This window comes from Chiloscyllium plagiosum, chromosome 6 (genome assembly GCF_004010195.1).
Source record: "Chiloscyllium plagiosum isolate BGI_BamShark_2017 chromosome 6, ASM401019v2, whole genome shotgun sequence".
Classification (NCBI taxonomy): Eukaryota; Metazoa; Chordata; class Chondrichthyes; order Orectolobiformes; family Hemiscylliidae; genus Chiloscyllium; species Chiloscyllium plagiosum.
The window spans coordinates 8,370,851-8,442,939 of NC_057715.1; the positions used below are offsets into that span (position 1 = coordinate 8,370,851).

A 72,089-nucleotide genomic window follows, 5' to 3' on the forward strand; every position below is an offset into this window, starting at 1 on the left:
TCAGAAATAAATCATGCTGGAGTTTTGCAGTAGCAAATTTAGTACCCGAGAGAAGGGCCTAGACTTTTGCTACCGAGGCGGTTCAGTCGAATCAGAGAGTTTCCGGGAAGTAGATCATCGGTAGTCGTGGGGGTCAGATGAGTGCTGAGGTGGGCTGGTTGTAAGCAATGCTTTAATTCTCTGGGACTTCATCTCAGTTCTAATGAATTCAGTTAATCCCCTCACACTTTTTCACCCACGCCTGCCAAAATGGCTCCTCTTATCTTCTATGGTAACTCAATGCCAACTCATCCTATCCCCTCTGCCACTCAATGCCAGTCTCTGCTTCCTGGCCATGCCTCATGTCTGAAAGATATGAGTTTCCATTTGTCCTCATTGTGCACACGCGGCTGACAGCCAAATCAACGGAAACCTGAGCCCAGCTGGGATCCTGTTTAAACTTAGATCCCTACAGTGTGGAAGCAGGCTATTCAGTCCATACCAACCCTCCAAAGAGCATCTCAACCTATAACTCTGCATTTCCCATGGTTAATCTACCTAGCCTGCACAACTCTGGATGTTCAATTTAGCATGGCTAATCCATCTAATCTAGACACCTTTGGTCTGTGGGAGGGAACCCACAGACACACAAGGAGAATGCACAGCTAGTTGTCTGAGCCTGGAATTGAACCCATGACCCTGGTGCTGTGAGGCAACAATGCTAACCACTGAGTCACCATCCCATTCAAGTGCCAACCATTTTGCTTGATTAACATCGCTAAGCACTTATAGTTCTTTCTGTGATCTCCTTCGTCAATTTCTCATTGCTTATTTGGGAACAATTTGAAATATTTGAAGCCTCTAAAATTGATGCTTGAATGATCTACCTGATTGGCCATCTTACAGCTTTGCAACTTTCTTTCCAACTTAATTTCAGAATGGGTATTTTCTTCTCAACCATTGTTATTAACTAGTTTATTACTTATATGCATAATGCATGCTGTTAGAATAGAAATAGAAAGACATGATTTAGCATTGAGTATATTGAGCACATGGGCCATTGGGACTAGTGGGGAAAATGTTAGCATTGAGTTGGCACAGATGGTAAGAGGGTATATGGAAAATGTCAGAGGGGTATGGACAAGACATTTTGCATTTACCTTTTCAAGGTTTCCTGAATCCAGGCTGTGAGCATCCATGGAACATGGTTCACAAAAATAATGACCTGATTCCATTACAAATGTAGCAATTGGGAAAAACCTATTCTCACAATTGGCTAGGTCAGGAGTCCAGCAGATGTGTTTGCTACCCACAGCCTTATTCCATGATGAAAATAATGCTGCTGTTGTGAATCGTGTAGGAATTGCAAAATAAAGCACCTTTTCAAACTATTTTTATGTAGTTTATTAAATCATGAGGGACATGGATAGGATAAATAAATAAGGTTTTTATTTCCCTGCGATGGGGAAGTTCAAAACTAAAGGCCATAGGTTTAAGATGAGAGGGGAAAGACATAAAAGGGACCCAAGAGGCAATCTATTCACAGAAAGGGTGATGCGTGTATGGAATGAGCTGCCGGAGGAAGTGATGGCAGCTGGTATAATTACAATATTTAAAAGAAATCTGGATGGGTATACAAATAGAAAAGGTTTAGAGGGATAAGGGTCAAATGCTGGCAGATAGGAATAGATTTATTTGGGATATCTGATCGGCATGGATAAGTTGAACCAAACGGTTTGTTTCCCATAAACTCAATGACTCTAAGATCGTCACAACCCTGTGAAAATGGAGCCAAAGGCCTTGATTTAGCATTCCATCTAAAAGATATCAGTGGTGTGGTCCCATTGTGTTCCACTAATTTGTCCATAATTGAGAGCATCCTTGCAGAGATTTACCCTGGAATTGCCAACACTGCCTCAGTGCCATATCATTCACATTGATAATACAGTTACATTCTAAGCATGGCTGTTGAGCACAGCACCAAGCTGACACAATGTAAAAAAAAAGCCAATTTATCAGTGGGTCTGACAGTAAAAGCTTCCTCAAATGAACTGGATAAAATGTTCCAAAAACAGAAAATGCTGGAAAAGCTCAGCAGGTCTGTCAGCATCTGTGAAGAGAAATCAGAGCTAACATTGACCAGACCCGAAATGTTAACTGTAATTTCTCTTCACAGATGCTGCCAGACCTGCTGAGCCTTTGAAGAAATGTCTGTTTTTGTTTCTGATTTACAGCATCCGCAGTTCTTTCAGTTTTTATTCAACAAAATGTTAGCCGGATACCTTGTAGAATTTTCCATAACTTAAATGTTTTATTCCCTTAATTTCTGTTTCATGTAGAGCTGGAGCTTGAATGTTAATTAACATAAAAATCCTAAATTGCCTTTTTATAAGACATCTGTGCTAATAAATTAAAGATGACATTGATGTCTGCTCTGATGCCCAAGATTTAATGTTAAATGTTGCGTGCTAAAAGCTAACCATAATACTAAGAACTAGCACCAAGAGGCTACTTACTTCAATTGAGACAGTGGTGCTTATCTGTCGTACTCAATGCATTATGATGTAACGTGACTAACTGATTGGTAAATTCGTAAATATAGAATACAATTATTAATAGTGTCATTGTCTTTTGTGCTTAAGTATTTTCAGGAGCAGAACATCACTTAACAACAGCTCCACTATATACGTTCTGTGTTTTTTTGTGAAGAACGATGATTTTAAAGTGCATGTACTGTTCATCTTTTCATTAATGCAGGTGCTGGGGAGCTAATGCGCGGGTTTGTGTGAATAGGCCAGCTCTCAAACAGAAACCGGAATCAATTGAATGGCTGCAAGGTTTAATTGGGAAGTTAAACCTGCCTCAAGTGAATCTTATCTATTCACAGCATTCACTAAAATGATTACAACCAGAATTAATGAAAATCTAGAGGCAAACAGCAGTACCTAGTATGGTAATGTTCTATGGCCATGAATAGGTATTCTTATGCTATGAAGTGGAGGTTGACCACCTTCTGATATCTAAAGCTGAAACACCCAGAGAGGCTCACCTCATCTCATAACCTGATAAAAGAAATGTGAATGTGATATAACCTACTCTCACCTCCCAATCTGTTATAAAGGAGTGGTTAAACAAAATGAAAACTTTACACTCACTCTATAACCAATAAGCAACAATTTATTTATCTAGCTCCAACAGTGAGTAAATTAACAGAACCACTAACAAACCAAAAAGTTCCTGTTCAACTACTAACTATTCCCGAATAAAACAAAATTCTTATCATATGCTGATCCAATAAATACAAAAAAAATTAGGATGTGGTCTCTCAAAATTACAGCCTAGATACATCTCCTGGAATCCTCCGCACTGTCTCCACTGATCTTATTTCAGGAACACCTCCTCCATCGAATTCTTGCGTCAGGAACACCTCTCTCTATTGGATTATTGTGTCAGGAGTATCAACTAATCTGATGGTGGTTACTTGGAGAGCTAAGAGAGCTAATCTTTTCAGATGGCATTTTGGTTGCTGCCAATTCTCCCCAAATGCCCTCTTTTTGTATACCCTTGATGACCTATTAATTTCTTTACAATCGGATTGGTTCTCGGTTGTCAAAATCTTCAGATTTAAATTTAATTGGTTTTTAGTTTCTTAGTGCCTGGTTTAAATTAATTGGCTGATTTTCAAACTGAGTGCCTTGCTAACGAAACAAACTACTGCCTGGGGTTTGAACCACAAAAGTCTTTTGATACAATGTTTCAATTTCAAGAGCACTCCGTGCACCTGTACATTTCTTTTTAATTATAAAAAACACATCATCTTTTAAAGGGAACACACACTCATCCTCCCTATCATTCTACAAACATCAAATTCTCACATCCTGCCTTGCAATCCACAAATACTGGACCCAACCTCACAATAGTTCACAAACTTGAATGGGAAGTATGCAATCCCTCATTGTGAAAGACAACTACATGTTACTCAAATGGACAACACAAAGTAACTGGAATGCAGACACTATGCATTAAATTTGGTGGTGGAATGAAGGATGATGTGGAGAAGGAGGAACGTTATTTCATATCAGTATTTAATTTTGCTGTCCCGGAAGAAAATCAGTTTGAACTGTTTGTGTCTTGTCACCTACTGTTCAGAGTGTGTATGCAATGTTTCTAATAATCTAAGTATTTAATCCTGAAATAACTCCACAGATGCCGGCATCCTGTCACCAAGTCACCCTTTATTTACACATGTATATTGTTTGACACTGGTCCTGCTTCCTCAGATCCAACTCACACAGTGAATAGAACCTCTGACAGTCCTAGTTATATCTGTCAGTCAGGGCTCCCTGATTGGACCAGGTTAAAAGCCTCAATCAGGGAATTCCTATTTTATGAGGCTACCTGGCTGACCTTGTTACAATCATTAAATCTCTCCCCCTCTACTTTCGGGGAAGTAGGCCTATTTTGTAATTGTAGCCTATCCTGGGACTTTTGCACCAGATACGATTGCTCCGACCCAGCCTCAGATATGGGCATTGTGTCCCAAATGTATCTTGCACTCAGAACATCTCGGAAGAAATTCATCCTCTTCTTCAGGTGGTAAAGACATCGAGGCTGAGACATCTGCCTTGTTCATCTCAGACTCCGAGCTTTCTTTGACATGAGTTGGGGGATAAGAGTCCAAGGTTTCTAACAGTCTTTCCAGGTGCTCTGACAGGCCATGTATCTTTTGCTCCTGCCCCATTTGCGAATTTACAGCTTTCATGCGGTCCACGTGCATGTTCAGGGCCTCCTCACCTCCCCAAACTTTGTACGTCACGGGATCCTGACCTCACAATGACAATGCCTCTTACCCATTCAGGGCCATTTCTGTGGTTTTGGCACCAAACTTGGTCTTCTGAAGTAAACTGTCTCTCTCGCTTGGAAGAGTCTAATGTCTGGCATTGGCATTCCTAACGCTGTTTCCCCTCAACCCCAACCCCTCCACCACCACCAGGCCTGGGCAGATCAGATTTAACCTCATGTGGAGCCTGCTGCTCATTAGTAATTCTGCTAGAATTATTCCTGTGGTTGCATGAGTTCAAATAGGAAACGCGATATATTCTATGAGGTCCACCTGGCTGACCTTGCTGTAAAGATGCAGTCATATTTACAATGACTTTCTCATTCACAGTGGAGTTCTGATGTGTGCAAAATCAAGAATCTTTCCTCCCTTAAGTCTGGTGGATATGAATTTGGGATTATTCTAAATATACCAAGAAAATACAGCAGCTAGGTGGCCTAGTGGGACTGAATAGTCTGGTGTACGTTGTGGATGTGATCAGTTAAGGAGCTGAATACAATTTAACATTTGAAAGTAACAGTAACCAATTTTTTTCTTTAAGGAGCTAAAAATCTGTATTCTAAACAACCAGGACATTGTTATTTAGTGTTCAAAGTAAAAGAAACAATGCTACACATTGAAATGGCTCATACCAATCCATGAAATATGATCTTTTATTCAGGTCAAATTGCCTTGAATTTGAATTCAAGAAGAAACCGTACATTTCACAAAGCTTTTCACTGTGCCTTGGTACACATGACAATAAATTCAATTCAATTCAGTTCATTCTTTTCATTTACAGTATAGCCATAACAATATAGCAATTGTTACAGCAATACACCAGAGATGACGTTACAAATTTCTAAAGAAGTCATGGGGCTGGAATTACATCCCAGGGGTGGATGGTAGGAGCTGAGAAATTTCTCTCTCAGCATGTCTGCTTCAGGAGAAAGTACCAGAGAATTGGTGATTGTCATTTTGGGAGCAGGTAGCAAGAGGAATAAGACACAGCATCTACTATCAAAATTCAGATACAGCCACTGGTGATATATCAGGTGTAAAAACAGATTGTTCAGAAGGTCTACCTCCATGATTTGAGCCTTTCTCTCAGTTAAAGTCAAATCAATAAAGAAGATGATTCATTAACCTGGCACAAAGATTTAAGATAAGAGGCAGGAGGTTCATAGGGGATTTAAGGAAGAACCTTTTCACTCAGCTCATTGCCTGAAATGATAGTAAAGGTGGCAACCATCACAATATTTAGATAAGCACTAGAAATTATATAGCATACATGGGTACAGGGCAAGGTTTTGTTTGGGACTTGAGTTGATAACTGTTTGACGACCATCACAAACACAACGCCTGAAGGACTTCTTTCTTATTCTATGTTCTATGACAATGAATCTGATTTAATAAAAAAGACACTTTGCCCTTACACCTTAAACTCCAGTGTATCCCATAAATTCACATCCCTAATCCATATCAAATCATGCCATCTCCTGCCCCCAACAACTTATCATAGCTCCTCATATCATCCATGACAAGGTATGCCTCTCCATCCATCCCATCAGCCCCTGTACCTTCCATGCCAATCTACGACACTTTCATTGCCATTCACACACAACACACACTGTGCAGAGCCAATAAACCTTGTCCTAACTGTACAATATTTGAAAATTTCTCGATTATAGTAATTCATTCATAATTTCCTCTTTTCTCTCATAACAGTTTCACTCCCAGGACGTAGTTAGCTATTTGGCCAGACCATGAGCAGTCCCAGTGGATGATTGACCAAAGACAAGCCCAGGGACGATGTGTGGACTGTTCTTATGACTGAGGTACCAGACACTTTTGACAGACAGCTGTAGCCCCCTGGCTGGACTGAGGACTAGCCCACCCTCCCTCCAACATGGTCAGACGTTTGAATAAACATGCAGTGTTTGCTGCACAGGCAACTGGCACATGTTGTTGCCGTACTGATAGATTTTAGGTCTCTCTAAAGTAATATGCTGACAGAAATGGCATGAGGTGTTGGCAAATGTCAGTGCCCATGTATGTGGAGAAGGGATATGTGCAGCCAGTGCCAGGGAACATGTCCTGAGATACCATTTGGTACTGAACACCAAGGGGGCTTCTTGCATCCAATAGCGATTTGAAGTCACCACTCTCTGTTGAGAATTTGCGAAGTGTAGCTTCTTTCACGCAGTTGATGCAACAGGAAACTGAATGTTAGTGATGGAAGTTGCAACATTAATCAGGTATTTAACAAACTATAAATACCCTTTAATTGGCAAGTTAGAATTTGCCTCACTGCCTAGAAAATTTATCGAATTGCCCCAAACTAATTAGAAGCAATACAACTTAAGGTGAATTAAGAGTCAAGGATACTTTGAATTCAAAGATAAGTTTCACTTATTCAGACAACAAAGGTACATCTTACACAACTAAAAATGTTGTGTTTCAGCATATATGGTATTGTTTAGTTACACAGTTCCACAAGATACTGCTCTTTATGCATGTATGGCAGTTCAGAAATCCCACCCAACAATGATTTTCCCAAGCTTCATGGATAGGATTATCATTTATCAGGCACATTTTTACAAACTCCCTCTCTCAAGTCATGCCAATCCTGATAATGCAGCTTTGCAGAGTTCCTTTCAACCAATCAACCAATAACTGCTGGGTTCACAGAATGCTGACCTCTTTTAGAAACACAAAACAAATTATTTTGTGTCTTAAAGTTATTCAAAGAGTCTTCCAGACTTTTGAACATCAGATCTCAATCACTTGCCCTAGAAATCACCTTCTGGCTCCAGACATTCTTTGTCTTGCAACATTCCTTTGTTTCTTCCACATATCTTCTTAATATCTTTCCTGTTGGTAGTGCTTCCAGGTCAAGGATCATCAGGTGAAATGAACCAGCATTTCTTCTTACAAAGAAAATTACAATTAATCCTTTTACAACTCACACAATCTCTTAAAACAAGTCATTTTCAAACACTCTTTTAAAAAGTTACAGCTGTCAAAGTTATTTTAAAAATATATAAACTTCCCTCACTGTACTGTTTCCATGTCAAGTATCATTACAGTGTTGCAGTTTGGATTCTGTAGCAGGATATTATAAGTTTAGCAACATGCTCTGGAGAGAGCTGCAAGGATACTTTGGGCAGTCTAATGAATGGAGATATTTGTCTAAGTATCTGATCAGTCAAATGTCATTTGGCAGCATGTGTTTCATTATTTGCCTGCAACCCAAGTGCATGTTGGTGTCATATGCCCAATGCTCAATGGATAGTCCTTGTTACCCTTTAGCCACACTCTGCTTTGTTGTGCTGACTAAAATCAGATCACAATGCGCACTGCTACAGAATAAAAGCATCATCACGTCAACCAACATATCAGACATTGATCAATGAGATATTGTACATGTGGTTATCAATCAGGACCATTGGAAACTATACCATAAGGGACACTGATGAAAGATGCTTTTTTGAGTTATTTGCATTAAAGTTCAATTTAAACTGATTCTATAACATTTTTCAATAATATTAATAACTAACTTTCCAATTGCTTCCAAGACCAAATACAGAAAGATTGAGGTGTTAAAATTAGTTTAAGTTCTGATGAAGTGTAATCAATCTGAAACTTCAACTCAATTTCTGCCTTCACCAAGGTTGCCAGTACAACAAAATGTTTTCAGCATTTTCTCTCTTTGTTTCAGATTTTTAGCACCTGCATTTTTTTCTTTTGTAGGTTAATCGTTAATTTGAGACGTACTGTTCTCAGTGACCAATGCAAATTGGATTTAAAGTCTATTCCAGTTCACCCAATGTTATTCAGCAGTTTATTAGTCTTTGTTTAATTATGAGTGCTGGGTGACGGATGTATACTTGATGTGCTTGGTTGGTGAAGCCGTGGTGATGACCTGGAGTTAAAATTAACAGACGCATAAAAAGGCATAGGAGCTGGAGCTGAGGAGCATGGAGACATGTTATGATTGTAGAGATATTTTAAAGCACGGTAAATAAATGTACAGTACCCTTTAGAAATTAGTATCATGTCTGCATTCTCTGAGGAAAGAAATGAATATTAATATATACAACAAGCTGGTAAATAGACAACAAAATTGGCAACAAAGATAGTTGAAAGAAGTTCTGAGTGGAAATGTTAAAGCGATGGGCCCCTTTTGCCAGTTTTCTTTGAAATAATAGACATCTGAATCACGAATTGGAGAGTGTCACTCATCCCTATGAGCTTGCTTCACCATTCAGTAAGATCGTAGTTGGTCTGATTTTAACCGCAAATCTATATCCCTGCCTACATTTCATAGCCTTCCATCTTGCCCTCGAAACAGCATCAAGTTAAAAACAGCTTAGCTTAAATCTGTGTTCTCTGATAAAAATCACTACTGGTCTGTCTAAGGCATTTGACTTTTACCCTATGAATTAATTTTAATAGAAAAAAACAAAACAATACAGTTACATTTACTTTGTATGTGTATATTTACACAATAATGATCTATTGTTGCTCACAAACCAATGAGTTATAACACTTACATGGAACAAATAAATCTGCTTTCAACCAACAAACACACATGAAGATTAAAGGGCACATAGCTCTGCGAATGAGTATTAAGGTCACAAATGCAATAAAGGCATTTAGAATTCTTGTTCTATTTGGTAATCAGAAATGTAGTTAGGCCAATGGTTAACTTAATGAACAACTCTTGCCTGATGTAAAGTAACTGTCACTCCACTATATTTCAATGAAGCATCAAACTCTTTTTTTGAGAAAAAGAACTGTGTTGCATCTGTGTAATATTTTTCCATTTTCTGCACTAGTCATCTGCTTGAAGAATCAAACACTTGTTTTAGAAGTAAGATTCCTGCCTCTGCATTAGAAAGCAGAGTTCAAATCCATGACATCCTGTGTTAACATCCAGTGGATGCTTAGCCTTCTCATCACACTGTGGAACTCTAGAATCTTTCTTTGCTTCACACTAACTACCTCATCAATATAAAGATTATTTATAACCATGCAGCTTGCACCTCACCACCTGACAGATTGTTAATCAGCCTGAGAATCCAATCACCTCTTCATCTTTTCCTGCAGGGAAGAGTGTGGTGATACATTGTCGTGAGAACATCTTTGTTTTTAAGTCTTTTGTGTAATACGTTTTAAATTTCACCCGAGATGTTTATTTTCACTTTGGGCTGTTAGAAAATGACATCAATAAAGAGATTGCTTGTCTTGAGATGAACAATCTATTTTTTTCAAAACATTTGATCCAAATAATATTTTCATTCAATATCATATGCTGTATTTAAAATATTGCTGGCTCAAAAATACTCAACGTATAGGTAAATAAATTGGTGGCAGCATTATCGTTTCACAACCTATCTTTTCTAAGGGAGCTGGGTTAGACCAGTAAAATAGATTACCTACAGTGTGGAAACAGGCCCTTCAGCCCAACCAGTCCACGCCAACCCTCCAAAGAGCAACCCACCCAGACCCATTTCCCTCTGACTAATGCACCTAACACTATGGGCAATTTAGCATGGCCAATTCACCTGACCTGCACATCTTTGGACTGTGGGAGGAAACCCGTGCAGACACAGGCAGAATGTGCAAACTCAACAAAAACAGTCGCCTGAGGCTGGAATCAAACCTTAGACCCTGGTGCTATGAGGCAGCAGTGCTAACTACTGATCCACCGTGCCAGTATATACTGCTCATCCCTAATAACCACGAAGCAAGTGTTGGTGAACTGAATTCTTGTAACGCTACAGTCCATGTGATGTACTTACATCTTCAGTGTTGTTAGAAAAGCAATTCCAGGATTTCAAACCAGTGATCATGAAGGAATGGCAATAAGAGCTTTAACTCAGGAAGCAGAGGGGAACCTGCACAGTGGTAGTGCTACCATGCATCTGTTTTTCTTGTCTTTATAAACAGTGGAGGTCATGGTTTAGAAGGTGTTGTTAAAAATGCCTTGATAGGTTGCTGCAGCACATCCTGGAAGCAGTGGCTGTCACTGTGTAATTGGTGGAAGTTAATGTTCAAAGTGAAGGATGTCTATGAGCCAGATTGCTTTCTCCGAAATGCATTTGAGTTTCTGGAGTGTTGTTGAAGGCATCCAGGAACTTGGGGAGTATTCTATCACACTCCCAACACTTACACTGAGAAGATATTCTGCACAGGCTTTGTGGAGCCAAGAGTTGAGTTACCCACTACAAAATTCCCAGCTTTTCACCTTGTGTTGTGACTATAATATTTATGTCAAGTCCAGTGCAGTTTTTGGTCCATAGTAATCACCAGGATGTATGTGGCAAATATGACATTCTACTTACCTGCCCAGTCCTGAATGCTTTCCATGTCTTGCTGTGAACATGGAATAAACTTTTAACAGAGGAGTCATGAATGGTCCTGAACAGTTATCAGCGATCATTCTCACTTCTGACTTTATGATGGTGGGAAGATCATTGATGAAGCAGCTGAAGATAGTTGGGGCTAGGACATTATCCTTAAGCATTCCTGCAGTGAAATCCTGGGACTGAGATGGTGGACCTACATCAACCACAACCTTCTTCCTTGTGCTAGGTATGACTCCAAACAATGGATTATCTTCCCCATGACTCCCAGTAAGCCTAGTTTTGTAAGAGCTTATTGATTCCAAACTCAGCTAAATATTGCGCTGAGATCAAGAACAACCACTCTTGCGTCACCTGTTGTGTTTCACTCCTTTGTCCATGTTTGGATCAGCGCAGCAATGAAGTCAGGAACTAAGTGGCCCTGGAATAACACAAATTGAGCATTACTGAGCAGGTTATTATGAACTAAGTGCCACTTGTTTGCACTGTTAGCAACTCCTTGATCTTTTTGCCACTGATTAAAAGTAGACCAAGGTCGTTGTTGAGTGTTTTTGTGTAAAGGTTATGCATGGGTAATTTTTCATATTGCTGTGCTCCTGAAACAGTCCTGGAAAAGTTTACCCAGGACAATTGTAGAGCAGGTTGATTTGATTGATTTGATTTATTATTTTCACATGTACCTAGATACAGTGAAAAGTACTGTTTTGCATACTAACTAGACAAGACAAACCTTACAAAAGTACATCAGGATCGAGAGTGTGGTGCTGGATAGGGGCAGCTGGTCAGGCAGCATCCGAGGAGCAGGAGAATCAATGTTTTGGGCATAAGCCCTTCATCAGGAATGAGGCTTGTGGGCCGGGGGGCTGAGAGATAAATGGGAGGGGGTGAGGTTGGGGGAAGGAGCTGAGAATGCGATAGGTAGATGAAGGTGAGGGAGAAGGTGATAGGTTGGAGAGGAGGGTGGAGCAGAATGATGGGAAAGATGATGGACAGGTCAGAAGCGCGGTGCCGAGTTGGAGGCTTGGGACTGGGATAACGTGGGAGGAGGGGAAATGAGGAAACTGTTGAAATCCACATTGATCCCATGTGGTTGCGTTCTTCCTCCAGGCGTCATGTGGTAAGGGTTTGGCAATGGAGTAGGCCCAGGACCTGCATGTCCTTGGCGGAGTGGGAGGGGGAGTTGAAGTGTTCAGCCATGGAGCGGTGGGGTTGGCTGATGCAAGTGTCCCAGAGATGTTCTCTGAAACAATCCATAAATAGGCATCCTTTCTCCCTGATGTAAAGAAGACTACATTGGGTGCAACGGATACTGTTGGAGGTACAGGTAAATTTCTGATGTATGTCGAAGGATCCTTTGGGGCCTTGGGTGGAGGTGAGGAGAGTGGTGTGGGTGCAGGTTTTGTACGTCCTGTGGTGAGAGATATATGGAAGAGGAGTGGGGTTGGGAGGGGAAGGTAGCTGAGAAAGCGATAGGGAGATGAAGGTGATGGAGATGTTGATAGGTTGGAGAGTAGGGTGGAGCGGATAGGTGGGAAAGAAGATGGACAGGCCAGGAGAGCGGTGCCGAGTTGGAGGCTTGGAACTGGGATAATGTTGGGGAGGGGAAATGAGGAAACTGTTGAAATCCACATTGATCCCGTGAGGTTGCAGGGTCCCAAGACGGAATATGAGGCGTTCTTCCTCCAGGTGTCTCTGGCTTATGCCCGAAACATTGATTCCCCTGCTCCTCGGATGCTGCCTGACCTGCTGTGCTTTTCCAGCACCACACTCTCTACTCTGATCTCCAGCATCTGCAGTCCCTCACTTTCTCCCATAAGTACATGAGAGTAATAGAACAGAATGCAGAATATAGTTTTACAGTTACAAAGAAAGATCAACTCTAATATATGAAAGGTCCATTCATAAGTCTGATATCAGTGGGGAAGAAGCTGCTCTTAAATCTGTTGGTACATGTTTTCAAACATTTGTACACAAGTTGCCTTGTTTTTGAAATGAGCAAGGTGGAATATTTGAAGAAAGGCAAGAAATGAAGTTGCTCCACAAGTCTGAATTATTAGAATTACCAAAGGACCTCAAGCCTGATTTCATAGATACTGAGTTCATTTCTGGATTACCAGGTATCCCTTTGAGTATTGTTGACAAGATATCTCGTTTCACTGGAACTGTTTAGTTGACCCTCTCAATGTAAAAACCAATTGTGTTGTTTTTTTCTCAACTTTGCTTTTATAGAAACAGTCTCTGAGGAAGTTCAGAAAACGATCTCTGTTTTCACAACCCTACATGCTGCTCCCAACCTTAGTGACAAATTGACATATTCAGCTTAAAAGCAAAGTTATAAGTTGAAAGGCTTCTGTCAATATTACATTAAATAAACTTACCTTGGTGCGAAGGTTGATTGGATCTGAAGAATTTACAGTTCAACTGTAAAGTATGTTATTTTTTGCTTTATTGAGTGGAGAAAAGAATTCAGAACAGTTGCAACTCTTCAGGAATTGTCAACATGGTGTGCACAGCAATGAACTGCATTCCACTGAATACTATTGTATCAAGAAACAGCCCAAGGAGCTACAAGGCAGCATATTCTGAAATAAATGGTTCCTAACCAAAGTACAAATTATTAAGGACTATAATCAAAAAAGGAGTTGTTAGAGATTCTAATCAGAAACTAGTTCAATGTCGTAGATTTAAAGAAGAGAAAGATTTTTAAAAGACATGAGGGGCAATTGTTTTACACGGAGAATGGTTTGTGTATAGAATGAATCTCCAGAGAAAGTGGTGGATGTGGGTACAGTTATAATAGTTAAAAGGCATCCAGATTACTACATGATTAGGAAAGGTTTGGAGGGATATAAGCCAAGCGCAGGCAGGTTAGTTTGAGATATTAGTGGGCATGGGCAGGTTGGACCGAAGGGTCTATTTCTGTGCTGATCACCCTATGATTATTTTGTGGGGTGGCACAGTGGTTAGCACTGTTCCTCACAGTGCCAGGGACCTGGGTTCGATTCCAGCCGCAGGTGACCATCTGTGTGGAGTTTGCACATTCTACTCGTGGCTGTGTGGGTTTCCTCTGGCTGGTCCAGTTTCCTCCCACAATCCAAAGATGTGGCCAGGTGAATTGGCCATGCTAAATTGCCCATAGCGTTAGGTGCATTAGTTAGGGGTAAGTGTGGGGAATGAGTCTGATTGGATTACTCTTCAGAGGGTCGGTGTGGACTTATTGAGCCGCAGGGCTTGTTTCCATACTGTAGGGAATCTAATCTAATCTAAGAGAACAAAATGGAGAGGCGATAAGTTATAAGAAGAAAATTTCAGAGTGTGTGGCATAAGTGGCTAGAATTGTAGCTGCCAGCAGTTCAAAGCGTGAGAGATATTTGTACAGACGTGCAGTGGCAGTGAAGGGAAGAGTTCATGGAAAGGATCTCCAACAGAAAGGCCAGAATCATTTCTATCGATGCTGCTTTCAAGGGCAGGAGTATAGATTAGGAAGAAAGAGCCAAGATTCTAAAGGAAGGGCAGGAAGAAAACTCCAAGTGAAAACTCTATGAAAATTAGGGGATTGATAAGAAAGGAAATGTGAATAATTGAGATGACAGCAAATTGGTTTGGAGGAGGATGCAACTGACAGTGCAAAATGCTGCTGAGAGATTGAAAGGGATAAGAGGCTTCATGCACAGAGATCACAGTTACAGCCGCAGAATTGTAGGAAATAGAGATGAACATGGATTTGTGAAACACAGCTACATTAAAAGATATAACATCAAGACAGAGATTGGTGTTATGACCACTGCTTGTAAGAACCAGGTCATTGAAGGCAGATGTTTTAAAGGCAGCTGTTTTAAAATGAAGAAGAAAACACTGAAGACAAGGAACCATTTTTGATTTCTGCTTTCTTGGGAGCCAGGAATAAAAGTTGGGTGGTCACTGAAAAGGGAGAAATTGACCAAGTTATGCTTAGGATTAGCTACTTATAATGGGATAGAAATTGATTAATGTTGATGTGTTTTGGGCAGGGATTTGCAATGAGAGATAGAAAGGTAAGGCTCTATGGGAAGGGAATGTGGGCTGAGTGAAGATTGTACCAGTTAGTTGGAACATCATTATTTTTATTGACTCACCTCATCTGTCTTGGCCTGAGTGGGTCCAGCATTGCTTCTGTCTCATACAACCTGTCTGTGGTCTCTTTGGCTGACAGAAAATTATCTTTCAAAATTGGAAGATCAATCTGCTGGAAGGGAGAAGGTTCTTTACTTGACTGACACTACACTTCATGCTCGACTGGGTAAAGTTGAGTCAGGAAAGAAGGTAACGTTTCCCTGGAGGAGGCAAGAGGGGAGGAGTCAAATTAGGAGATGGAACAGGAGGAAAGCAAAACGACTGAGAGTAGAGTACAGGTTGAGAGAGATTAAATGATAACTGCATAATCAAAGAATAAAGCAATGGGCATGGTAATGGCTGTTGTAAAGAAACAGACATTTGTCCAAAGTAAGTGTGATTGGCAGAATGAACAGTTCCATTTGAACGTAACAACATGTAAAACATTCTCAAAAATAGCTCATGTAAAACATTGTTTAGACTGGTATATAGGGCAAAGAAAGCAAAATCAAAATGAAAAAGAGTGTTCATGGCCTGAAACTGTTGAACTTACCATTGGGTTCACATGGTTGTAAAAGTGTCTGACTGGTAGGTGAAATTCTGTCACCACTGAAAACAACAAATGCTGGAGATCACAGCAGGTCAGGCAGTTTTCATGGAGAGAAAGTAAGCTAATATTTTGCGTCTCCATGAATCTTTATCAGAGCTGGTGAAGGGTGGAGGGGACAGCATTTATGCAATAGTGACAGTGGGTGGGTTGAGAGAGAAAGGTTGATAGAGCAGATTAAGTGATTGGAATGGGAGAATGGCAGAACAATGGTATGTCTGACTGCCAGACAGGAAAGAACAGACAGTCGCATTGGGTTGTGGGAGAGAAGTGAAGGTGACAGAGAATGGAGCAAGTCAAACTAAAAGAAAGGGAAGGAATGGGTTCAAAATTTCTGTTCACCAGGCCTTGTATTGAGCAGCACTGAAACACGACAGCAAGCAAAGGACAGAAATCTGACAGAGAGAGGCAACTGGTGAATTAAAATAACAAGCAAATGGAAGCTTGGCAACATTTTCATAGAGTCATAGAGTCTTAGAGATGTACAGCATGGAAACAGACCCTTTGGTTCAACCCGTCCATGCCGTCCAGATATCCCAACCCAATCTAGTCCCACCTATCAACACCCGGCCCATATCACTCCAAACCTTCCTATTCATATACCTAAATGCCTCTTAAATGTTGCAATTGTACCAGTCTCCACCACTTCCTCTGGCAGCTCATTCCATACACGTACCACCCTCTGTGAAAAAGTTGCTCTTTAGGTCTCTTTTATATATTTCCCCTAGTTCTGGACTCCCCGACCCCAGGGAAGACTTTGTCTATTTACCCTATCCATGCCCCTCATAATTTTGTAAAACTCTATAAGGTCACCCCTCAACCTCCGACGCTCCAGGGAAAAAAGCCCCAGCCTGTTCAGCCTCTCCCTGTAGCTCAGATCCTCCAACCTTGGCAACATCCTTGTAAATCTTTTCTGAATCCTTTCAAGTTTCACAACATCTTTCCGATAGGAAGGAGACCAGAATTGCACGCAATATTCCAACAGTGGCCTAACCAATTACCTGTACAGCTGCAACATGACCTCCCAACTCCTGTATTCAATACTCTGACCAATAAAGGAAAGCATACCAAACGCCTTATTCACTATCCTATCTACCTGCGACTCCAGTTTCAAGGAGCTATGAACCTGCACTCCACATAGACTGACTCCACAAAATGATCATCTCATCTCTGTTTTTTTTTCCATTATGGAAGTGAGTAACATTGAGAGCAGCAAATACAGGACAATAAAATAAAAGAAGTACGAGGACGTTGCTGCTGCGTATTCTAGGAGTCCATTAAACCATACGATGTCGGAGCAGTGGTAGGCCATTTGGCCCATTGCGTCTGCTCTGCCAGTCCATTAGATCTATGGTTAGTCTAATAATGCTCAACTCCATTTTCCCACAATTCCCCATAACTTTTGATTCCCTTACTGATTAAAAAAGTGTCTACCTCCACTTAGAATGTAATTAATGCCTCAACATCTACAGCCATCTGTGGTAAAGAATTCTGCAAATTTGTTACCTTCTTAGCAAAGAAATCTTTCCTCATCTCTGTCTTTAAAGGGCTATCCCTCCTTCTGATATTATGTCCTTTGTTTCTGGACTCTGCCACAAGGGGTAACAACCTTTCCACATATACCCTCTCAAGTCCCTGAAGAATCTTGTATGTTCCATAGAGTCATAGACTCATAAAGCACAGAAACAGACCCTTTAATCAACTCATCCACGCCAACTAAGTTTCCCAAAATAAACTAATCTCATTTACTTTTTGGCCTATATCTCTCTAAACCTTTCTTATTCGTGTAAAGTTGCCTCAATCTTCCAAACTCCAATGAGTATCAACCCAAACACATGTTACACGACATGTCTATACCCAGGATAAACTTGTTGAAGCTTCTCTGGACTGCCTTCAATATCTTTTCTTCTGTGGGGTTCGACCTGTTCACAGTATTCCAGTTATGGCCTGGCTAGTGTCTTGTATAGCCCTTAACAAGGCTTCCTTATTTTTCTACTCCGTTCCCTTTGAAATAAAGACCATCATTCCATTTGCCTTCTCTATTGCCCGCAGAACTTGAATGCTCACTTCTTATGCTTCATAGATGAGGACTTTCAAATTTCTCTGTGCTGGAGCTTTCTACAGTTTTTCTCCATTTAAATAGTATTTCACTGCTACATAATGCATAATTTCACATTTTCCCACTTGCTGAAGTTTTGACCACTTGCTAAACTTGTCTATTCCATGCTATCCTCATCACTTGTCTTCCCATCTATTTTTGTGTCTTTGGGAACCTTGGATATAAAATAACAGATAGTGCATCTCCTGAGATGGCAAGCTAAGATTCTGTGGAAAGGGAATGAGGGCTGATTGAGGATTGTACCAGTGTACTGTAGAGAGTATGGAAGGTTTGATGATGTGTTTGATGGTGACATTATACTGGTGGAAATGACAGACGATCATCCTTTGAATATGAAGACTGGGTGGGATGGAAAATGAAGATGAGGGGAATTAAATCATCATTTTGAGGGGCAGATGAAAAGAAGTGATAGTAAAAGTCTGGGAAATGGGTCGTGCATAGTTGAGTTCAATGCAAACCAAATCAGGAGTCTCATTAGTTGAGGAACAAAAAGGCAAGCTAAAAGCCTTTAAGAGACGATTTACTGCACAATGTGCACACAGCCCTTTACTGAAAACTCATGAGGGGAGCCAGCTAGCATTGCCGCCCCAGTCAGACTAATGTTACAATGTGATCAATGACAAAGCAGCACCGTATCCACCGACTAGCCAGCTTTACTTCAACAGGCAGAGCCAGGACTTCGAATAATGCTGATCTTGTCAATATTGATTTTGCCGAACACACGGCCTGTATGGTGTAACCTGTATGCCTGACTTGATCCAAGCTTTATTTTCAGCCAATGATCTGAAAGTCCTTGCTTACTATGGTCTGCCTGTACTGCTTGCAAATAATGCTTTTCACTGTACTTAGGTGCACTTAACAATAAATAAATGAAATGAAATCAAATCAAAGCAGGTCATAAATTTTGATCTTGAAATCAATGTCACAAATCAATTTTAAGCCCTTTATCTTGCAAGATTTCATGTAGAAAATCTCTTTTTCAGCTACTGGTCTTACCAAGCTGATCTTCCATGTGCTATCTGTCATGGATGCATGAGAAATGGCAGTAAAATTGTTTGTAATTGGACAGCGATACTCTGGGTGAAATGTCATCGCCAATGACCAATAACTGACTGCCAATCACTAATGGCAAAATAAGGTATGCAACTCGAAATTTCAAGATTGTCAGCAAGAGATCTAGGAGTGAAATGGAGACAGACTCTTTAACTCAGAGAATTTGGTATGTGCTGCCTGGGAGAGTGGTGAGGTTGATTCCAAAGAGAGCTAGATATATCTTTGAAAGTGATAAATTCAGGAGGCTTTGAAGATAGGGCTGAAGAAAGGAAGAAGCTGGGTAGCCTTTTCAGGAACCGCTAGAAATACAATGGGCTGAATAGCCTCCTTCTGCAGTGTAAAGTTCAATGATCATAAGTCTAACTTAAGAGCATATGAACCTTGGTAAGACCTAAAAAAGACATTGATGAAAGGCCAGTCGAATCTCTTTGGGTGACTCAATCTAAACAGATTTATTTAAAACAATTCAATACTGAACAATCTGTAGCGAATGAAAAAAAAACATGCAACACAATAAAGAACATCCAAATAAACGAAACTACATTCAATAAATAATATCAATTTAGCTTTTGTATGTTGGATGGAGTATAAAATGATCAACTAGCTGTTTCCTGAATGATACATTAACCTACTTTTATTTTTAAATTATTTTGTATAATTATAATTGACTATGAGGGCATCTAAGACCTTTCACCCTAACCCTAACCCTATTGCAGCCCTTGAAACATTACATTTTTCCTGGAATTAGATACAGAGAGGATATAATGAATGTGAATACGTCCAACAGCAGAGAGAGGGGAATTTGTTTTCATAGGTACACACTGATATTATATTCTAACAGGAAACTTGGAACAGAACATTACAGCAGTTCATTTGGTGGGTAGATGACTGCAAACTCTTGCTGTTATTTAAAGTCATTTATCACCTGCTGTTTCCTCTCACTGAGAACATCCTGCATGTTCTGTACAGTTTTCAGTACAAGAGCCTTCTGTGACTTTAATTTACTAAGTACAAAGACCCTAAGCGTTGTATCTGGAGAATTTTGGCATCCTGCCTTAGGTATTCAACACATTTTGCTGCCTGCCATTCACTTCCCTACAAATTGAACTCCAAGGAGAGGAATTGTGGGCCTACAAGGCATCACTTTTTCTCTCTCTCGATGATGAATATGTTAATGAAGCTACCAGCAGCAGGAAACAGGATCTGTTTGAAAGAGTTTTATCAACTCACAATTAATTTTATGTGTTGAGAACCATGAGGAGTGGGATCCATCTTTACTCACTCGGCAGTAATTAATCCTCCCTGTTGATGAAGAGGTAAGTGTTAGAAGTGCAATACTGTTATGCCACACTTTCAATGGACAGCCTCTGCACAGTAGGAAATTAAGTGTTCATGATAAATGTAACCTCTTACCTTTATGTCAATAAGTAATTTCAGTGCCATCTACAGAATAGTGATTCGCCTTTTCAGGCAAATTAAGGAATCCTTAATTTCTTCGCGAGTATATCCCAATATGTCATTTCTGAGTCCTGGCAAGCGAAGCAATTCAAAATGAATATTCTTTTGGCAACATCTGTCCAGTTTGTCAGGGTGCTGTGAGGAAATCAACAACAACAGCTGCTCTGTATGTCATTGGCAAAAGTGGAAAGTTAATCTGAAAGGGAGTGTTGGAGGGGGGTGGGGGAACAAATATAAAGTGGATGCATGTTTGAAAATGCTTACATGTAGAACTCATTTTATATCTTAAAGTTACAATTGGAAGCATTGCTGGGATATGTTTCATAAGTTATTTATATTTGTAAAGTTGTTGAAAATAAATTGTACTGTTTTTACAGTGATTTCCATCCCCTAATCAAATTAAAGATTCAAATGGAAGTAATGTTGTCACCAGGGTTTCAGTAAAGTGTAATAGCTGTGTATTTTGACTATATTATACCCGATGGAACTGTGAAGAACAAGCAGTAGTGCCAAATTAAATCAGCTTTTCAGTTCAGCTTCTAAGAATTTGTTTGTTTATACGGTTTCCCTGTTGGATCCTCCTGCCAAAGTTACAGACCAGTGTTTCAAACTCCCCATTTATAAACATGCCAATATTTGTTCAGAAAAGACTGGAACTTGGAAAATGTTGGGAGAGAAGGAAATTTCTTCACACATCAGTTCTTTTTGTTTTGAATCCAAATATTAAGGGAGAATATGACAGTGCTTGCGTTACACACCATGAGCTGGAGAATCAACTCTTGAGTCAACCCAATCTCTGGTCCATGGTCCTTTCATGGATGCATGGGATTGCTGTATTTCCAGCTTACTTCTGATTTAAAGTACATGAGAAACGAGATTGATATTGTGAAACCACTTCACATTCAGATCCTCCAGACAGTAGTTAATAAGTTTTCACACTATCAGCTTGAACTGAATGTAAAGTCTGTCTCCAAATAGGAATTGACAAGGTTGTCACTGAGAGCATCAAGCAGTTCAAAAATGGATCTTCAAGGTCAGGTTACTTAATCCAGACTGAATTCAACTTATCACATGCTTATTTGTCTTTTTATTTAATTTTGAGAGCTTGCAGGATTGTTAACAGTTATCTGAATGTGTTTACATCCAAAGTAAGTTTATCTTAAACCAGAATACAAATAAGTAATTGAAAACTTTATCTACAACTTTCAAGGGTCTGTTAAACCCATGAAGATTAAAAAGCCCTGAAATGAATGGGAGTTCTGTCTAGTTTTATGGATGTTCCAGTTTGCGACTTTGAGAGAAAGGCTGATCCCGAGAATCCTGCATATCTAATATATTCCCTGATGAGATATTCTCCAAGAAAAAGAAAAGACCTGCATTTGTAAGGGGTCTGTCAGGACTTCAACATATTCCAAAGTCTATTCCAACTGATTATAACGTATTTGCAGGCAGGTCACTATGGTATTGTAGGAAATGTGGCAGCCAATTTGTGCATAGCAAGGCCTCAGAACAACCTGAGATAATGACCAGAGAGTCTGTTCTATTATGTTGGTTGAAGTACAAAAATTGGCCAGTCCTTCAGGGACAGCTCATAGCTTTTTTTTAAATACAATGTCTTTTTTGGTCTACCTGAGAGTGCAGACCAATCACCATGGCCTTTTGGAACATGTGCACTGTTTCCTTTATTCCATTATTTCCACTGTACTGGCTTTACTCTACTGCTGTTTCACTGTCAGTACTTAAAAACATACAGAACTTGAACAAAATATATGATTAAAGACTCTCCAGAGTGGCTTAAATGAGAAGCCACTTTCTAATATAACATTGGTCTGTTGAGCTCAGCTAAAATTATAAAAGATAAAAGGGAAAGTTATTTTACTGAGGAACAGTGAAAATGGCTGCAGCTGTCATAAAGAATGTGTGAACATCCAAATTAGAATTAGGCTACTCAGCCCCTCAATCCTGCTGCACAATTCAGTGACATCATAACTGACCTAATTACTTCACATCCTGCCTAACCCAAATAACCTTTCACTCCCAACTTATCAAAAATCTATTCATCTGTGCCTCAAAAATATTCAAAGCCTTTGCATCCAATAACCTTTTTCTCGATGAGAATTCTAAATACATCCACACACTGAAGAACAAAACCTTCCTATCTCTGTCCTTATTGATTAACATTTTAAAACTATGATCCCTCGTTGATAAAAGCAATGACTGCCGATGCTGGAAACCAGATTCTGGATTAGCAGTGCTGGAAGAGCACAGCAGTTCAGACAGCATCCGAGGATCAGTAAAATCGACATTATGGACAAAAGCCCTTCCTGATGAAGGGCTTTTGCCTGAAACGTCGATTTTACTGCTCCTCAGGTGCTGCCTGAACTGCTGTGCTCTTCCAGCACCACTAATCCAGAATATGATCCCTCGTTTTTGATTCTCCCATAAGAATCTGAATGTTAAGGTCAACCATTGACAGATCCTCTCTTTACATTGTCTCATTCCAGCAGGTGATGACTGTTTAAGATTTTGTGTTTCAATCGAGGCGCCTTTTATTCTTCTCAACTGCAGCTGATACAAACTTCGCCTGGCAACCAATTCCTCACAAGACAATCCCCCATGCTTCTAGCTATTAGTTTTGTAAACCTTTTCTAAAATACTTCAAATGCATTTGCATTCTTCCTTAAATAAGGAGACCAATACTGTCCAAAATGCCCCAGATAAGGTCTCACCAGTTCCCTGTATAACTAAAGCATAACCTCCATACTTCTAGTATTCGGTTCCTGCACAATAGATGATATTCTATTAACGTTCTTAATTAATTGCGGTACCTCCATACTCAACCAACTAACCTGCTGTAATTCATGCACAAGGAAACCCAGACCAAGATCTCTGCAATTCTCGCCATCTAAGTAACATGCTTTTTATTCAATCTCCCTTCCAAAATGGGCAGTTGCAAATTTTTCCACATTAAATTCTAATTGCCAGATCTTGCGTCACTCTCTTCAATTATTTATATTCTTTTATGGTCTCTCTTTCACCTCGTCATGACTTACTTTTCTGGTTATCTTTGTGTCATCAGAAAATGTATCAACCATATCTTCACGCTGACACACCATTTATTACATCCTGCCAGCCAGAAAATAACCCATTACTTCCATTAGCTAGTCATGTGTCACGTGACAGAAAGGGAAGTGGAATAAATCCTACTTACTACCATGGGTATTAGTGATGAACAAATGAGGAATAAAAACAACTTGCTGTATTTTCCTGAGTATTAACTCTGGTGTAACTACATGTTAATTCTTAATGCCCAAATTGGCTCATATTTGTGTTGTTTCAAAAGTTCAATACTTGCAGTGTTTCATATTTATAAAGAAAATGTATTCCTGAGGTAAAACCACAAAGATAATTCAACTCAGTATGAACAATCAGTGCAAAGGAATTCATGACAAAGATTTAAGTTTTGACTTCACATACAATGAATTTTAGGTAGAAATTCTCCCAATTACCCATTCTGTTAAAGAACTTACACAATTGCTCTTGGGGTTTCATTGAGTTTGAGTGGAAGAAGGGAGTAATTAATGTTAGAATTTCTGTGGAGAAACCATAAACCAAAATAATTAATAATAACAACAAGATTCACTTCTTGTTTTTACTTCAACCAATCTCAACCAATATATATTTAGCATGAATTAACTGGCCCATGATACTTGGTGCATTTTTCTGTGCACAGTTAGAAAAAAATTATTCCAGAGACTTCTTTCCCTTACTCCTGTTACTTACATCTTCAGGCTAACTGATTGCAGGGCACTGTATTTGAAATTCCCCATGTTTATTATTCTATTTCTCCAGACACACAGCAGTGCAACTAACAATTGAGTGGAATCTCAAGTGGCCCAGAAAGCATCTCCATTGCACCAAACTGTAACAATAATATATAATAGAAATAAAATTAGATGAACAGCTCAGCATAATCAAGAGATCAGATCAAAGCTCTGCAGTACTGCCACATCCGGTCATTTATGGTCAAGTACAATCAATGATATTTGTCTTAATTTTGTTTCATTTTTTATATATAATTTGTGAAATTAAATGGTGCTGTTTTGTGATGACTTATACACATTTTACTGTATTTTCACAATTCAAGTAACTATCAATTTCTATCTATCTTTCTAAATTCATTATGCTTTTATGACATCAACTTCAAAATCTGTAATTTCTATTGCTCAGCAAAAAAATCTGAGAGTTCACTTTCTTGATTCATAATACTCTTAAATGAAACTATATCATTGTTCCTTCCTGATTGTGTCAAAATCCTTGATCTCCCAATCTTAATGTACCTAACCACTTGGACCACAATGGTTCAAGAAGATAATTAGGAATGGGTAACAAATGCTGAACTTTCAAGTGATGCCAGCATCAGTAAATGAATAAACAAAATCCTGACATTGTTTGAATATCATATCCTCCCGCTCCTTTCCACTCTCAGGTGACATTCCATTGGCAAAATGTTTACTTCTTGTCATAAGTGCCAACAATTAGATCACAGGTAGAGACAGATGAGGATTGTTTTCTGAGAAAATGCATCATTCCAATTTTTGATCATTCCTGTTACTCAGCATAACCAGAGTAACAAATGTTGACAACTCAAAAGATGGAATGATTATAGCCATTATGTGCTTCAATGTTCAACAGTATGGGGGTGATGAGTTCCAAGGACATGATATGGGATGTGGTCAGCATGAAGCCAGCTTATGTTATTCCTGTTTAATGCATGATACTGTTACTCTAGTTACATACAGCTGAAGATGGCCAAAGAAGAGGCCTGGAGGCTTATGAATGACAAGCATTCATTTTGGTTTAAATATATCTGGATTAATGTTGCATTGTTGCTTTGATGACATGCTTGCTAATGAATGATTTCAAAAGTGAAGCAAAGCTGCAACTACAAATATGCAGAGCAAGTCATTATAATGGAGAAATTTAAGTTTAAATGATTCTAATATTGACTTCCATTTCCAAATTTTTGATTTGTGTTTCAACTGGTCAGAGTATTGAGTACAAGAGTTGGGAGATCATATTGCTGCTGTACAGGACATTGGTTAGGCCACTTTTGAAATATTACATGCAATTCTATTCTCCCTCCTATCGGAAAGATGTTGTGCAACCTGAAAGCATTCAGAAAAGATTTACAAGGATGTTGCCGGGATTGGATGATTTGAGCTATAGGGAGAGGTCGAGTAGGCTAGGGCTGTTTTCCCTAGAGCATCGAAGGCTGAGGGGTGACTTCATAGAGGTTTATAAAATCAGGAGGGGCATGGATAGGATAAACAGACAAAATCTTTTCCCTGGGGTCAAGGAGTCCAGAACTAGAGGGCATAGGTTTAGGGTGAGAGGGGAAAGATATAAAAGAGACCTAAGGGGCAAGTTTTTCACTCCGAGGGTGGTACCTGTATGGAATGAGCTGCCAGAGGAAGTGGTGGAGGCTGGTACAATTGCAACATTTAGAAGGCATCTGGATGGCTATATGAATAAATAGGGTTTGGAGGGATATATGCCGGGTGCTGGCAAGTGGGACTAAATTGGGTTGAGATATCTGGTCGGGATGGACGAGTTGGACCAAAGGTTCTGTTTCCATGCTGTACATCTCTATGACTCTAATTCCATGAAACGATATACCAGAAATGTATTAATTTCCATGGAACAGCATAGTCGTATGTTTTAGACTGCCACTGCAACTCTTGGATATGTTAATGTTCTTGTTTCTTTGCACATATCTAGGGAGAGTAACCAGCTTTGGCAATACTGGCAATTCTCACAAAGTATCTCTTAAAATCAATGCATTCCCAAGTTTCTCAGGATTTACTTTCAAAGGTTAAATAATGATTGAAAAGGATTAGTAAAATTCATTTTGTTAAATATTTTCAGACACTACTTCAGAAAATTTCCTATTTTAAAGTAAATGACTCGACATTCTCTCGCCCACAGTCAGGGTCAAAAGGAGACAAAACAGATGGAAGACAATATAACAAACAGACATCTGCCACTGAGGAGCAGAAATCTCAGAAGTCAGATTCAGGATTAAACAGTTATTGCCTTATTAGAACCACAGTCTGATGCATCGAAAGATTTGCAACTATATAGACAGAGCGAAAGTATCTGCTTAATCACAAGAGTGAGTTTTTACTTTGTTATGGTATTTTCAATGGAATCTGCTCTGGATTTATTGAAATTTGTGGCCTATTCTGAAGATGTATTTGTTCTATCAAGGGAAGAAAAGAGGAGGACTTGCATTTATATAGCACCTTTCACACCTTTAGAATGTCCCATAGTAGGTGCAGCAATTGAAATAATTTTGAATCATTGTCACTGGTCTATTGTGACCAGGTGAGAAAGGTTGAACTGTTCGATCACTTTTAATTTCCTACTTTTCACAACAAAAGTTTAAATTCTTTTAAGTTAAAAATGTAATTGGTTGCGTATCTCCGTGAGCAATAAGGAGACGACAATTGGTTTATCTTGAGTCAAAGTAAGGAAGTTTGTTACCTGTTAAATCCAAGGTGTCAAATAAGAAAAGATAGTAAAATAACATACTGCCTACAATCCTTTCATTGTTTCTGAGGCGTAAGGCTTTTTTAAAAATCTGAGTTTAAAATTATTTAGTTGGCTTCTGCATTGTAATTATTCAAAACGAATGCTTCAGTTATTTGATAAATCCTGGTTCCTTAATAGTTATTTCCTGCAGTTTCTGCTGTGGAAAAGAAGTGAAAATTTCTTGAGGAAAAAGAATGTGGAGACCCTAGTTTTTCTTCAATTATCTCTGAAAAGCTCTCAAAATTTCCCTTGAAATATTGGTTCCATTGTATATTTCCAAGAGATTCTTTATTTTGCATTGTTGAGATGGTGAAAGGTTTTAATGGATATCTGAATTTTGGGAAGGTCTTTATACATACCCACCCTCTGAGCAATTTATTTGTTTTCTTACCTCCATCTTAGAACGTGACCTTGCTATTTATTTCAGTTTAACTGCAACAGTTACAACCAACTTTTAAAAAAATGATGAAACCCCCACATCCACAAAAAGTAAAGCGTTATAACCTCACAACAGCTGTAATGTAGAATATTGCAACACACTGTAAGGAATATGCTATTCAAGCCCTCAAGCTTATTCCAACATTTGGTTAGATTATGGTAAATTCTGTAACCCAACCTCATTTTTTGTCTCTGATCAAAATCCCATGATACACTGATTGAACTCAGTCTTGAAAACATAACTAACCAGCATCCACATTCTCTTAGAGAACAGAGTTCCAGATTTCCTACACTTCCTGAGTTCGTAATTGATTGGCTTAATTTTATGATTATGAGTATGAATTAATGTCCAGACTTTTTGTAAAGTGAAGAGTAGTCCCAGTCACTCACAATGTTGCTATTTTGACATGTCATTGTGAAAGATGCATTGGCATAGGATGCCCATGTTGTGAAAGCAACTGATATGATGGTACTCTGACATCATAAAATCTCTATAGTGTAAAAGCAGGCCATTCAGTCCATTAAATCTACAATGACCCAATCCATGTAACCTGCACATCTTTGGACTGTGGAAGGGAACAAGAGCACATAAAGGAAACCTGCACAGACACAGGAAGAATGTACAAACTCCACAAGGTTGGAATCAAGCCCATGTCCCTAGCACTGTGAGGCAGCAGTGCTAACCACTGAGCCACTGTGCCTCCCTGATAATATGAGGCCTATGTGCTAATTATGAATCATGTAGTTGATTGGATAAGTATGCACTCCACTCCACCAAGATTCAGTGTTCAGCTACAAGATGAGCCCTGTACCAGTGCTAATTAGAGGGTCACTCACCAAGATCCTATTATCTCATCTTTGTTTTAACGTATGAATGTACTGTACTGAGATTTTGACATTTGTTTTATTACAGACAAATAAGAAAGAGTAATATTTAAGTGGGAAGTAGTTGTTGCAGTGTCTCTTGGTCTGACATATGATCCAGAAGTGGAGCAGAGGATGCAGAGAAGAGAAGCTCAGCGAAGGGGAATTATGAACAGGCCACTCCACTGAGGATCCCACCTACTGAAGGTTTTCAGAATGCACTTCTCCCAACTTCAATTGACCCAGGCCACAATCCCAAAAGCCCTTTCTTTATTTGATCAACAAGGTGTTCAAACATCTTATTCTTAATGGTGGCTCAGTGGTTAGCATTGCTGTCTCATCAGCCCTAGGGACCCAGGTTCAATTCCAGCCTCGGGCAACTGTCTGAGTGGAGTTTGCTTATTCTCCCCGTGTCTGCGTGGGTTTTGTCCGGGTATTTGGGTTTCCTCCCACAATCCAAAGCCATGCTGGTTAGGTGAATTGGCCATGCTAAATTGCCCATAGTGTTCAGGGATGCATAGGTTAGGTGCATTAGTCAGGAGTAAATGTAGGGGAATGGGTCTGGGTGGGATATTCTTCGGAGGGTTATTGTGACTTGTTGGGCCAATTGGCCTTTTTCCACACGGTTGGCGTTCTAATTTGTAACTTGATGAAAACCAGTTTCAGAAGATGCCTTTCTGATTATGCAGACAAGAAGGAAGCAGCTGCTCTGTTCAGGTATTTCCACTCACCATTAATACTGATGCAAGTTTCTAGAAGCATCTGGTGCTGCTTTCATAGGCTTCTCATTTGGTATACAACAAGGCCTATCATTACAACGTTCAACAGTCAAAAACCTTTGTCTTATCAACGCCTTAATGAGTGATGATAAGACCCCATAGTTAGCTCAATGATAAGAACAGCTGACCATGCATGCTCAGCAACGGTCTGAAGCACCTATGCAGTAGCCATGCCTTGCACCAAACCCCAGGAGTTCATCCATGTCAATGACAAAACTCAGGTGACAAGGTCATTACTGCAGAAGTAGCAAGTGGGAAGCCCACCTAGTGACTTGGAATAATACCTCCAGATCTGGATCCTCTGCTTCACTTCAGCTATATTTGCGTTCCATCTGAACATAACTCATTGTTATGACTTTGTGAAGAGTGGTAAATTGGCCCCCCTCTTTCTAAATCTGTTTTTTTTTAACCACAACACAGATTTTAAAATATTTTTAGTGTGCAGCCACATCATGCAATTTTAAGATAGTACCTTCCCATCATCCCTGGTACCATATGTTAAATTCCTCTTTTGTCCTTGGTATTTTGATAATGGGTATTCAGCAGTAATACTGCCATTAAACTTTAAGGGGAAGTGCTAAGATTCTCTCTTGTTGAAACTGGTCAGTGTCCGTATAATACAAATGCTATTTAACACTGAGTAACACAAGTCTAAATAGCAAATAGATTTTGGCAATTCAGCATAGATTGTAGAATGGACCAATGTGCAGATATCAATGACTATCTCCACATTTGTTCTCAATGTGGAGCGAGCATCATTGAGGACAAAGTTAAAGAAAGTTGGACTCGGATCTAATTCAGCAATTGGAATTGAGATGTTTGGCATCCTACTTCAAGTTTCACCTTATTTCCATTAACTTCAGTTTAACCAGGGCACCATGATGTCAACCCAGTTAAATACTGTGTCGGTGTTACCGGCAATCGCATTCATCTCAACTCTGGAACTCAATTCATTTGTCCATGTTTAATCCATGCCTATTGTGAGATTGGGAGTTGAATGGTCCTGAGGGAAGCCAACCGAACTTTGATAAAAAGGTCATTGCAAGTGTCACCTGATGGTACCGTTAGCAACACTTTCCATCCCTTAGCTAATTATTCAATGTAGACTAATGTGGAGGGAAATGGCCAAATTGAACTTCTCTTGCTTTTTATGGACAGGAGATGGCTGAGCAATTTTCCACTTTGAAGAGTAGATTCTGCAGTTGAAGCTGTACTAAATCATCGAGGTATGGCAAGTCTTCAGCACAACAGTTCCAATGTTAATGTGGCTGATATCCTTTGCCTTATCCAGTGAACACACCTGTTTCTTGATATCATGGGATCTGAATCAAATTTGCTGAAGACCAGGAATTTTACATGTCTAAAAGTCAGGGTGGCACGATGGCACAGTGGTTAGCACTGCTGCCTCACAGCGCCAGAGACCCGGGCTCAGTTCCTGCCTCAGGCAACTGCTGTGTGGAGTTTGCACATTCCCCCAGTGTCTGCGTGGGTTTCCTCCAGGTGCCCCGATTTCCTCCCACAGTCCAAAAATGTGCAGGTTAGGTGAATTGGCCATGCTAAATTGCCAGTAGTGACAGGTGAAGGGGTAAATGTAGGGGAATTGGTCTGGGTGAGTTGCTCTTTGGAGGGTCGGTGTGGACTTGTTGGGCCGAAGGGCATGTTTCCACACTAAGTAATCTAATCTAAAAAAAAGTGTTAGGATCTCTGATGAGATCAAGAACAAATCCATAAAGTGAAGTTGAACTTCATAGTGAGAGCTGAAAAGGTGATATAATGTCATGTCTGAAGACTTCTAATATAATAAATAGACCAAAAGCATTATTGAACAAACACTATCTTTTTAGGCAATTTAGGCTTTAAATAATGGAACAAGATGTTGTCTTCTTACTTTGAACACCATACATCTTTCTAGAAAACAGTCTGAATGTCCTTTTAATTTTTAATACCTACATCATCTAGGCATGGGAAATTTGGGAAATTTCCTGACTCCACACTCTTGATGAGTGAGAAACTCCCCTGAATGGTCTTATTTTTAATCTGAGGCTTGGCAAGGGCTATTTGAAGTTGGACTTGGTATTCCATGGTAACATTGCGAAGGCAGCCATACAGGTTGCTGAGTGTTGAGACAGAGCATTTGCTACTTCATCTGAGGTAATAAGGCTCTCTAGACCTGATGTGTCATGTTAGTCACCCTCCATACACCCCTCATGCCACTCTCACACCCATGGCCCTGCATACCCTCCATTCCAACATATACCTTTCTGTGCAATCCCTCCAAAGCTTCTTAACGCATAACACCACTCATCCCATGGCAATTTACAGCCCTTATGCCAACTCTGTTCAAATTCATGCCTTAAGCTCCATGTCCCCTACCCCTGCAACTACTCTTTACCCTTAGACTCTCCAAGCCAACTCGTCCAATATCCACCATGGACAGATCTTGGGAATCATGCTGCGATTTAATAAATCTAAGATGTAAGCATCTATTATAGCTTCACTATATTGATAAAAGCATTTTGTCATTAATAAAATACATTTAAATCACTTTAAATATTTAATCTGAAATGGTTTTCATTCATCATTCCATATCAGAGTCAGCTAATCCTTTTACAATCATGTACAGCTATCAATCAAACTGTGAACTTGCAAGCCCCCACTGTGATAATCATAACTTGTTGAAGATGTTAAGCTATCTAATACTGTGAATATAAAACTCAGGTTTAAATAAACAAAAGCCATAGCACTATTTTTTCCAACTGTCTGTTTTCATTTTATAAAGAGCAGAAGATTGAAATTGTTTGACAGCTTGACTGTTCCTCAGACCTTATCCACATATTTCTCTTTTCATAACAATCCCAAAGGAGTATCGGGGCTCTTCAAAAAGGATACCTGACCTCATCAACAGCTTTTGCGAATTTAGATATTTTCATCAAACTCATAAGTCTCATGAATCCCACTTCAGAAACCAAGGTGATGAAAATTGCTTTTGAGTGAAGGCAACTGCACAATTAATTGTGCCAATGCCTCCATGATCCATGGATGTGTTAAATAGGTTCCTACTTCCATTTAAGCCTCCACCCATCAGCACCTACAATTAGTGAGTGCTTCTCATGGGGGTGATACTCCAAGTTCAGAGCTGTAACATTGGTGAGGTGCAGAGTCCTTCCATCTCTGAAAGTTTGGGCCCCGGGATGTTTTCAAATTATCCAACTTATCATTTGCACTGCTACTCTGAACTCCATCAAATCTAGTTTGAGAATTTTCATGGAGCTATTTCCTTCCCAATCATGATGAATGAATAGTGAATCCCTGCAATGTCGAACCAGGCCATTCAACCTATTGAGTCCATACCAACCCTCTGAAGATCATTCCCCCCCACCCCTACGCCCACTCCAACATTTTCCATGGTCAATCCACCTAACCTGCACATCTTTGCACTGTGGGAGGAAACCCATGCAGACATGGGGAGAATGTGCAAACTCCATATAGACATTCGTCTGAGGGATCGAGCACAGGTCCCTGGCGCTGTGAGGCAGCAGTGCTAACCACTGAGCCACAATGCTTCTCCATACCAATTGCTATTTAATCGTCTACCAGTATCCAAAATTGGCAGGACTGCAGCATTTTCGTATGATCCATTCGTTGTGGGATTGCATTTCTCTATTTGTAGGATGCTGCTTCGGGCTCTCCACTGTGCAATCAGTTTTGGGTTTCACCAAGTCAGCATCTCATTATCCGACACATCTAGTGCTGCTCCTGGCATCATACACTACACCTCATTGAGATAGGATCGGTCACCTAGTTTGATGCTAATGGTGCAGTGAGAGTTAAGCTGAGCTGTAACTTTACAGATTAATCTATAATTTGGAATACAAATAACAGGGAGCAAGGGAGGGAGATGGCACAAAAGTTGATTCTGGTTAATCATGTGTATCTCCCAACACAAACAGAATGGCTCATGGTATTTGGTACAACAACAAACAACAGATGTTACATGTTTCCTCTTTTATGTCATGAGCTGGCTGCTTCACTGAAGAGCAGTTAGCAGGAGAAAAGAACTCAAACTTAACAGCAGCAATAATTCCCACAAAGGCCAAGGCCCTCATAAGCTGAGTGAAGTTTGCTTGCTGCAGAACTTTATTCCTCATTCAGCTGCTGTGCAAGCAGTGATCTAAAACGGCCTATGGTGTTGGTCCAACTTTTGTTCTGTGATCTGCATCATTAATCATCTCCGAATAACCCAGAGTGGCATCGCAGATGTCCCAGGATCTGTGCATTCATTCTTGAAAGGTGAATGGAGGCTAATTTGCTACGCACCAGCTAGGATAACTGGAATTCTCTCACCAAAGCAGAGACTCAATGCTAACCATCTCACCCTTTTCTACCTTTCCCATCTGAAAACTGAGCAGCATATGCTACATTTTAAATGTCACTTCACTTAAAACAAGTGAGCAACTGAAGAACAATCTACTGCCCTATGTAGCAGTTTTCTGAACAGCTATTAATGAGGAACAGCTATGCACTAATCCAACACTTAGTACAGAGAGCAGTTTTGGGAAATCCGATCCTACATTTTGCTGTGATTAGCCGTAATGCATCATCATCTCATTTGCCATATAATCCACACGAAAGCCTTCATTCTCTTTTGTTTTATTACAAATGCCAGTTTTATTTTTTAACAATCAGGCTTGTTCTGTTAAATATTTAACACAGCGTTAAACAGCATGTACAAATATTTATTGGCAGTATTATGCTTTCTGTACGCACAGCTGAAGCTACAGTAGATAAAGAGACTCCACTTTACAAGCTATTCACTTCAACACACTAATTCCTGCTTCCTCCACGCACCTGTAAAAATATTTGCTTGAATTTTATACATCACCAGTTTATGATAGCAGAAGCCCCTGGCCTATTCTTTTACCAATTTCTTATTAGTAACTTCCTTTGTACTGAGGAGTGTTTCACATTACATATTGTGAGTGTCGGCCTATCATTATTTTCCCAACATTTTCTCCGTCTATGTGTGGATGCAATTAATACTTTAAGACACCAGTTTAATGCTGTAAAATACAGCTGTCTCTATACCAATGAAGTCTGACCTTTTGTTTCATGCAGCAATGTATTCGGAGGATATCCCATATTTATTCAGTTGCATAAAACTACTGTGCTGTCTGCAGAAGGGGAGAAAAACATGACAGGATAAGTTGACAGGCCCGTAGCTGCTGGCATAATGCCCTTTTACATAATCCAGCTACACCCAGGAAATGAAAGCACAGATTTTCCTGTGATCAAGAATCCAGCACAAAGCAGTTACAGAGTTACTCAGAACGTGCAAAGAGTGAACGTGTCAACATAGAATAAAAGAGAAATGTTTTGAGAAACCTCACATATTTTTACTCCCATCGAGAGAAATCCTGATCTGAATCTACATGACAGGGCAGGTTTGATTCAGACGTGTGTTTCCCACCCCTCTGGTTTTATTCTCTGTTCAGGTCAATAGACTGTGAAAACATGAAGGGTATAAAAAAGGGCTTTTGACCTGACGACAGCTCATTCTTGTCAAATACATGAGGCTAAAATTGAGGCTTATGTTTACGCTGCTCCTGGACAGACTATGAATTCAGGGGCTGTCATGATGTCTAAGGGCTGATTCAACCTGCGTAAAATATGAGGTCATGAAATGATGATGCTTCATCTTATCAATTTCTTCTTATGTTGTAACAATAACATTATAGAATGCCATGGTGGGTATACAATATAACACTCAAAACACAGTCATTCCTTCATTTTCATGGATCTGCTAGTTGTGTGCCAAGCTGCCATTCTAATGCCATTATTGGTTTATGTGGTGGGAAATCAACTGTCTAGACAAGAGACAAATGTCGGTCTGAACTTAGAGTGAAAGCACAAAATCATCCCAGGCAGGCTATGCATTGGCTAAATGGACTTATGTCTGTTCCTCCTTTGACAAAAAATCCCCACTGACCATATTTTGAGAAGCATCCAGAGGTTCCTTTGAGGATCACGGTTGCTGAATTCTGGTAAAATCAGCCAGTATGTGTGTGTTTCCCTCTCTGAACACTCATTCCTCGGAATTTCAACTGGGGTATTTTGTACAGTGTAGGATAACTTTTAATCTCAGTGACAATCACTATCTCAACATGGCCTCCACTATAATTGTATTTCTCCCATCAGGAACAGACATTCCACTCATTATCCTGGCATGTAAGAAGGCACCGATTTATTTTATTGCATTTGTTTCATTTACTTGAGCGCTAAATGCCAAATTTATATGTATCTCATGTGTACATTTTTTAAAAGGTAAGAATCATCCTTAGTTAGATAAGTTGATGGGCTTCATGGTGGTGGTTGTTGGAGGGGGATAGGTGGTGCATGGGGACAGAGGCATGTAATGGCATTGTAGACCTGAGAACAGACCTATTAGAATATATAGTATGTATGAAAACAGCATATTCTACTAATTTAAAACTAAATAGACTAAATAAATATGTTGAGCTTCCAAGCTAGATTCCTGGAGAAGTTATATCAGAAACTGTTTACCTTGAATGAAAGACCAAGAATTTGAAGGTATAGATTTAACACAATTAACAAAGGAACCAGAAGTGACATAAAGAAAATAAAATATTAAAGCTATGTTTGATTAGGATTTGGAATCCTCTTCTACTTAGAGGGAACACTGAGCCTTTCAAAGATAGTTGAATAAATGTATGCAGGAAAATTGAGAAAGGACAGGGGATTTGGACTGGATTGTTCTTTGAAAGGGTCTCCATTAACTCAATGAACCAAATGGACTCCTTCTGGGCTGTACTGTTCTCTGATGCTTTGAACTCTCAATGGGAAATGCTCCATGCTGTCACTATGAATGAATGAGAAATTATTCATTAGATGCATTGAATATTTTAATGTCAGGATCTTTATACCAATGTGATAATTGGACCTTCACAGAAAACTATGATTTCTTCCCATCATTTAATAATAACATTTGGCTTTTTTTTTTTACAGCATGCTATCAATCATGGAGGTCTGCTACATTTGAATATCCTCTGCTACATCTTGAGCCTTCCTTAAGTGTCACACAATAATTCATTGGAAGAAACAAGTGCCTTAAAGGTAGGATGGGCTTTGTGACTAATACTGACAAATGCAACTTATTGAAAGCCTCCCGTTTGATTCTTATGCTTGGTAGACAGATTCACATGAATGTCACAATCTTCAAATATCGCTTGAAGTGACTCATCCTTCTGACTTGATTGATATGTTGTTCCTCCATCATTTTTTGGTGAAAATCTAGCAACCCCCTAGTTAACATATTATAGGAGTTCCTTCACCACATGAACTCTACAAGTTCAAGAAGAAAGCTTGGCATCCACTGGTCTTGCAAATGATGCTCACATCTTAAGAATGAATTATAAAATGTACAGCAAACCTGACCTAGTCAGGAAATAAAACATTTTATGTGCAGTCCATGTGACAGTGCTAGGCTGCTTTGTCCTGAGCAGTGTCAAGATTCTTGAGTTTTGTTGGAGCTGCATTCCTCTCAGTAATTGGTCAATATTTCATCAATTTCCTGATGTGTGCCCTGTAGGTTGTAAGCAATGACTGGGGAGACAGGAGGTGAGTTATTCACTGCAGACTTCCCAGCCTCTGGCCTGCTGTTACATCCACAGTATTTAGGTAACAGGCCAAATTTAGTTTGTGGTCAATGGTAAGCTCCACACATTGCTGTGATGGTTATGCCATTGACCATCTTGAGATGATAGATTCTTTAATGTAAGAAATGGTTAGTGCCTGAGACTTATAGGGTGTGAATGCTGCTTGCCACTGGTCAGTCTAAACATGGACATTGTCCAGGGCTTGCTGCATACATATAAAGTTAATGCAAGGAAAAGAATAATAATGAAGAGTCAAATTTGTTTTTGAGTAACTGTGAGTACAGCTTGTGTTGTTAAGCAAAAATTATTTTTAGTCTTCCACGTAGAGTTCATATTTTCTTTTGCCACCTAGCTTCCCTGATTCTAAGGCCCTTTTACTGTCACATACCAAAGCATTTGGATTTGCAAATCATGCTGACTGTTGCATAATCATTAACAGATATCCCCACTTAGTCATAGAGTCATAGAGACGTACAGCACAGAAACAGAATCTTCAGTCCAACTCGTCCTGGCCAACCAGATATCCTAAATTAATTTAGTCCCATTTGCCAGTATTTGACCCATATCCTTCTAAACCCTTCCTATTCATATTCCTATCCAGAATCTTTTAAATGTTGTAATTGTACCAGACTCCAACACTTCCTCTGGCAGCTCATTCCATACACTCACCACCCTCTGTGTGGAACAGTTGCCCCTTAAGTCTGGTCTTACAATGGCAAGAAGGTCATTGAAGCAATTGAAGATGGTTGGGGCTAGGACACTACCCTAAGGAGTTCCTTCTGTCACATCTTGGACTGAGATGATTGACCATCAAAAGTAGCATCCATCTTCCTTTCTGCTGAGTACAATGTTTTTCCTCAATTCCCATTGATGCCAGTTTTGATTGGGTTCCTTGAAGTCACACATGGTCAACTGGTACCTTGGTGTGAGAGGCTGTCACATTTACCTCACGCCTGGAATTCAACTGTTATATCCACATTTGGACCAAGACTACAAAGAACTCAGGAGCTGTGAGGCCTTGGCAGAACCCAACCCTTCATTTATTTACTCAATGTTGTTCCATCAGACAAAATTTAGTGAAAATCCAAGGAGGGTCATGGGGACAGTTAACCTTGTCAAAGAGTTTTGTGCCTGCTGTTTTTATGTGCTTTCCTAGTTCTTTTTTCTATTTATTTATCAATATTTTGACATTCTAGCATTTTGATTTTTTATCATTTACTCCTCAGTGCATTCTCTTAAACCATGTCAATAGTTTATTGTACAATCAGGTTCACTGGAAACCTAAAGTTAAAGCAAAGAAAAGAACAATAACAAAGACTCAAACTTGTGTTTAAGTAACTGTGCATTCAGGTTGCGTTTTCAAGCCAAAAGTTATTTTTAGTCTTCCACCGAGACTTCATATTTTCTTTTGCCACCTAGTTTCCCTGATTCCAAAACCCTCTTATTGTCACATACCAAAGAATTGTAAGATCACTATTAAAGAAATACGATGGCTGATACTTGGTCTCTGATCAAGAACGTGGAGTACCATTCCAGATTAAATACAGAAATTACACCCCCCACTCCCTGAGCCTTCCAATGAAGTTCTTTTGTCTCTCAATTCAGTTCAATATTTGACTTGAAGCATATGTATATCTGAACTGGTCCAGTGACATTCTTGTGAAGGTTATAGACTTTCTGATATCTTTAAAATGACTAAAGACATATTGTCTAATGTCCCATCCTCACCAATTTCAAAGAGAATTTTTTTTTAACAAATAACTGGAAAAGGACACAAACTTTATCTGTGCTTCCTGCCCCCAGCTGCTACATTAATTAACATCCTTTCACAACTGATGAAATTGATGGTATATCCATCAGGAAACAATAGCTTGGTGAATTTGAGAGGTGTATATTAGAGGATAGAGACTTCAAATTTTCTCTTTTTCATGAACATTTGCAGTGCAATTAGTTAGCGCGTTCGGCTGTTAACCGAAAGGTTGGTGGTTCGAGCACACCCAGGGACGCTCGTGTGTATTAAAGGGCGGCATGGAGGCTCAGTGGTTAGCACTGTTCCTCACAACACCAGTGTCCCAGGTTCGATTCCAGCCTTGGGTGACTGTCCATGTGGAGTTTGCACATTCTTCCCGTATCTGCGTGGGTTACCTCTGGGTGCTCCAGTTTCCTCCCACAATCCAAAGACGTGCAGGGCTGGTGAATTGGCCACTCTAAATTGCCCATAGTGTTAGGTGCATTAGTCAGAGGGGAAACAGATCTGGGTGGGTTGCTTTTCAGAGGGTCGGTGTGGACTGGTTGGGCCAAAGGGCCTGTTTCCACACTGTAGGGAATCTAATCTGATCTAAAACATTTCTAAGGAGTTTGTTTCCTTTTGAAGTTACTAGGTATTAGGCAACCTATAACAAAATAATTGTTCACTCAAAGGCTTCAGATTAAGATAAAAAAATGAGGGCTGACAGCACTGACCTATTCCCCAAACTTCCACTATATTTATTTTCAAAAAAGCATTTGGATTATTTGCATGAGCAAAGAAACATGATTATATTTAATTATTTATCTCTCTCTCTCTCTTTCTTACTCTCACGTCATCACTGTTTCTTGTTTGATAATTAGCTACTTGTTTCCATTCACATCCTAACATTTTGGTTTGCTAAATTTGTTTTCAGATTGGATTGTTATTAAAATAGATGGAATAAAATAAATATTAAATTGTGAATTGAAGTTTTTTTTAAAAGATGTATTTTTAAAGATGTTCCTAACTCCCTCTTCTTTGACTCAATAGATGGCACAATGTCAATTTAGGATTATCACTTGAATAATATATTTTATCTTTTCAACAAAATGTCTCTTTCAGACATCTGGAAATACCTCAGTTTCAAGGATAAAAGGCAATGCATTAGAATACACAGCAAAACAGATGTCAATCCAATGCCAAATTCAGGATATACACACATATAGTTGACATAATGCAAGGTTGCTTTCCCACTGGAAAATAGGAGGTGCAGATGTTAAAAATCCATTGGATTTCCATAGATTTCTGAGCAATATGTGAAAAATGTGATAATCTGATCATTATAGATCAACAATTAAGTGGTTTGACTCAAGGTGAGATCAAGAAATCATATTCCCAAATCTATCATAAGTAAATATAATCACAATGGCCATAATATACACTCAGGTTGATGGAGCAAAACTGAATTATGTTATTAAAATAATTGATCGAAGCTAGATTTAATTGATTTTGCACAAATTTCATTGAATAAGGTTCTTAAGGTTCTTCACAGAGCTAAGCTACATTAATTCAACAATGATAATTCTTCAGTTACTGATCTACAAATGAATAAAGAGCATTTTGTGGGGAAATCGGTGAGCAAGCAGCATTTCAACAACTTATCTTGTTTAACTCTGTTTTTCTTCAACAATGCAGAGATTTAGGCTTTTTAAAAAAATATTGTTATATTACTCCAAATGCCCTGGAAAGTAATTATTAAGAGGATGTATATACAGGATGTTACAATTTATTGTTGCATAGCAGTCAGGTATTAAGGAAAAGTATATCAATCCAGCAGCCACACAGAGATCTATGAGAAACACAGCCAACGAAGCTCCAACATTCAGAGTCTAAAACAAAAACAGTAATTGCTAGAAAAGTTCAGCAGGTCTGGCAGTGTCTGTGAAGAGAAATCAGAGTTAACTTTCAGGTCTGATGACGCTTCCTCAGAACTGATGGTAGCTAGGAAAATGTTGGTTTATATGCAGAAGTTAGGGTTGAGGGAGGGGATAAGGAGTAAATGATAGGTGGGGATAGTTGAAGAATAGTTGCGCAGAGGATAATGATTTGGCTTGGAGGGTGAATTAATGGAAACTGTTAGAGGCAAACAATATGTGGTGTGTAATGGTAGACTATGTGATAACAAGGTCTGGTGTGTAGGTTGGGAACTAGGACGTGGGAGAGTTCAGGCCCTAAAATGATTGAACCCAAATTGAGTCAGGAGAGCTGCAGGGTTCCCAAATTGAATACAAAGCATTGTTCTTCGAACTTACGCTGATCTTCGCTGGAGCACATCAGCAAGCCTGAGAAAGAGATGTTGACCAGGGAACAGGATGGTGTCTTAAAGTGGCAGACAACTGGAAGATCAGGGTCTTTTTCGTAGGTAGAATATAGGTGTTCTGCAAAGCAGCCACCCAGTCTACACTTTGGTTCCCCAATGTGAAGAAGACCACATTGTGAGCAGCGAATGCAGTAGACTAGATTGTGTGAAGTGCTGGTAAAGTGCTGCTTCACCTGGAAAGAATGTTTGGGCCCTTGGACGCTGAGGAAGGAGGAGGGAAATGGGCAGGTGTTCCACCTTCCGCAGTTGCGGGGGAAATTGCCATGGGGCTGTGGGTTGGTGGAGTGGGTGGTGTAGGGAATGAAGGAAGAGTAGATCAGGATATATATATATATACTGTTCAGGCAAAATCATGGAGTCAGTATCAGCAGGATTGAAACAGTACCTGCAGAATACAATATATTCCCACAAACTGACACCTGGAAGGGAAAGGGCTGCAGGTCTTTGACCCAAGGAAGCCCTCATGCCAACTTTACTGAAACCGCTTGTAATTTGGCAAGGAGTCACACATATTTCACTGAAACATTCTCTGAATGGGTGCAATCCATTGGATAGAATCCTTTCTTATAGTGCATGTGTTGACTGGGCTGCAGGCACGTGCCTGAGAGGCACAGAGCAGTGATAATCTGCCGGGTTTCCAGGTGGATTCTGAACCCCTGACCTTTCAAATACTGCCCCAAGATTCAATTCTGTAAAGGTCATGACAGTCAGAGATGCCACAACTGACCATGTGACTCAATAAATGATCCATCCACATACATGTAAGATTTGAAACAGATTGGAAATAAAAGACAACACCTTTAAATGCATGCAACTGTGGCATCAATATATAACCAAGTGAAATATATTTACATTTCTATTTTATCTATTCAATTAAATGATACTTGTGCCAGCTTTGTCCCTTTATAAATGCTTAATCTTTCCTATGTAGGATATAGAAACATTGGAGGCAATTTAGATAATGTTTACGGGACTAATACAAGGATTTGCCAGGGTTGGAGGACTTGAGCTACAGGGAGAGGCTGAATAGGCTGGGGTTCTCTTCCCTGGAACATCAGAGGCTAAGGGGGGACCTTATAGAGGTCTATAAAATCATGAGGGGCATGGTTCGGGTAAATAGATAAGTTCTTTTCCCTGGGGTGGGGGAGCCCAGAACTAGAGGGCATAGGTTTAGGGTGAGAGGGGAAAACGTTAGAGACCTGAGGGGCAACATTTTCACACAGAGGGTGTTGCGTGTATGGAATGAGCTGCCAGCAGAAGTGGTGGAAGCTGTTAAAATTACAACATTTAAAAAACATCTGGATTGGTACATGAGTAGGAAGGGTTTAGAGGGATATGGGCCAAGTGCTGGCAAATGGGACTGGATTAATTTAGGATAACTGGTCGGCTTGGACGAGTTGGACTGATTGGTCTGTTTCCATGCTGTAAATCTCTATGACTTTATGACTATATCTGATCCTTTGACTCCATTTGGTAATTGGGAAGAGTGTAGATTTCCACCCATGCTGCATAACCTGTTGCACTCCTCAAATATGCATCATCAACTGGTTGGCTGCGACATGATCACACATGACCAGTCATCACGTATTCCCAAATGGAAGCGTTACTAATGCTTGTCCCGCTGCCAATAACTTTGCACGAGTGAAAGACTGTGCCCGACAATTCACTAATGTATCAATAGAAGGAGGTCAATGTTTCAACAATGATGCTAAATCCCTGCCTGCAATTCAGCAACAGTTCTTGGTAAGGCTGAGGCTCCAAGGTCATACATCAATGAGATGGAAACTGCTCAGCAAACACCGAACAGAGACATACACCTGAGCTGGAAAAGCAGAAGAGATTATCTGTAACATCTGCTATGTCATCAGTGAGACTACATTAACAACATCACAGGCAAACATTGTATTCTCAAAAATATCACCAGCCAGTAACACAACATTAACAATATCAAGCATAATTCCCACAATAGCATGAACAATACAAATTGTCTGCACAGTATGCCAGTTCCTTGCTGAGGGCACTGCTGCCAAATCAAAAAGATGGAGGCACAACATCCTGTAACCCAAGTGATACCTTGAATGATATTTTGAGAAAAGAAACGCAACTATAATTTATAGGTGTTTAGTTAATTTAGAAACATTGATTAATAACCTCCTTTTGTTTAGCTAATCCAAAGAAAAGAATTAATTATTTCAATGGTTATATTGATATCGGAGGTTATGAAGAAAGAATTGGTACTAATTTTCGTGAGAATGTGCAGTTGAAATCAGTTACTGAGTGACAATCACCCAGATCTTCTGATCAGATTACCTCCATGAAACAAAAAAAATCACACACTTCCCTTCCTCTCTGATTCTTAACAATCTTCAGGTGGAGGATCTTTCCGAATTGACAAGAGGAAACTTCAAAGGGAGCACTGCAAACCATCCATGCAGAAGTTATGTCTCCTTTACATATTAATAGCTGTATTCTGGGTATGTAAAGTGTTTGAATCTTCCAAATCTTCGTTGAAAAGTTACAGAAAAAAGATGAGTCTGTAAGTTGAATGTCTCAGGGGTTAGGCTAGGTAAAAAGGGGGAGGATGGTGGGTCGGCAGAAGCAGTGGATGAGGTGATACATTGGTATTTGGATGAAGTGGGTAGGTGATACAGGAGTCATCAGGTGGGAATGGGAGTCGGGTCAGGGAGGGGAACCAGATACATCAGATTAAAGCTAGTTGGAAGGGTCAAACTGTAATCTGTAGTTTTGGGGTAGTCAGGATGAGGGGATTTGGTCAAGGTATCTGTGGTGAACTGAATTGAATTGTCAAATGTACTCAAATTAGTACAATGAAAAGTTAAAAGTTGCCACTTACAGCGCCATCTAGGTACAAGTCTTAGTTACAGAATAGAGAAAAGAAGGAAAGGCTACATTATAGTGATACATGGTATAACTATTGGTCAGAAAAGCAAGAGGTTAAAAAGACAAGCCTCACAGTAGTCACTATTTCAGTTGTACAGTTACCAAGGTGTTAAGGGTAGTTTTTTTTTCTTGATTACATTTCCATGATAACTATTTGGATAAGTAAATCAGAAATGTATAAAATCTCTGACACTATCTCAGAGAGTTATAATAGACTCATAGAGCTATAATTCTTCACCATGAGAAGGCTGTAGAGATGAAATCATGGAATATTTTAAAGAAAGAACTAAATAGTCATTAAGGGCATCAAGGAGTTTGGGAGAAACCAGGAATATAATGTGGAGATAGAGGTTCAGCTATAGTCATATTGAATGGTGCTGCAGGTTCAGTGGCCTTGTTTGGCCTTTTATTGTTCCTTTCTCCTATGTTTATATGTGTGCATATAAACAAGATAATTCCTAGCTCCATGACTCAATCGTTAAAAATTATTGCTGAACATTCCATTTTTGGTGTAGGGTGAGGTGGAAGGCTGGATTGGTATGCAGATGGGTTACTAAAAAGAAGCTGAACAGAGTGCGCAGTCCAGATATGGAATGGGAGGAAATCTTGCCTCAGTACTTGAATAATGTGTTCGATGTTTAATAAATAAGGTTTAACAGAAAAAGTATCCATCCCACTCTCACTCTGTTCAAACACCCACCCCTCCACCCATTCCAAAGCATACAAGCTGATGCCCTGTCTTCAACTGCATGGCCACCCAGTCTCTCAATGCCAGTCTCTGCTTTTGAACCAACTCGCTGACCTGCTATAGCCCCTAGTACAATTTAGACTCATAGAGTCATAGAACTGTACAACAAGGAAACAGACCCTTTGGTCTAATAGTTCCTTGAAAGTGGAGAGGCAGATTATAGGATAGCGAAGAAGGCGTTTGGTATGCCTTTCTTTGTTGGACAGAGCATTGAGTATTGGAGTTGGAAAGTCATGTTATGGCTGTACAGGACATTGGTTAGGCCATTTTGAAATATTGTGTGCAATTCCAGTCTCCTTCCTATTGGAAGGATGTTGTGGAACTTGAAAGAGTTCAGAAAAGACTTAGGACGATGTTGCCAGGGTTGGAGGGTTTGAGCTACAGGGAGAGGCGAAGAGGCTGGGGCTGTTTTCCCTGGAGTGTCAGGAGGCTGAGGGGTGACCTCATAAAGGTTTATAAAATCATGAGGGGCATGGATAGGATCAATAGACAAAGTCTTTTCCCTGGGCGGTATATGAATAGGAAGGGTTTAGGGGGTATTGCGTGTATGGAATGAGCTGCCAGCAGAAGTGGTGGAAGCTGGTAAAATTACAACATTTTAAAAAAATCTGGATTGGTACATGAGTAGGAAGGCTTTAGAGGGATTTGGGCCAAGTGCTGGAAAATGGTATTAGATTAAGTTAGGATATCTGGTTGGCATCGATGAGTTGGACCAAAGGATCTGTTTTTGTGCTGTACATCTCTATGACTGCATGCCAGCCAGATATCCTAACCTGATGTAGTCCCATTTGTCGGCGCTTGGCCCGTATCCTTCTAACCACTTCCTATTCATATACCCATCCAGATGCCTTATATATGTTGTAATTGTACCAGCCTCTAGCAGTTCCTCTGGTAGACATTCCATACACCCACCGCTCTCTGCTTGAAAAAGTTGCCACTTTTATATCTTTACCCTCTCACCTTAAACCTGTGCCCTCTAGTTTTGGACACCCCCATCCCCCCGGGAAAAGACTTTGACTAATCACCCTTTCCATGCCCGTCATGATTTTATAAACTTCTATAAGGTCACCCCTTCACCTCCAGGGTTCTAGGGAAAATAGCCCCAGCCTATTCAGCCTTTAGATCAAACATTGGCAACAGCCTTGAAACTTTTTTCGGAACTCTTTCACAGCATCCTTCCTGTAGCAGGGCTTTGTGCTAACTGAAACTAAACCATGTCCCAGCTTTTATCCTTTCATCTGGCATATCAACTTCCCTGAAATCCAACATCTTAGGACCCATGCAAAAATGACAAAAAGAAAATAAGTACATTTCAGAATCCACTATATTGATAAATGTACTCTCACCCATAAAAGTACATTTATTATATTTGAATTGCATCACCTCCATTAAACCTTATAGCGATAAACTTATTATTCAAGTGCCACAAACATTAATAAACATAGTTAGGCATAAAAGAATCCAAAACCACTGATAGCTGTCAATCCAACTGTGAATTGTGTTAATGGATCCTTATCCGGTCATGAAAGTCATCAGGTTTATGTCAACAGACAAGCTGAAATAGAAATGAATCTTTTAAAACTCTTCACATTTTTCAAATATTGAAATGACTGCATTTTTTAAAATGCCTAGACAGTGTTGTTGCTTGCTCCTGAATCCTTGAAGCTGACCCTCTTGGTAATTTTGACAGGTCCGTTTAACAACTTAGCAAATTCTTTGACAGTATTGATGACACAACACCTGGACAATTGTGTGCAGTTTCTCTTCTTAGTTGAGGAAGAATGTTCTGTCTATTGAGGCAGTACAAAGAAAGTTTCCCAGTCTGATTCCAAAATGATGGGACGATGTATGGGGAGAGATCCGGTTAGGACTATATTCACTGGCATTTAGAAGAATGAGGAAGGATCTCATAGAAATCTATGAAATTCTAACAGGATTAGACAGGGTAGATGCAGGAAGGATGTTCTCAATGATGTGGGAGTCCAGAACCAGGGGGTCACAGTCTAAGGATAAAGGATAAGTCTTTTTAGGAAATAGATTACCAAATGAGTGGTAATTCTGTAGAGGTCAAAACACTGAAGACTTTCAAGAAAGATGTCGATATAGTTCCCAGGAATGAAGGAAGCGAAGGACATGAGGAGAAAGTGGGCACAGGCTGCTGCGATGGATGATCAGCCATGATGATACTGAATGGCTTAAAGGGCTAAATAGCCAACTCCTACATATTCTATTCCATTCCATTGTCAGCTTGAAAGTTGGAATGAGGTTATGTACGTTTTACACAAATTTAACAATTCCACAAGTGTACTTCACTTTTCCCAATGTGTGCCTTACCTTTACTTAAGGACAGCTTAATGGTCCCAAACATAAACAGTAATTGCTTGAAAGGCTAAGCAGGTCTGGCAGTGTCTCTGGAGAAAAGTAGAGTTAATTTTACATGTCCAATGACCCTTCTTCAGAAGCTCCACATGGATTCAGTTCCTTTCTTCTCTGGGAAGTTAAGCTGAGCAAAGGAGCCAATAAGGCATTTCCAGTCAGTGAGTTGGAAGTGCAGAGAGAGGAAGTGTTATTAACTCAGCATGCTGGTGTGGATGACAGCCACTGAGGTGGGCTGCACGTATGCAGGTCGAATGCTTTCAGAAGGAACCACATTTGACTGGAGCATGGGTTAGAAAAGGACAACAGAGTCAAATCTCTGATCCTCATTGATTTGTGCTGACACCCTGCTCTGATCTAATACTATGGTTGGTCTGTTGAGCTACTGAGAAGCTGCTGTCTTAAATTCTACAGGCCTTACCTGAGCTTACTGCATCTCTGTCACTGCCTTATGTTTTTGAATCTGGAGTTCCAATCAACTCTCTTATTCATGGCACTGGAGTTTGTGTTACAGCTCTCTGATACAAGTTGTTCTGTCCTTTCTTCTGAGAATCTAAATAGCTTGTGTCAGTTTACATCATGTTTAACATCATTATAAAATTAACATATTCAGCCTCATTGTGCTACATTCCCATCCTTAGCTGTTCACATGTATCACTGTATATTATATGGCAGAGTGGTTCAAAGGGCTAAATAGCTAACTCCTACGTATTCTATTCCATGTTTTGATAGTTCATTGTCAACTTGAAAGTCGGAATGAATTTATGTGCATTTTACATTTAACAATTCCGCAAGTATACTTCACATTTAACAATATAATATAATTATGTTATATTATACACCTTGTAGAAATGAGGTGAAACAACAAATTATATTATTATAATTATGTTAAAATAGATCTCACAATTTGGATTTTTTCAGAAGATTGCAGCTGACATTGACAAATATCACTCTAAACAAATAAACATTATTAATTTTTGTTAAAGTTAGGTGAAGTTCATTTTTAACAATGCTGAAGGTAAGTGTTCTGGACTGAAATTAAATTGATGTTCTTGAGATGATGTCATTCTCCTTTGGTTGGGTGCTATCACTGCTGACCCGTTATCTCATTCAAAAGATTAATTCTCTTGAGATTTTATCCAGAAGCAGCAGAGCTAAAGGGAAAGATAATCTCTAGTCTGGCCTTGTTGAACCAAACGTGTTGAGGTCAGCTTGCTGTTATTGAGTTTTTGTGCTTGTTTTTTTTATCTGAATCAATGCCAACAGGATCAGTTTCCAAGCAAAATGGGACTATTCTGGTTATGTATCAGTTCATCTCAGAGAAACTAAAGCTGCATTGGTCAGCGATAGAGTTATGGAATCAGCTCATTTCATCAGCCTGTCTTAGAGACATCTTAGTTCTATCAGCTGTGGTAATCTTAAAGTATTTGCTCTGATTTTATGAAGATAAATCCACATATATTAAGGAAGTGAGTGGATGAATTTTAAGGATTGCTACTCATAGACTAGACTGTTTGCAAGTGCACAACATTAATTGAAATATGTAGATCAGTAAACTCCAAAAGTCTTTTCAGTCACACTGATTGAGTGAAACTCCCTGTGTGAAACATCAGAATGTAACATGATTATTCAGGCATTTAAAATATATTAAAATGACAACAACTTAGATTTATGCCATGCCTTTAATATAATTAACATCCCAAGGCACTTCAGAAGAATGTCACAAAACGAAAGTGTGACACCAAACTATTTAAGAAGATATGAGGCCTGGTGATCAAGCACTTGGTCAAGGAAGTACGTTTTAAAAACTGTCTTGAGGGATGAAAGTGAGTTAAAGAGGTGGAAAGCTATTGGGAGGAAATTTCCACTGTTAGGGCCTCGGAAACTAAAGACATAATCACTAATCATGGAGGAACAATGATTGAAGTTGAAAAAAATTGTAGATATCTTGGGGAGTTGTGGGGTGGAGGAATTTGCAAGGATCAGGTGATTTGTCCTTCCCCTCCCTTTTCCTGGCTTCATTCTATATTCTTCAATATCCTTAATATCAACAGCATTGTACATTTTTACCTTCATTTACCCCAGTGTAGAAATATCTAGTCAGTCATTTACAAAGCTTAAATTGTCACCTTTAAGGTCAAAAACCTTGCCAGTCAGCACAAAGAATAATCATGCATAGAAAATATTTTGGATGGAAAACAGAATTTTAAAAAGGATGATCAAAAGCTTGGTAAAACACAAACATTCTGATTCAAGGAGAGAGGTGGAGAGGTAAAGTGTGTGGACAAAGGACCTCACAGGGCAGTAAATGTTGAGTCAGACAAACTGAACAATCTGATAGTTATAGTAATAAGCCAGCAATGGGCAGAAAACAAAATACTTTCTGAAAGACTGTTTCCTGTTCTATTGTGCTGTTAAGAGTTATCAGTTTGTGTTCACTGAGTGATCCTTTTTTATATAAATGACATCTCATTAGGAAGTTCACTGCTGGCACACACAGTCCTCCTTAACGTAGGGTGTATCACCCCCTACAAAATTCCTCACAAAATGAAATGCAATTCTATGTGACTCAAGTTTTTCTACTTGACTGCAATGAATTGAATTGTTACACAGTAACACTGCACCAGGAAAAAAACAGAATTAACTTCTGCCTTCTTTCCAGGCATAACTCCTCTTGATAAATCCCTATATTTATCAGTTACAGTTGTGCAGACCAGACTCCAGTACGATGGTATTCTTTTCAGGAGGTCTGTAATTGATGCATCAGAATTGTCAAAAGTCACAGTCACATTCCTCTTACTTGAAATGTAAAAGTTTAGTTCCTGAATATGACAGTAGGGTCTTGTCTTTAAGAACTTTAACTTTAAGAAAGCAAGACAATGTTTTCAAAGCTTTTTTTTATCAGGAACAAATGATTTAATTGATTAAAACTCTGACAGTTTGAGGGTAAGGTGGCAACCTTGAGGCCATGGTGCAGAGCGAAGGATGTAGATGCTGTCGGTTCTGTTACGCAGGTTATGGAGAAGAATGGGAGAAGTTCGGATAGACATAACATTTTAGAGGAGTTGCCCCCAATGCACACATGATGTTACCCCCTTTTCTCCTACCTTTTCTCCTCTAGGTCATTCAAAGCAGCCTGCCCATTCCCAATTGCCTACCCATGCCATCTGGTGTGTGCAGCACACAATTCAGATCAGAGTCCAGTGTATGTTGCCAGAAAAGCACAGCAGGTCAGGCAGCATCCGAGGAGCAGGAGATTTGACATTTTGGGCATAAGCCCTTCATCAGGAATGACTCTGATCTCCAGCTTCTGCAGTCCTCGCGTTGCCATACTATTCAGTTCAGTAGACTCGTTGCTGGGTCTAAATAGCCAAATTCAGCACGGGCCTACTTAGTTTATTATGGAGGAGTGCTCTTGTATCGGTGAGAAAGTGGGGGTCCAACCACTAAAACACACCTGACAGGTACATGTAAAATCCAGGCCTAAAACACAACAATCACAAGTTAAAAGTTGTGATTATTAACAGCCTGTTTTCAGTCACCCTGTACACGTTATTTCATCCCCTTCATTAAAGCCTGTGACATAATTGTTGCTGTAATTGTACTGACTTAGGTCTCGAATTACTGCCAGCAAATTCTCCAGAGTGATCGCTTTCACTTCCTTTCCACTAATGTTTTAAAACAAATGCATTGCAATGTCAAAGGGCCTTAATAAGTTTGTGTGCCGGGTTTTATTGTGCTGCGGTTTGCCTCGACAGATATTTGCGCTCATTTCTGACTAAAAGTTTGAATATATTCTTACATTAATATTTCAAGGTAATATGTTAGCTGGGTCTAAGTACTGCTTTCATGATTAACAGTGGAATTATCACTAGAATATTACTCCAGAAATCCAGGTAATGTTCTGGGGACCCAGGTTGAAATCCTGCCATGGCAGATGGTGGAGTTTGAATTCAGTAAAATGAAATTCAAGAGTAAGGTTTGAAAGATGACCATGAAGCTGTTGCCAATTGCCAGAAAAGCCCATCTGGTTCACAAATGCCCTTGAGGGAAGGAAACTACCATTCTGACCTCCACATGACTCCAGACCTACAAAGATGGGGTTGACTCTCAACTGCTCTCTGGGCAATTAGGGATGGGCAATAAATGCTGCTTTAGCCAGTGATGACCACAATCTGTGAATGAATACAATGGTGTGTGGTTAGGTGACAATGACTAAATAATTTATAAATATTTCAGGAGTAATATTAATGCTGTATGGTAAGAAAACAACAACATAGCTTACTTCCCCACACAACATGCTGTTTTAATTTAATGTTTGAGGCAATATAGTTTAACATAAAATATGTAGTGTCATTGTTACACCATTATATCTGTGTCATAAAGAATGGTCTTTGAAAAGCAATGGTCTGAATTTTGCCAGGCCCTAAATGATATAAGATATCAGAGCGCCCTGCCACACCAATGCCCCACCCACCCCTTCCCATGAGCACCTTTTGCCCCAAGCGTGGCAGAATCTGTGGAAACAGCATTGATTTACACAGCCACCTACAGACTGACTCTGAAAGCGGAAGAGAGTCATCCTTGTCTGTGAGGGACCACCGATGATGGTGATGATGATGATGTAAGGAATGGTGAGTCAGTGGGAAACTGAGATTCTCAATGTTCAGAATAAAAGTCCAATTTTACATCCAGCAGTGAGATGAACATTTTGCTTGTGAGTGACAAGGGGCCTATTTGCATATATTTGCTCCTCAATAGGATTTATATGAAGTTTTTTTTCTCCCACGTACTGGAGAGAAATTAGATGTCTGTAATTCCTGACACAAAAGTGAGAGAAGGTATCCCATGTCTCTAAGGGTTGGTGCTTGCTCTTGCTGGGTTCTGACTTAGTCAGCAAGTCCACCATCTCAGGTTACACTCCAAGCGCTATGACCTTTTGCATCCTTCCATCCGCAGAGGTTTACATTGGGTCTGCCCCAGCTTCGACCCATCACTATGGCAACCCTTTGATTCAGTTGGAATAAAGTAGTCTGCTTCAATACTCCTTTTGGAGTATACCCGTCACTTTTCTATATAATACTACTGCCAAGCCAGTTTAGGTGCAGGGACAAGCACCCAGCTTGTGGATTGGACCAAGAGCATCTGCCTCATTCTGAAATTGCAGCCTCATAGTCCTGTCTGGAGGAGAAGAACTGAACATTATTCAAAAGAGGAAAGACTGAAGAAATTGCCATTTTACAGGGATATGGGATTCCTAGTGCACAAACCACAAAAGGTGAGCATCCAGATTCAGTAGATGATAGGGAAGGCAAATAAAATGTTTGTTTTTATATTAGTATAAAAATAGGGGTGAGGTTCTGCTAGAAGTTTACAAATGTTAAGATGCCACAGAGATGATAATGGGAGAACAGTACAGTACAGCACTTGACAATGAATCTTGCTTAATTACTGAGACGTAGAGGTCTCAACATCACCAGAGTCCTCTCCCCACTAAAGCAATTCTTCCTAAACTGCAACTATGAAGGGCAGCTCCGAGCCGACAGTGGTGCATAGGTGGGGTTTAAATGTAGAGCCAGTAGCAAGTGCATGCTGGTGTGAACACTGCAATATAGCTGCCTGGTGCATACATCAGGGGACGAGCAGCGAAGAAAATGCTTTGGGGAAATGAAAACAAAGTCTTCAAGAAACTCCTCAAAGAAAATTGGCACTTGTTTGATTTTTGGTAAAATCCAGTTCAATATTTCACTAACAGAACACTTTTGAGCATTGTTAGTGTGAACCTATAGTATTAGTGTCCCTTTGGAGGCTCTCAATCACCAAGTTCTGACTTCTTTTGCCTTCAAGGAATTGATATCATGGTGAGTGCAGTGCAGGAAATGCCAGTGCTCGAGTGGAACTAAAGGAGTGCAGTATTGCTTTAAAATTTCAAATTTCAAATCGAAGTATTGATGCTAGCTCCATCCATTAACTGAAATCCTGCTGTCTTAAAAAAAATTAAAGCTTGCTATTAGTCTAATGTCTTCTTTTGAACTCATTCTTAAAGAAAATATATCTATTGAATTACTTTATATTGTTTATTACTTGTATTTTTACAAAAAATAGTGAAAAGTGGTTAGGTTGCCTTAAAAACAGAAATCATACCTAAAAAAATGTTGTTTCCACAATTATTCTTTGCCCTCTCATATCTAAATAGCATCATAAACAAGACTGCTTTAGCAATCTTGTCAGTTCAAATTGGTAATTTAATGAACTTATTGTCAGGATCCATATTCCTGCCAAGCAGTTCTCCTTGTGATATATGACCTGCAAGCTCCATGCATTTGCACAAAGGATTGTAAAAACTTAAGTGCAAATTGAATTCAGCACAATGTGATGTTCCATAATATTTGAAGCAGCTTTCAAGTACATGTACTAAAAGCTGGCCGCCACTCCTCCTCCCCCTGAGCGAATACATCAACATTAAGAGTTTCAGCGAATTGTGCTCATTTGCAGTCCTTTGAGGAAGCTCTAGAATTTAGCTGCAAGCACAGAAAGTAACATTTGTTACAGTCAGAAAACAAGGTGTCTGATTGCTTCCCAAGACTGACCAGCGTGGCTGAAGGGCCAAAGAGGACTTTGGTCATGAAATTGCAAGGATGTTGTTTTGAAGTTGGATTATGGTGGGCTGAAACTACCAGATAGCCCACTCTGATTTGCATGTCAGAACCTTACATCATCTCAGGGAAGGGGAAGAGTTTCACCTTGGAGCCCCAATAAATAATGAGATGTAAAAAGCATGGGGTGGAAATTTCTCCAGAGTAGTGTGAGAAATGTTGGAAAAATGGCCAAAAGAAAAAATCAGAATCTCAACTTTGATGGAAAAAAATGTTAAAATTGGGGTGGCACAGTGGCTCATCAGTTGACACTACTGTCTACAGCACTAGGGACCCAGGTTCAATTCCACCTTCGGACAACAGTCTGTGTGAAGTTTCCAAGTTCTCTCCATATCTGCGTGGACTTTCTCAAGGTACTCCAGTTTCCTCCCACAGTCCAAAGATGTGCAAGTTAGATGGATGCCCATAGCGTTCAGGGATGTGCAGGTAAGGTGTGTTAGCCATAGAAATTGTTGGGTTACAGGGTAGGGTGATGGATCTGGGTGGGATGCTCTTCGGAGGGTTAGTGTGGACTTATTGGGCTGTGTGGCCTATTTCCACGCTGCATAGATTCTATTCTATTTTCTCCTTAAATTTTAAATGTGGTCTAAGAATCTTCTTAACAAACAGTGACTACCTTATTTGCATTTCATTGGTAAAGCATCTCATCCAATTTCTATTCAGCTTTCAATTTTCCCCAAGAAATTGGACGGCATCACCTCCTGACATGGAGGTCAGAGCAATTTCCTGGTGACAGTAGCTTACTGCTTTTTTCTCCAGAACTTTATCATGTTATCCCTGCGTGCTCTGTGGACACTGTCCTCCTCGACCTTTTATCCAGACAGGTCAACATCAAACTACTAGCCTCTTGGGCCAACTCTCACACCTCTTTGGGACCTCACTTTGGAGCTCAGGGATACCAACAGCTTGCATTGCTCATACCAAGTGGCTTTGTGCAAAGGGACATACATGCATTTCATGCAACCATACATGTGTATTATGATTCTTATCTTCATTTCTTAGCACACACTCACTTTAAACTTACTTTCCAGCCTTTGTTACTTTTATTGCTTTTTAGCACAAAGGCAGAGGCAGAAAGCTTAATACAGTTCACACTGAACAGTCATGGAAATGGATGTGCTGCTGCAAAAGTACTGTCCTACATCAATGTCACTCCTGCAGCGTGTGACAGTAGCTTAACTGACAAACACACAGCATGTATCTAAGTCAAGTGACCATGTGTGAAAGAGAGAGGAGACCATACCTGAGCGGGGTCAACAGTAAGTATGGTTGCTAAAAGGATATTACTAGACTCAGTCAAAGAGTTCCTCTGATTCCAGTCTAGAGGTTGGGCAATATTCGGTATAGAGGTGAAGTCCAAACAGTTCAGGGATTTCAGGAAACTCTCGGGGTGTTTTATGGAAACTTCAGTTTAGGGAGAAGGCCAATTTACCCTGCACTGAGGCTAAGGGAGGGACTGAGCGAGATGGGAGATGAGTTAGTCACGATGCACAGCAGGAGAGGTAATGAGGCTATCACAGTGGGTTTGTGGGAAGTACAGAGTGCAGAACAAGTTGATAGTTTGGGAGGTTGATGTGGGTGAGAGCCATTGAATGGACTTGATGCACAGAATAATGAAAGTTGTGATCCATGAGCCATGTGAGATGTGTGCACAATGGCAGAGTTAGAGTTAGTGGTGGTTCTGTAACTGGAAGGTAGCAGAAAGAAGATAGTGGTACATGGAAACATAGAACATAGGTTCAGGAGTAGACCATTCAGCCCTTCAAGCATGGACCAGTATTCAATATGATCATGGCTAATCATGCAATCTCAGTATCCCATTCCTGCACTCTCTCCAAACCCCTTGATCCCTTTAGCGACAAGGACTACAAGGAGCTCCCTCTTGAATATATCTAATTAACTGGTCCCAACAGCTTCCCGTGGGAGAGAATTCCACAGGTTCACAACTCTGAGTGAAGAAATTATTCCTCACCTCAGTCCTGAATGGCTTATCCATTATTTTTAGACTATGACCGTTGTTCTGGACTTCCCTCACATTGGGAACATTCTTCCTGCATCCAGCCTGTCCAATACAACAGGATTTTATGTTTCTGAGATTCTCCCTCATTCTTTTAAATTTCAATGAATACAAGCCCAGTTGATTCAATCTTTCCTCATATGTGAGACCTACCATCGCAGGAATCAGTCTGGAGAAACTTCAATGGACTCCCTCAATAGCATAAATGTCCTTCCTCAGCTTAGGAGACCAAGAGCCGTGGGGTTTTGCTGAAACTCTATAAAACCCTGGTTAGACCACACTTGGAATATTGCGTTCAGTTCTGGTCACCTCATTACAAGAAGGATGTAGATGCTTTAGAGAGGGTGCAGAAGAGATTTACCAGGATGTTGCCTGGATTGGAGGGCTTGTCTTATGAAGAGAGGTTGAATAAGCTAGGGCTTTTCACACTGGAGAGAAGAAGGAAGAGAGGTGACTTGTAGAAGTGTACAAAGTAATGAGAGGCATAAATAGAATAGATAGCAAGAGTCCTTTCCCCAAGGCAGAAATGGCTGTTGTGAGGGATCATAATTTTAAGGTGATTGGAGGAAGGTATAGGGGAGATGTCAGAGGTAAATTCTTTACACAAAGAGTGGTGGGTGCTTGGAATACACTGCCAGTGGTGGTAGCAGAGTCAGAGACATTAGGGACAGTTAAGAGACTACTGGACAAGCACATGGACATGTAGGTTAGGTTAATTTTAGATGAAGATAAATGCTTGGGACAACATTGTGGGCCAAAGTACTGTGATGTACTGTTCTATGTTCTATGTTCTAAAACTGCACACGACATTCAAGGTGTAGTCTCACCAGGCCCTGTATAACTGCAGCAAGACATCCTTACTCTGATACTCAAATCCTCTCACTATGAAGGCCCCCATGCCATTAGCTTTCCTCATTGCCTGCTGGACCTGCTTGCCAATCTTCAGTGACTGTTCCACCATGACACCCAGGTTGCACCTCACCTTTTCCTAAACTGCTACCATTCAGATAATAATCAGAGTTCCTGTTTTTGTGATCAAAGTGGATAACCTCACATTGATCAACATTATATTGCACTTGCCAAGTATTCGCCCACTCAGCCAGTCTGTCTAAGTCACCTCGCAGCCTCTTAGCATCCTCCTCACAGCACACACTGCCACCCAGCTTAGAATCATCTGCAAGTTTGGAGATATTGCATTCAATTTCTTCATGCAAATTGTTAATGTACGTTGTGAACAGCTGAAGTCCAAGCACTAAAACCTGTGGTACCCCACTTATCGCTGCCTGCTGCTCTGAATAGCACCTGTTTATTCCAACTCTCTGCTTCCTGTCTGCCAACCAGTTCTCTATCCATTTCAATACCTTATCTCTAATACCATGAGCTTTAATTTCCCTGACTAATTTCATAAACAGAACCTTGTCAAAAGCCTTTTGGATGTCCAGAGACACAACCTCTGATGATTCACCCTTGTCAACTCTACTGTTCACAACCTCAAAGAACTCCAGAGAATTTGTCAAGTATGATTCTTCTTTAGTGTATCCATGCTGACCAGGACCAATTTTATCGCTGCTTTTCAAATGCTCAGTTATAATGTCCTTAATGATTGACTCCAGCATTTTCTCCACCACCAATGTCTGGCTAACCGACCAATAATTCCCCATTTTCTCTCTCAATCGTTTTTTGAAGAGGAGAGTTACATTAGTGACCCTCCAGTCCATTGGAACTCTTCCAGAGTCAACAGAATGCTGGAAAATGATCATCAATGCATGTGTTATTTCTAGGACCACTTCCTTAAGTCCACTGGGTTGCAGAGCATCAAGCCCTGGGGACTTATCGGGTTTTAATTCCCATCAATTTCTCCAGTACTATTTCCTGACTAATAAGGATTTCCTTCAGTTCCACCTTCATGGTTGACCCTCTGTCCTGGAGCATTTCCTGAAGGTTATTTGTGTGATCCTCAGTGAAAAACTGATCCAAAGTATTTGTTCAACTGGCCTTCCATCTCTTTGTTGTCTGTTGTGAATTAACCTGATTCTAACTACAATTGTCTTCACCAGTCTTTTTCTCTTCACATACCTATAGAAGCTTTTGCAGTCAGGTTTTTTATGTTTTCTGCAAGCTTACTTTCAGATTCTATTTTCCCTTTCCAGATTAAACCCTTTCTCCTCCTCTGCTGAATTTTAAATTTCTCCCAGTCCTTGGGCTTGCTGCTTTTTCTGGTCACTTTGCATGCCTCCTCTATTGGCTTTAACACTGCTCCTGATTTCCCTTGTTAGCGAATTACTTACCCTTGCAAAGTGCAGAAAACTAGTTAGCATCATCCTGTGTTTCATTTCACCTCGGACACTGCACTGATCCGGGACTCTATCTCGTCCAGGATTGTTGGATGTAGTGTCAGTCTGCATCTCCCTCCCTTCCAACAACCTGCTCAGCAGAACCTCTAGATGTCTGTCAGTAAACTGAGGAACTAAATTGCCTTTATTAGCTATTTGTTTGGAGGTAGCATTGTAAGACCGTAGCATTTCCTGGCTTACAGCACCTGTAGTGCTGAGAGGCTGAGGTTTAATTATGGCACCAGGACTGTTGAACATTTCTGTTTTTCCCACCGTGAGATTTCACATTATGATGACTCAAAGGTCAGTTGCGTAATTAATGAGACAAAAAAATCGAAAGAGTCTGAGAGAAAAGTCACCATTGGCTGTGATAGTCCACGCGGGGTATGAATCTCATTCTTAAAAAAATAGTTTGCTAAAAATGGGAAAACTCAATGTTTGGAAATAAGGTAGTCTCAACTCAATGGTGAGATTCTGAAGTTGCCATTTAAATCCTGAGGGGGAACATTACCAAAAATGTTGAAATTTGATCTTTTTTCATTCACTGTACATTTTCCCACCTTTCCTGAGCCAGCTCATGTCACACTAGGGAAGAGAAAATCGCTTTTAATTTTATTTGAACATTTTTTGCTGATTATTTATAAAAATAATGTGGGAGCTTGGGAACCAGGCTGTTTGGCAATCCAGGAGGGTTGGTGAAAAGAGAACATTTGATAAAATCTCCACAAATGGGTTCAATTAGAGGTGGCTATCAAATGCCAGGAGCATGTATTACAAAACAGTGCACTGTCTGTTAACTGCGTGAAATGTTCACTTCTGTGCTCCGTAATCTTGGTGCACTAGGGTCGAGGTGGGTGAGAATTTTCCCCAATTTATTTGTCAGTAATATCTGTCCTTTATTCTTTTGTTGACTCCTACCAGTTCAAATTTGAACTCAGGAGGCAAAAACTTAAAAGAATGGTGTTACTGCAAGCAAGTGTCTCAAGGGGACATCTATTTATGTGTTAAGCAACTAGCTTATAGCAGGTACACAATTAAAAATAATCTTCATGAATTAATTAAACAATATTTAATGACAAGTTTATAATGACGTTTTGGCTGGGCATAGGAATACCATTTCTGGATTCATTATAGCTCAAATTAGAGGGAAAGACAATCAAGATATATCCATATTCTATCCCCTATGAGAAAACTGAGCAAATTATTTGTCAAATCTTAAAACTTGGAACAATCAACACATTTTAAAGCCATTTTGAAGTACCGCAAATCGCTGTGTCACATTAAAGGTTTTCCTCTCAAGAATTATGCTCAAAATGAACATGCTTTTCCTTACCATTCCATCATTTCAGTAGGTTAAAGACAGCTCATTCTAAGAGCATTATGTGACCTCAGGGAATCTGATCCCCTACTCTGCCATTAATCTGGGCCCAGAAGGCTGAAGGAGCAGGCTTGGGTTAGCAGAAACATTCCTCTACTTGTCACCCGTGGAGTAAGTAGTATTGCAGGCTTCGCCTGGGATCATCTTGCAGCCATCACATTGAGGGCATTGTACTGTCTCAGAGACGAGTGACGCCAAAGCAGCACACCCTGACAAGATGATAATGGAGTCTCAGATGGCTGAAAAATGCTTAAAAGCTTTCCCCCCCCCGATTGCATTCCCGTCACTCTGGCATTTTCCTAAAAACAATTCTCCATTAGAGAACTTTGTCAGCAGGTTTAATAGGAAGGAGTTAGTGTATCAAAGAATGATGAAAGAAGTGTAACTTTCAGTTAGCTTTAATGCAGGAGTTTGTAGATACTGTACTGCTTATCAGGGTGGCCTTGTAAATTAGTCTCCTTCCTGTATGAGCTAATACCTTAATTTGTTTAGAATCTTTTCCATTAATTGTTTCCTTTGGAAAGCAAAGGGGCAATGGTACGTGTTAAATGGAGCACAGACTTTGATTCGGATAATAATTACAGCTATGTTGTGACTTTATCCAATCTGAATGCTGAAATGAACTGTTAAAGATTTCAGACAAGAGCAGAAGCCAAAATGAAATGACTTTATTTCGCTAGAGTAAAGGAACAGTTCCAAGTGTCTCTCTCCTGGCCATGCAGTCTGAAGGAATTAGCCTGAGATAAGAGATAGGGAGATATTTTCATCAGCATACCTCAATGCAGTACTCAGATTATTAACTCCGAAATATGAGAGGATAAATTGCAGATCATTTCAGAATTCTGCTAGTAAACTGGTAACCTTGAAATGAATTATCCAAGGAAATACTTAAGATTTTTTTAATGTATAAAAAGGTAAAATTTGTATTTATTTAGCATCTTTTGTGCCCACCAAGTCTACAGCTGATAAAGTGTACTTTTAAAATGTAGTCAGTGTTGTAATAAAGGAAACATGGCAGCCAATTCACACACAACAACCTCTCACCAAAAACCAGATAGACCTCCTGATGACAGGAGGGATGTATAAAAGCAGAACTTCTGATCCACTTCAAAATAATTGTTGCAGGATCTTTTGCAAAAAGAGAAGTGGTAACGTACAGTTGCGCTTTATTTGTCATTTCTGCCATATACAACTGATACAGTAAAAATGAAACAGCGTTCCTCCAGGACCGAGGGTGTTACACGATCAACACAAACTACAAACTCGTACATGGCATAAAGTGCATAAGAAGTGCAAAACACGCAAGTTCGATGAAGGTCAGGCAGGACCTTCATTTACTGAAGAATCTGGACCTAGCTTCCTTGTACCTAAGCTGGTGTCGTAAGAGGCAACTAATAAACTTTTCATGATACTCATGGGTGTACATGTGACAATAAAGCTCATTCATTTGTTCATTCATTCATTCATTCATTTATTCATTATATCTTATCTAAAAGTTGGCACATCAGACAACACAGTACTCATACAGTACTGCATTGGAGTTTCAATTTTAATTCTTGTGCTGAGGTCCTGAGCTGGAATGTATGGCCCTTTGGTAATATGTTTAACGCTGTAAAATGCAGCAGGTGCCCTGCTCACTGCCATTTAATGGCAACGTTTTTGTTTTTATTAAGTGCCAGAGGCATTTATTGGCAATCCCCATTGCCCTTAAGAAGGGGTGACGATGAACCCTGCAGTTCGTGTGGTGAAGGTTCAGACACACTGCTGTTGGGAAGGGTACAACAGTATTTAGACACAGTGACAGAAAAGAATTTACAATCTAGTTCCAAGTGAGGACGGTGTGTGTCTTGAAGTGGAACTTGCAGGTGAACCTGTATAAATAAGTAGTGTCTATAAATGCTGCTCAGAGTTTGGAATTATGAGGTGAGTAACTCACCTCTTGTCACCCCAGTGTTTGTTCATCATCTACGATGTCCAAGTCAGGAGTGTGTTGGAGTACTTGCCAGAATGGGTGCAGCTCCAACAATACTTGACACAGTCCAGGTCAACATATTCCTGTTGACCATATCCAGGTCAACATTCACTCCCTTCACCATTAATGCCTAGTTAACAGCCATGTCACTACTGATCACACCTAAAAAATGCAATGTTGTACATCACACAGTCACCTTCAACAAGCACCTTCCTTAATTGTAAATACATTGTTTATGATCATAATCTCATAATCAATCACTCATCAGAAATTGGTTAACTCCCTGCATTCATTTATGTAAAAGACGAAAACACATAAGTTATGACATAAACAATGCAGCAAAGCAACTGATTTCCTGTGTGCAGCTGACAAACACATAGCAGGATAATGGACAGGCAGAGTTGGACTATTGTATACACATGGTACATGTCTTGTCACACATCAGCAACATCCTGAACTCTGAGCCTGAAGCCTGGATTCAAATCCCACCTGCTGCAGAGATATGTAGTACTACCTCTGAACAGGTTGATTAGAAAATATCTGCACACGGCATGTGAAGTCCAGAGAGGTGAATGCTCTTAAAGGAAAAGTACACAAAAAAACATAGCTCTCTTCACAAAATAAAATTCAAATATTTACAACAATAAATGAGCCTATGATTCTCTATAATGCATAGGTATTTTACTGATATATTCATATTTCATTATAGTGAATTTGTCTTGAGATACTAGTGATAACTACATTCATTTGGCATCATTTGGAGGTGCCGGTGTTGGACTGGGGTGTACAAAGCTAAAAAAAATTGAACAACACCAGGTTATAGCCTAACAGGTTTATTTGGAAGCACTAACTTTTAGAGCACTGCTCCTTCATCAGGTGGTTGTGGACCTGATCAAGAAGCAGCACTCTGAAAGCTAGCGCTTCCAAATAAACCTGTTGGACTATAACCTGGTGTTGTATGATTTTTAACATTCCTGAGGGATATTTTATGTGTTAGGAGAAGGTGATCCCTGATGAAGGACTTTTGCCTAAAATGTCGATTCTCCTGCTCCTCGGATGCTGTCTGACCTGCTGTATTTTTCCAGCACCACACTCTCAACCATATTCTATATGTTGTCAGTTTTCTTTCAAGGATTGTAGACACTGTCCTGGAATTTTCTTATCCTGATGTTCTACAGCCAAATCTTGTTTCAGATTAGTCACTGAATGAATAAAATCCAAATGAACTGTGGATACTGGAAATCAGAAACAAAAACAGAAAGTGCTGGAAAAACTCAGCAGGTCTGGCAGCAACTATGGAGAGAAATCAGAGTTAACATTTTGGATCCAGTGTCTCTTTCTCAGAAATGAGTGACCCTGAGTGATCTCATTTTTCAAGCCGCATCTAGTGGTTCAAATTTTGTTTTGGCGTTTACGGGTTTTGTTACTCGAAAGATTTTAGCTCACTTTGAACGCCTTGGATTCTTTGAATTCTATCAAAAGTTTAGCTTTCTGCTGGTCAGGTGTATTTTCACCTTCATAGTATGTTGTTGTAATTGCCCCACCTCTCTAACTTCATGTGTTCTTTAAAATCTGCACTTCTTTCATGTACTACTTCAGCGATCACTTGTGTTTCTCACTGTCATCCTTGAATTCTTATGTTAGAGCAACACTATTGACGTACACTTCTTATAAGAACAAGCTCGTAAGTCATGTGCAAGTCTTAGTTTTGTGTGCTGTGCATCTACATCTGTTTTTTTGCAAGTCTGCCATTTTCTACAGCATTGTGCTCAAGCTTATGTATCTGTGAATGCTCCTGAATAACTTGATGTGATTACTGTGTGATTTCCTCCAGATATTCCTATTACCTGGCAATTGGATTGATGATAGAAAACTTGCAGTTCATCCTGCTTTCTTTATTTCTCTTTCAGCTTTTCATTAATTTTTGTGAACTGAGTTGAAGTAGACCTGGAATACTTCACCATCTCAGAGGTGGTATTCTCAAGTTTGGATTTATCCTGTGCTTCTTGTCCAGCATTTTTCTCTTGAAGTTTAATTTTTCTCTCCACAGTGGCGAAACATTACGTCCTTGGATCTCGAAGAAATTCAGACTTCTGAATTCTTCTTTCATATACAATTCGGCAAGTTGTTTTCAAACAGTTTGCTGCAGTTTCTTTTGAATCTCTATTTTGACTGGTTTCGTGGATTCTGATTAGTGGAAAGTCAAGGCATGCTCACATGTCTACAATTACTGATCCAACAGTTTCACATTGTATGACATTTGCAACATCTAGTCAGATTAATTGTCCTTGTACTCCAGCGACTTTGATCCTGCCAATGGAATTGGAGACCTGTCGTATGCTAAAAGTCTTACATTCATAGCTTTTGTCAAGGCTTCCAATGTCTGTGGATACATGCTTTAGAATATGCAGGTGTTGTATATTGGCATTTGCCCCTGTGTCAAAATTAGCTAATAATAGTCATCGATTTTCTGACTATAGATAATTTAAATTTTCATAAACACTTTGAATGTTGTGATTAAGTTAATGGTCTTCATGAGATTGAGAGCATTTGATGTGTTTCCACCATTGTTAATCTCATTGTTCACATTGCCAGATAATTACTTTGAGTTTCGGTTCATGGAAGTGGGTCTGGTCGTATATGAGATTGTCTTTACTGCCTCTTGAAAATATTCCCTGTGCAATGTCTCTTTATGTCAATGCTCTTTATAGCTGCATTAACCTTTGCTTGAGCTCAACCCTTCTGTCACTGGTCTCTTCTGCCACATGCCTTGCAAAATTGAGTCAAAATTGGGTATTCCTTGATATATGCAGAAGGCTGTACCTTCCACATAAATTGCTTTGTTTGGATTTTCAAGTGGATATGTCAACCATCAACTTTGCAATAAGCTGTATTGACAGCAAGGGTTGCTTCACATTTAAATCTGGCCTTTACTAGTGCTCCCCTAATTAATATAATTCAGCTAATTAAGTAAACTCCTTTAATCTGATTCCCCTAGCAGGGCAGTCTCTACAGTGTAAAAGCAAGGCCATAGGGCCCAGGTGTCCTTGGAGAAGGAGCACACGGTATCCACCAACACCCTGGAGTTGTTCAGGGAGAGGTGGGCGCCCCCGGGAGTGGAGTGCATTATTTCCCCCTCCAACTCTATTTTGATTTAGTCCCTACCCTCCCCTTCACTGTTTTTGATCACACAGCACTGCCCTTTGATGTGAAGGGCAGTGTTTGTCACTGGCCACCCGGGTATTTTCCTATCTTCCTGGTGGTGGAATTTGAATAAAGATTCATGCACTTTGTGTCTTTCACTGTGTCTCACACCTGCACACACACACACCATGGGTGAGGGGGATAAAATAAGCACTACCGCACTTAGGTGGTAGTGTGGGGGTTAAAAGAAAAAATAAATAAACAGGGATGGAGTGGAGTGCATCATTTCTAAAGAAAAAAAAAAATAAATAAACAGGAGTTAAAAAAAAATAAATAAAAGCAAGGCCATAGGGCCCAGGTGTCCTTGGAGAAGGAGCACGCGGTATCCACCAACACCCTGGAGTTGTTCAGGGAGAGGTGGGCGCCCCAGGGAGTGGAGTGCATTATTTCCCCCTCCAACTCTATTTTGATTTAGTCCCTGCCCTCCCCTTCACTGTTTGATCACACAGCATTGCCTTTTGTGAAGGGCAGTGCTTGTCACTGGCCACTCGAGTGTTTTCCTATCTTCCTGGTGGTGGGAATTGAATAAAGATTTGTGCACCCTGTGTCTCTCACTGTGTCTCACACCTGCACACACACACCTTGGGTGCTGGGGAAAAAATAAGCACTACCGCAGTTAGGCAGTAGTGTGGGGGTTAAAAAAAAAGAAAAAAAAATAAGAGCAAGGCCATAAGTGTTCTCAGTATAGACTGTGACTTGCAACAGAGTGGAAATGCTGGGGGTTGAGCCAAGTGTGGGAGCTAAGGCAAGTGGCAGAGGAAGGCATTGCAATGTCTTGTTCTGGCCAATTTCTTCTGATGGTGCAAGGGACCTGGGTTCAATTCCAGCCTTAGGTGACCGTCTGTTTGGAGTTTGCAATTCTCCTTCTGACTGTCTGGGTTTCTTCTGGGTGCTCCAGTTTTCTCCCACAGTCCAAAGATGTGCAAGTTAGGTGCATTGAATGTTGGAAATTGCCTGTAGTGCCCAGGGATGTGCTAGCTAGGGAGATTAGCCATGGGAAATGCAGGGTTACGGGGATAGGATAGGAGGGTAGGTGTGTGGGATGCTGTTCAGTGGGTCAATGGGCCCAAAAGGCCTGTTTTCACATTGTAGGGATTCTGTAATTCCACATTCCCTACAAGCCGTCAGGTGGATGAGTTATAAAAGACAAATTGTGAGCTGCTTGAAGTTTACAATGTTCTGAGTTTCTGCTCTTGTGAAGTTTGCTTGACTTCCTTTTGGAGGTTGGATTTTCTTTTTATTAATTTGGCCATAGTTTCTACCTGAATACTGACATAAGGCCTTTATGGAAGGGTTTGTTGGGTGGGAAGGCTGGGGTCAGGAGGTTACAACAGTATATAGAGCTGGACAATGTCCAGAGAGGGAATTGATTATCTTTTCCCATTCATCTTTTCAAATGCTCATATGTACGTCCAACACATTATAAAGTATCATTCAATAATTACTATCTAACAGTATATGTAATTGTCACATTTAACTTATAAAGATCCTGTTCAAAATCAGCAGCAGAACTTTCCACACCAGACTGTCATAGTCTCCAAACAGCTGAAGAGCTGTTTTCTGCACTCAGACCTCATCTCCAATATTTCCAGCAGCTGCTGTTGCTGTCCTTCAGTTGCCCTCCTGATTTTGTTGTTCAATGCAAACTTCTTTTTAGTGACTTTATTCCTTTCAAAGAACCATCTCCTGATTTCACCAGTCAGGTTTAATTGCTTGTGTGGGAATTAACTGCAGTGTGGTCTTCTCCCAGGCCCCTCCCATTGTGTAAAGGTTGAACACTGAGGTCAGTATGTGCTATTAAAGATCTTCAAAGTGCAGGCTGTGAATTGGAAGCTGCAGTGCCCTGGATAAATAATGACCAAAAATGCCTCTGCAGCTACCTGTCTGACAGTCACTTCCATTGAGATTTTATAGGTAAAAAGGTACTTTATCTACTGATGTCACAGCTACTGGAAGTAGCTGACAATAATTTTAATTATAGAGGGTCATTCAATATAACCTGAAAGTTGATTCACTTAGCACTGTCTATATTTAACTAGTAATGTTTTGAGAATGGAGGGACTTAGCAAATTGATAAAAGGACTCTACTGTTATTGTTTCATGATAAATTTTGTTCTTGCTAAAATGAAACATATTTTTGGGACCAGCTACAAAAAGACCTTGCTTCTGTTTTGGTAGTTTTTGTGCTTGTGGCCAATGGAGCTTTTTTTGAAGCATAGACATGGTTATTGTCTGAGCAAGCTTCGCATTGACTTGTGCATCAGTGATGTCCAGTTTAGTTGTAAGTGAGATAAGTGACCAGTTAATATTTTGGTGGCATTAATTAATTGTCAAATATAGATATACGCTGAGCAAACCCCCAAATCTTTTCCAAATTATCTCATGTGATCTTTAAAATCTATCTGGAAGGGAAGATGAGATCTTAGTTTAGTATTAAGTAACTGTGAAGCCTCACTCCATATGGGTGGCATGGTGGCTCAATGATTCGCACTGCTGCCACACAGTGCCAGGGACCCGAGTTCTAGTCAATCCTTGGGCGACTGCCTATGTGGAGTTTGCATGCTCGCTCCTTGTCTGTGTGGATTTCTTCCAACAGCCCAAAGATGTGCAGGTTGGGTGAATTGGCCATGCTAAGTGGCCCATAGTCTTCAGGGATATGTTGGTTAGGTGCATTAGTCAGGGGTAAACATGGAGCAATATGTTCTCTAGGGTCAGTGTGGATTTGTTGGGCCAAATGGCCTGTTTCCACATTGTAGGGATTCTATTCACACCACACGAATATACATCTAGAAGGGCATCGTTGATTTTTCTCTTCCACCTTCACATAAGATCCATAAGTGGTAAATTGATTATGCAAGCATATATTCCTGCCTTGATTGATACAATGTAAGGGGCCCCATTAAGCAAGTAGTCATAGAGGTGTTCAGCATGGAAACAGACCCATTGGTTCAACTCCTCCATGCTGACAAGATATCCTAAATTAATCTAATCCCATTTGCCAGCACTTGGCTCATATCCCTCTGAACTCTTTCCATTCATATACCCATCCAGATCCCTTTTAAATGATATAATTGTACAAGGCATCTGTACATGCAGGCAGCATGTTGGTTGTGGGATATGGGAGTTGAAACTTTATTGCTGGAACAGCACAGCAGGTCAGGCAGCATCCAGGGAACAGGAGATTCGACATTTCGGGCACAGGCCCTTCTTCAGGAAAAGATATCTGTGGGATATGGGAGGTCATTTGATCAACACTAATTTGTGCCTAATTGACAGCGTGGACTTGGGGCAGGGCAGAGCAATAGATGTCAGCAGCCAGCTGCTTGCCTTTGTTTCTGGATCATATGGCCTCCATCGCATGACCCTCAGTCAAAAAGACACTCTCAGCCCAGCAACATTTATATTTTGTTTCTTGGTTGCTGACTGGCGGCAGCTCCAGGTGGCTGGGACATCTTATCTCTAAGTTCTCTGTTGTGTTGAAGGAGCACTAGGGCTCACTCAAGTGTGTGATGGACATCAGATCCAGCAGGCCTTTCATCTAAAGAGTCAGATTTTGAAACTTTTTGCAGGCAGTGTGTGAGACAAGCCACTGACAAAAAAGGGCCAAAAGGCTAGAGAAAGAGATAAAGCCTAAGAGTTGCTTAGAGCCCTGCGCACAATGAATCAGCCCTGAGATGTTTCAGTTCTAGGTGCCATGTAGAGTGACAGAATCCAGCACATTGCCTTTATCAGATGCCTGGATTCGATGGATTTAAGAGTCACAACAGCTTCAATTGTTCATACATAAATTAGATAACACACACTAAAAGAAGCCAGATTTAAGTCTGGATGGCATAGATACTGAAACTTTTTATACTTTCAAGGAAAAAAATAACTTGTTGAGTGTAAACCATATGAATGAATCAAGGAGAAGAGAATGCTGAAGATAATGCTCTTTTCCTCAACTCAGTCCAGTGTCATCATACTCTTGTCATGTTTTAACCTCCTGTTCCTTCACTGGTACCCAGAGATGCACTCAACTATACCCACTTTGTTGGCATCCTTGAAGAATGTTCTTGTGGAGTGTATGATGCAATTAGCTTCTCTTTTATGTTTCTCGAACTGCAATAACAACTTGACTATGTCAACAATTCATAACACCTTTTACCATTCTTAATTAGCACAATTATGTTGTAGGTGATAAGCTTGACGGAGCACTGGCCAGTTGACTGTGCAGAAGTCAATAGGTTAAGCTGGTAGCATAGAGCCATTATATACTGCACTGGCACAATGCAACATACAGCAATCATGCCTGGGGATTCAGACTTCATTAGCCCTGTATGTAAAAGGGGATTGGTATCTGAGCAGGGGTCACTGATAAAGTATACAATGAAACAAGGAGCAATGAAAACCAAAAAAACTGCATCCACAAAGGAAGTGTTATTTTCACTACAATTCCTTACAAGACTGTGGTTAATAAGAGGAATATTGAAAATATGTACTAATAGTATTGGAGCTCCTTTTTTTGAAATATAAAAGAAGACCAGTATATGACATTGACAGGTTCTACAGGTTTGTCTTACCAGGAAATCTGATGACACAGCCAAAATGTGAATAGTACCAAGTGCTGTTTGTCTTTTTCTCATTGATGCGACTGTTAAAATTTCTATTCAACTTAATTCCCCTTAACAGCTGTGAATATGTGGGATTGTCTGAAGATAACCTTGACACAGGATTGCACTGAGGTCACTACCTTGGGAGTCAGAGAGCCTGAAGGGTCACCGTGAAGCCATCACACAACACTTTGAAAAACTCCACAGCCCCGATGACATTTGGTAGCCCCATGCTTTGAAGACATTGGCCTGGCTAAATAAAGTATGTCACCATAGTTTTAGACATTATAGCTCAGTAAAGTCTTCCCAGTGGAGGAGTTGTATACAGTCCGATACAAGTGAACAGAGCTATACATGGAAGATTGCTGGCATTGCATGGATTTCAAATATGTGAGACAATAATACTCTACATGTGAAAATAGCAATATTGCAAATTTTTACTTTTAAGTCCCATGACATTGCAAATTTGCAACAGGGATCAGCTTGAGTGGAAAAGTACACCGTTGTCAAGTTTGTGTGGTCATGCTGAAGTCTGTACTCACTGAATGGAAAACCAGAGACCCAGGTACATCTTTACAGGAAAATGAATAAATTGTTGCTTCCCGATCCACAGCTGCCATTATTGTAATTCTTTACCTGAACCAGTGATGGTGAATCTGAGTCCCCATCACATTTACTTGTGACTAAATACATTTCTTGCTTACTTCTGGAATGCTACATGAGAATGGAAAGAGCAAAAATAATATATCACTTTTTTAAAAACCTTAAGCAATGTTAATTCATGTCCCCTAATATGTTTTTGTCCATTTCACCAGTGTTAATATAGATCCAAAAATATGAAATGACATATTCTGACAATCCCATCATCTGGTGAACACTGATGCCTGCTGGTAGAATGATTTCCATTCAGATTTTGGGGTAGGAGTTCTAAATTTGACTTGAAGCCCAAAACTTCTGTTTGTGTTCCAAGTCAAATTTATTATAGGGCATTAACTATTCTGATAGCATTTTGTCCTGAGGTATTCATAAATCGTAGAATGCCTACAGTGTGGAAACAGGCCATTCAGCCCTTCAAGTCCACATCAACCCTCCGAACAGCATTCTACACAGACCCACTCCCCTACCATATAACCGTGCATTTCCCATGGCTAATCCACCTAGCCTGCACATCCCTGGGCACTCTGGGCAATTTAACACGGTCAACCCACTTAATAAACACTTGTTTGGACTGTGGGAGGAAACGGGAAACACCCAGAGGAAACCCACGCTGATATATGGAGAACACGCAAACTCCAAACAGATATTCTTCATAGAATCCCTACAGTGTGGAAACAGGCCATTTGACCCAACAAGACTGCACTGACCCTCCAAAGAGTAACCAATCCAGACCTATTCCCCTATCCTGTTACTCTATATTTACCCCTGACTAATGCACCTAACCTACAAATCCCTGAACACTATGGGTAATTCAGCATGGCCGATTCACCTAACCTGCACATCTTTGTGACTGTGGGAGGAAACCGGAGCACCCGGAGGAAACCCACGCAGACACGGGGAGAATGTGCTAACTCCACACAGACGGTCGCCCGAGGCTGGAATTGAACCCAGATCCCTGATGCTGTGAGGCAACAGTGCTAACCACTGAGTCACTGTGCCACCCACTACCAGGAAAAAGTTTGTGATGTAGAGCGTCAAATATGAATCTGCAACTTCACTTGGTGCCAGGATAAATAACATTTGCTATCCTTGACCTGTGGAGCAATCTTTCTGAAGTACCAGAATACAAAGAAATAACTCCTTTGAAGAGGTAGCTTATTGAATGGAATCTGAAGAGAGCTTTGTAATGAAAGGGGAAAGTTTGAGAAGGCTTGCTTAAAATACTACAGCAGTCATTTTTCACCCTTCATTTCCACGAGTCTTTCATTTGTACTCTTCTGATATTGCTAGTTTGATGGTATGGTTACATTTCTTGGGCTAAATTTATGGAGGTGATAGAAGTTTAAATGCTATTCACTGTGATGATAGAGACAAGAGCTCCCGCCATATTTTTGGTCTGCCCTGTTATCTTCAACTGTCATAGTTAATTTTCTTCAAACTGTCTTGTGCTACAAGTGTGTTAAAAAGTAAGAGTCAATGATTTCTTTTTCTTACCGGTGAGCTTGTTATTAAAACAAATTGCTTAAGAAGGAAGCTAATAGCAGGTAAGAAGCCTGAACCATTTTTTTGCTCAGGTAATTGCTCAATTGATTTAAAAATATTTTATATGGAAGGCCTTTAATAGGAAGTCTGTTGCACAAACCTCCACTCACTGTTGTAAAATAAACTATTGTTTCTCCTGCTGAAATAACTGGGAACAGTTGACTGTGAAATTAACAGCAGTAAATTGCCAATTTTCTGGTCTGTGTTGTGTCTGCATTATTTGTATGAATTGAATCATTCATTTCCAAAGGTTCGGCTATTGCTTCAGTTTCAGGGCTTTTAAAGTCTGCACACTTGAGAAACTGACCATATAACTGTGGTTTGGTTAATAAAAACTGAAAGAACTGGAGATACTGTAAGTCAGAAACAAAAACAGAGGTTGCTGGAAAAGCTCAGCTGGTCTGGCAGCATCTGTGAAGAAAAATCAGCGTTAACGGTTCGAGTCTGGTGACCCTTCCTCAGTCACCAGACCTGAAATGTTAACTTTGATTTCTCTTCACAGATGCTGCCAGACCTGCTGAGCTTTTTCTAGGAGACAGTGAGCTCAGCAGTTGAGAGGGTGTTGCTGGAAAAGTGCAAAAGGTCAGGCAGCATCCGAGGAGCAGGAAAAGTGACGTTTCGGGCTGGAGCCCTTCATCAGGAATCCTGATGAAGGGCTCTGGCCTGAAGCCTTGACTTTCTGCTCCTTGGATGCTGCCTGACCTGTTGTGCTTTTCCAGCAGCACACTCTCAACTGCTGAGCTTTTCCAGCAACCTAC

General features: G+C 40.0%; 1 long non-coding RNA gene across 1 annotated transcript; it reads left to right on the top strand.

Moving 5' to 3' along the window:
* The first annotated feature begins 20,275 nt into the window (after nt 1-20,275).
* LOC122551110 lies at nt 20,276-43,396 on the top strand. The gene is made up of 3 exons (XR_006311999.1): nt 20,276-20,356; nt 36,197-36,304; nt 43,326-43,396. It is a non-coding gene; the product is annotated as an uncharacterized LOC122551110 (long non-coding RNA).
* The last annotated feature ends 28,693 nt before the right edge of the window (nt 43,397-72,089 follow it).